General features: G+C 33.3%; 9 protein-coding genes across 12 annotated transcripts in view; 7 read left to right on the forward strand and 2 right to left on the reverse strand.

Annotated features, from left to right (window-relative positions):
* The first annotated feature begins 4,969 nt into the window (after positions 1–4,969).
* LOC129320655 (110 kDa U5 small nuclear ribonucleoprotein component CLO) lies at positions 4,970–10,212 on the forward strand. Its single transcript, XM_054966198.1, has 10 exons — positions 4,970–5,893; positions 6,207–6,275; positions 6,364–7,557; positions 7,675–7,773; positions 7,862–8,020; positions 8,273–8,358; positions 8,435–8,633; positions 9,019–9,129; positions 9,269–9,475; positions 9,871–10,212. The coding sequence occupies exons 1-10, from the start codon at positions 5,150–5,152 to the stop codon at positions 9,967–9,969; spliced, it is 2,967 nt and encodes a 988-aa protein (XP_054822173.1). The 5' UTR covers positions 4,970–5,149; the 3' UTR covers positions 9,970–10,212.
* A 10,856-nt stretch (positions 10,213–21,068) lies between these two features.
* On the forward strand, positions 21,069–22,410 carry LOC129319596 (uncharacterized). The gene is made up of 2 exons (XM_054964693.1): positions 21,069–21,372; positions 21,440–22,410. Exons 1-2 carry the CDS (start codon positions 21,069–21,071, stop codon positions 22,237–22,239), a joined length of 1,104 nt encoding a protein of 367 aa, XP_054820668.1. The 3' UTR covers positions 22,240–22,410.
* Positions 22,411–23,922: 1,512 nt separating this feature from the next.
* LOC129319597 (uncharacterized) lies at positions 23,923–24,552 on the forward strand. Its single transcript, XM_054964694.1, has one exon. It carries the CDS (start codon positions 23,923–23,925, stop codon positions 24,550–24,552), a length of 630 nt encoding a protein of 209 aa, XP_054820669.1.
* A 35-nt stretch (positions 24,553–24,587) lies between these two features.
* Positions 24,588–25,451, forward strand: LOC129320888 (uncharacterized). The gene has a single exon (XM_054966551.1). The coding sequence runs from the start codon at positions 24,592–24,594 to the stop codon at positions 25,060–25,062; it is 471 nt and encodes a 156-aa protein (XP_054822526.1). The 5' UTR covers positions 24,588–24,591; the 3' UTR covers positions 25,063–25,451.
* Positions 25,452–26,732: 1,281 nt separating this feature from the next.
* On the forward strand, positions 26,733–27,894 carry LOC129319598 (transcription termination factor MTERF2, chloroplastic-like). Its single transcript, XM_054964695.1, has 2 exons — positions 26,733–26,799; positions 26,861–27,894. Exons 1-2 carry the CDS (start codon positions 26,733–26,735, stop codon positions 27,892–27,894), a joined length of 1,101 nt encoding a protein of 366 aa, XP_054820670.1.
* Positions 27,895–29,986: 2,092 nt separating this feature from the next.
* On the forward strand, positions 29,987–32,354 carry LOC129320337 (uncharacterized). 2 transcript variants are annotated; one of them, XM_054965743.1, is made up of 2 exons: positions 29,987–30,349; positions 30,436–32,354. In XM_054965743.1, the coding sequence occupies exon 2, from the start codon at positions 30,467–30,469 to the stop codon at positions 31,631–31,633; it is 1,167 nt and encodes a 388-aa protein (XP_054821718.1). In that variant the 5' UTR covers positions 29,987–30,349; positions 30,436–30,466; the 3' UTR covers positions 31,634–32,354. The 2 variants fall into 2 exon arrangements, with proteins under 2 accessions (XP_054821718.1, XP_054821716.1); XM_054965741.1 differs by having other exon boundaries at positions 29,988–30,349; positions 30,453–32,354.
* A 5,743-nt stretch (positions 32,355–38,097) lies between these two features.
* On the forward strand, positions 38,098–39,594 carry LOC129320499 (xyloglucan endotransglucosylase/hydrolase 2-like). The gene is made up of 3 exons (XM_054965992.1): positions 38,098–38,418; positions 38,647–38,840; positions 38,937–39,594. The coding sequence occupies exons 1-3, from the start codon at positions 38,131–38,133 to the stop codon at positions 39,313–39,315; spliced, it is 861 nt and encodes a 286-aa protein (XP_054821967.1). The 5' UTR covers positions 38,098–38,130; the 3' UTR covers positions 39,316–39,594.
* A 6,289-nt stretch (positions 39,595–45,883) lies between these two features.
* LOC129320226 (protein transport protein SEC23 E-like) lies at positions 45,884–54,909 on the reverse strand. The gene is made up of 12 exons (XM_054965546.1): positions 53,931–54,909; positions 53,670–53,843; positions 52,997–53,158; positions 51,768–51,910; positions 50,509–50,584; positions 50,210–50,382; positions 50,015–50,096; positions 48,589–48,666; positions 47,943–48,104; positions 47,596–47,859; positions 47,263–47,367; positions 45,884–46,581 (listed from the first exon to the last, which is right to left on the reverse strand). The coding sequence occupies exons 1-12, from the start codon at positions 54,702–54,704 to the stop codon at positions 46,435–46,437; spliced, it is 2,340 nt and encodes a 779-aa protein (XP_054821521.1). The 5' UTR covers positions 54,705–54,909; the 3' UTR covers positions 45,884–46,434.
* Positions 54,910–64,992: 10,083 nt separating this feature from the next.
* The window catches only part of LOC129320527 (pentatricopeptide repeat-containing protein At5g04780, mitochondrial-like), an 8,889-nt gene continuing 2,447 nt past the window's right edge, over positions 64,993–71,434 (reverse strand). For 2 of the 3 annotated variants that reach the window (XM_054966026.1, XM_054966028.1), the window contains exons 3-4: positions 68,974–71,434; positions 64,993–65,932 (exon numbers count right to left, since the gene is read on the reverse strand). The exon at positions 68,974–71,434 is cut by the window's right edge. In XM_054966026.1, the coding sequence (XP_054822001.1) occupies positions 69,094–71,434 (2,341 nt within the window). In that variant the 3' untranslated portion in view covers positions 64,993–65,932; positions 68,974–69,093. The remainder of the gene's footprint in view (positions 65,933–68,973) is intronic. The other variant, XM_054966027.1, reaches the window with a different exon arrangement.

A 71,434-nucleotide genomic window follows, 5' to 3' on the forward strand; every position in this document is an offset into this window, starting at 1 on the left:
TATATTATTCTTCTTGTAATGAAATATATATCAAAATTTGAATGAACAGTTAGAATGTAGGCAACAGAATAAAAAAAAAAGGATCTAAAATGTGAGATGTGCTGAAAGTTTAATTGAGGAGGAAATAATATAGATAAGTTTTAGGTTGCATTATTGCTTCAATTATTTAAGATTCATCAGTATATTCTGTAATATAATCGTATTTGGTTGCCAAAACAATCATAGCTACTTGACGAGAATCATGGGAACAGACTCTCTCATAACAATCATTATTCCTTAAATATTAAGAACATAGATTGATGACCTCATACAAATCAATCCTTGTTTGTTCCTATCTATTGCTCTTCTCTCGCAAAAATCTATACATACTCATTATCATTTTAGTTAATTTTATGTCTTATCAATGCATTTCATTCCTTTTATTTATAACAATCAAACGAAAAAGCATAGAGAAAGACATATCCATGTGTTTGATGAATTGAATTTGATAATGGTTTTTTTTTAATACAAGACTATAGATAAACCGTTAAAGAAATTGGCAAATCAAGACATATCGAAAATCATTAGGTTTCTACATTCCAAAAGGCAATCATTGTATATTACAATATTGAAGTTGTCTCTAGATATTTAGTGAGCAAGAAGATATGTATATTTATTTGCTTTGCTAAAAACATAGTCAAAAGTAATCGTTAATCTCTCATAATAAAATCTCTAATTTTATTGATGATCTTAGAGAGGGTGATTTTGACAGAAATTATGTTGGATAAGTGATAAAGTTTTTAAAGAATCAGAGTGTATGTGAATTTGGTGTTCTAATAAAGTTTGGTACCCTCTAACATGCTCAAGAGTTTAGCAATAATACTTGGATGGCACCTACGATATTTGGAGAAACTCTCAATTCAATTCTCTTGATCGTCACGTATGAGGCCTCCACAAGTAACATCTTTATTAATGTAAGTTAAACTATTGATGTCAAGTTTAACTCAATCTACTTCAAGGTTGGGGTTACATATAGCTTTAGAACTTTCACTTCTCTTACTTAGGAGGTTGTTTGTAGCTAGAGTTTGAGGTCAATAAGAATTTGTTGGGTGGAGCAGAAAGTAAGATCAGTTTCTTGATGATCTTGTTTAGAGAATATTGAATTGCATCTACTTTTCCATATGTTCCAAGAAACTTGAGCAAAGAGTCTTTGCTAAGGCAGTTTTCTTGTTTTTGAGTTCTCACTATTATTTTTTGCATTTTAAATTATTCAATCTTGCATAGGTAGAGAGAAGAAGATGTTAATTTTAGAAGGATTAATAATTTGATAATGGCTTTAAATAAGTAGGCACCAATGCCGTGAGCCATCCTATGGCCCTGATTAATAAGCATTTTTTGTCCAGCTCAATCATTTTCAAACTTCACGAATTAACTAATTAATAACATTGGGTTTTATTAGGGACTACGTCACATCGAAAATTCAAGATGAACTATAGGGACTAGTTTGAAACTTGATGCAATCTATAAGGATTAATGCATTAATTTTCCCTTTGTTAAATACGGCACCGCATAGCCGCATTTGACTGATGTAATGTGTCCCAAGCTCAACTTCATGTTAGGATCCTGATAAGTCATGACCACAATAGAAAAAAAAAACTTGATACTAATAAGTACACCGTTAGGCATCTAGATTTGATGAACTTTCAAGAATTTCACAATATGTATCTTATTTATTATTAACTAACATATCATACATAATTCTTCAGAATCTAAATTTCCTTTTTATTAATAAAAAATCACATAGATTTATACCAGGAAAAAAAAATGAATTTTGGTCGTTCAGTTGAAAATGGAGGTATTACTGTATTAGTGGTAGTTGTGGAATAGTTGTATGCATGGCTTTGTACGAAGTATGAAGCTTGTGGTAAACCATGAAATTCATAATTTGTATACAACTTTATACATATGGATATGGGCATGGGGCTTGTTTTAGCCCTGAAGTTGGTCAAAATAAGAAAAAGGAAGAAAGAAAAAGAGTTGAAGTGGATTCCATTGTCACACTAAAATGTGTGTTGCAACTCTTCTGTGTCACTTTATTTATCACATCAGATATGCTATTTGAGGAAACTGAAGAGTTAAAATAAGCCCTATCCAGATTGCCTACTTACTCAGTTATCAAACACACCAGAAAGAATAATAGAACAGTATTTCCAATGTGTTGAAATGGAAAATTTTGGAAGCACAGAAGTATTTCCTACTAATATAGGCATAACAGACTGGTAACTGAACCTGAATATGCTATTATATATATATATATAAAATAAATATAGGCATTGAGGGTATTCTATGCTCCTAAGCTCGGGAGCAAGGGGTCAAAAGTAAAAGAAGAGTTGAAGTTGATTATACTATCATACTCAACGTGATTGAGAAAGGGTGCATTGCCACACTTCCTGCGTTACTTTATTCGTCATATCAGAGATGCTATTAGAAGACACTTAAGAGTCAAAATAAGCCATTCTCAGAGATTAATGGATTTGCCAACTGGTATCTAGAACACTGCAATGAACAGCTATGAATTTCCAAAAGTATGAAATGGATAATTTTGGAAGGATAGAAGTATCTCCTAGGAATAAATATAGAACAGGCTAGTAACTCAACCCAAAGATACCATAATTGATCTTCTCAAAAGATTTTGCCCATTCCAATCCCACTCCCAATCACCACCAAACACCAACGATGGCAACAAAGAAATTGTCAATTTATTAATGACTTTGCTTTTTGGCAATAAGTTATATAATGACAGTTTTTCTATAAAAAATCCAGAATATAAGTCTAGGTACTCCACTACAATGCCTAACATTCACACTAACAAATACCAGTAACTCAGTGCATCCACATGTCATTTTATGCATGATCCAGAGAAGTTCCTGTCAAAGCAATGAATAGAATTTTTCCTTATATGACAAAAATAATTTTACATTGTATTTTCCTTCTGGAAAAAGGAAAGAAACTAACCTTTGCTTGTTTATCTTTGCTGGCTGTCTAGTCTCCAGAAGCAAAAATTCAAGAATAGTCTCCTGATCAACTAACGAAACAGAATACTAAGTGATGGTACTATAGGGTATGAACAATTCTGGTTCTCTTTGGAAATTTGACAGTCAAACTGCAGACAAGTTGTTCTTTGCTCCAAACTTTCATGCTAGAAGAAGATATATTGAACTTCATTATCACTTCATTCATGAGAAAGTTAGAGAAAAAGAAATCATTCCAGAATTTGTTGCCTCAATATAGCACCTTAAGAGAGTGTTCCCCCCAGCTCACCATCAACGGATCATTAACAACTTGTCTTTGTTTCAAAAAAGAGACATTTTCTCTAGTACATTTTGTCTATAAAATTCATATTTTGGGTTCTAATATATTCTACCTACTATAGTTTGTCTACTGGCTGCAAGTTTCTAAGGGAAACCAACTCTATTTCTCAATCCAAACATATTCCAACATATCCAAGGGTTCCAACAAAGAAGCATTCTAAATAGAACTTTATGATTATTGTTGCTCCCGCGGCTCTTAAAGAGATATAGTTTACCAATATAAGATTTAAGGAGAAAAGCATACTTGTTATGTGTTGGCCGAATGATATACTATATGCGGGAATGAAGTTACAGATCGAACTTGGTTTGTGGACTCACACAAATGCATTTAAAAAGGTAGAGAGAACGAACAAGCCAAGAGAATGAATTTTGAATCACACGTACGTGTACTTGAAAGTTATCTAGCTCTTAAAGCCACCCACTCAGTTGGTTTTTCGATCAGGAATGCGTGATCGATAAACTATTTCCTCCTCTACAATTTTAAATCATTAAAGAAAAATTGCACATTTGACCCAGAATATATTATATTTTCTAAGCTAAATCTTCTCTATATTTCAAAAAAGATCCCATGGGCTCATATTGGACCCAATCCACTAAGAGTGAATTGCCCAACAATTATTACGTTGAAGTATCTTTCAGATAATGGTCATTGTAAGCCTCCAATAAATTTCTCTAAGAATTTCTCCTCCGGAAAATGAACCACCATAACAAAACTTGGAGTCTTCTTAAGTAATTTTTTTTTTGAGATTAGCAGTTGCAATAACCTCCATCGAGGAACCACCCTTTTCTCCGTGCTGAATGTCAAAATCACAGGGTTATTAACCACTTGTGATTTAGGCAACATAATTTTATCCAAGAGTACATGAATTCCAAATTTTAGCCTCTTTTCAGATTGGCAAACCAACCCCGGAGTTCTTCTAAACATTTACATGGTCTTATGCTCAGGAAACCCACAACTCTGAATTGACTCCAACTTGCTGTTGAACTTAACTATGGTCAAATTACAAATTGCCACAAGTGCATGAACTAACATTCTTGAGTTTACGCAGAAACCCATGCTTATAGCCCGTGAAACATTGTTTTGAAATTATAATAAAATAGAATATCTCTTTGAAATTAAAATAATTTAAAAATATATTATAAAATTTAGACCCTTCATATCAAAACCTAAATGGTCTATAATTATAGAAACTAGCATCATTTCTTGTATCGTTTTCATATACAGCATATATTTCCGAAATTAATAGCTTTTTTTTTTTTGCCAGAATAGCCAGTTTAATTATTTGTTTATCTATTTTCACAAATTAAGCAACACATATACACATTGAATTTTAGTTATTCAAATTTATATAATACTCTTTTGGGCCAATAAGATAACAAGGATGTTTGGTTTTTTATGAGTAATGCTTAATAATAATAATTCAATAATTTATTTTAACAAATTAAACTGATAATAGTAATGAAATATATTTTATTATATTTATATGAAGGATATTATAATTATTGCTATTTTTTTATTATCTCATTATTTTCAGCTGATGGAACATAAAATTACCAAACGGGCCCTAAAATGTTCAGCCCTTGACTCACTCGGCTTTAGTTCGGGCCCAGCAGCTTCTTCCCTCTGTTGTTGTAATTTCTTACCCTAAAATCCTCATAGCTTTTCGACATCGTTTTGAAGCTCCGGCGAGTTTTCCTCTCACTTCACTCTCTCACTAGGCTTCTTCCTTCCTTCTCCTCTTCCAGTTCTTTTTGCATCGCTCCATTCTGTTGATTTCTTAGTGCATTGAAAGCAGAAAATGGATGACAGCTTGTATGATGAGTTCGGAAACTATATCGGCCCAGAAATTGAGTCGGACCAAGAAAGTGACAGAGAAGATGAAGATGAAGAGCTTCCAGACAGACCCACCGAGGATGAAGCAGCATCTGACGGTGAGGATGAACCTGGTGCCACCAATGGCTGGATTACCACCTCCAATGACGTTGATATGGATAATCAGGTTGTTCTTGCTGAGGACAAGAAGTACTATCCCACTGCAGAGGAGGTTTATGGGGAAGATGTTGAAACTCTGGTCATGGATGAGGACGAGCAGCCTCTTGAGCAACCAATTATTAAGCCTGTTAGGAATATAAAGTTTGAGGTTGGAGTGAAGGATTCGTCTACCTATGTTTCTTCTCAGTTCCTTCTTGGCCTCATGTCTAATCCTACCCTTGTTAGGAATGTTGCACTTGTGGGACACTTGCAACATGGGAAGACTGTGTTTATGGATATGTTGGTGGAGCAGACCCATCATATGTCTACCTTTGATTCACATAGAGAGAAACACATGAGGTATACAGACACTAGGATTGATGAACAAGAAAGAAAGATATCAATCAAAGCTGTTCCTATGTCACTTGTACTCGAGGACAGCATTGCAAAGTCATATTTGTGTAACATTATGGACACCCCTGGTCATGTCAATTTTTCTGACGAAATGACTGCCGCGCTAAGGCTTGCAGATGGTGCGGTGTTGATTGTGGATGCCGCTGAAGGAGTTATGGTAATTGTTTTATTTAATTGACCAAATTTGCTATCGGAAGCTTGTTAATCTTTAGCAGATGACTGTTTTAAGTTAGTCTATATTGTACCGTATGCGTTTAAACTTTAGGCCAGCAATTCCTGATGCAGAGAAAATTATTACTTTTAAACGATATGTTTGAGTTCTATTAGACTCCCCCCACCTGGCTCCCTTCATTTTTTTTTTTTTTTACTTCTTGAAATTGTACATTAGACTAGTAGAGCTATCTCATCTGTGGTTTTATCTCTGTAAGCACAATAGAACTTGAGAATATGGACTTCTGTTGTACATGTAGGTCAACACAGAGAGGGCCATACGTCATGCCATCCAAGATCGCCTGCCTATTGTTGTTGTCATCAATAAGGTAAACTAGTCTTTATCATATATCAATGGGGATTTTAAGTCTTACTCTAAGGTTTTCTATCCTTCTTATTTGTTATTTGTCTTTTTAGGTTGACAGGCTAATAACTGAACTTAAATTGCCCCCAAAAGATGCTTATCATAAAATCAGGCATACTTTGGAAGTGATCAACAATCACATGTCTGCTGCTTCTTCAACTGCTGGCAATGTACAAGTTATAGATCCAGCTGCTGGAAATGTTTGTTTTGCAAGTGCTACTGCTGGATGGTCTTTTACTCTGCAGTCATTTGCTAAACTATATGGGAAGCTGCATGGAATTCCTCTGGATGCTAATAAATTTGCTTCTCGTCTTTGGGGGGATTTTTATTATCATCCAGATACCAGAACTTTCAGAAAGAAACCACCTACTAGTGGAGGGGAACGATCTTTTGTAGAGTTTGTGCTTGAACCCCTTTACAAGATATATAGCCAGGTGATTGGAGAACATAAAAAGAGTGTGGAGACAACTCTTGCAGAACTTGGAGTTACTCTAAGCAATGCAGCCTATAGATTAAATGTCAGACCTTTGCTGAGGCTAGCCTGCAGTTCAGTTTTTGGTCCAGCCACTGGTTTTACTGATATGCTTGTTCAGCATATACCTTCACCAAAAGAGGCTGCAATCAGGAAGGTTGATCATATATATACTGGGCCAAAAGATTCTACCATTTACAGGGCCATGGCACAGTGTGATCCTTCTGGGCCCCTAATGGTTAATGTGACTAAACTGTATCCAAAGTCTGATTGTAGCGTGTTTGATGCCTTCGGTAGAGTTTATAGTGGCAAGATACAAACAGGGCAGAGTGTACGCGTTCTGGGAGAAGGCTACTCACCAGATGATGAGGAGGATATGACTGTTAAAGAAGTAACAAAATTATGGGTGTATCAAGCTCGAGATAGGATGCCAATAGCTGAGGCTCCTCCTGGTTCCTGGGTTCTTATTGAAGGTGTAGATGCTTCGATCATGAAAACTGCCACTCTTTGTAATGTGGATTATGATGAAGATGTATATATATTCAGACCACTTCAGTTCAATACTCTGTCAGTGGTGAAAACAGCTACCGAGCCATTAAATCCAAGTGAATTGCCAAAAATGGTGGAGGGCCTGAGAAAAATCAGTAAGAGTTATCCCTTAGCAGTTACTAAAGTTGAGGAGTCTGGGGAACACACTGTGTTAGGCACTGGTGAGCTCTACTTGGATTCAATTATGAAGGACCTGAGAGAGTTGTATTCTGAAGTAGAAGTCAAGGTCATCTGTTTAGTGTTTACCCATTTTCAATTCCCCTATTGTTCTCTATATTGGCTAAAGAAATGATTTTTGGAGCTATTATTTTTGTTGAAGTTTGTTCTTTGCTTGGCTATTTAGGTTGCTGATCCTGTTGTCTCATTCTGTGAAACTGTCGTTGAATCTTCATCAATGAAATGTTTTGCTGAAACTCCTAACAAGAAGAATAAAATAACTATGGTAGGCAGCTACATGATTTTGGTGTTGGTTTTCATCAAGAATACTATATTGCTGGACTTTGCTCTAGCTAACTTCATTTGTTTTTTAGATTGCAGAGCCCTTGGAAAGAGGTCTTGCTGAAGACATAGAGAATGGAGTTGTTAGTACTGACTGGAACAGAAAAAAGCTAGGTGAATTTTTTCAGACAAAGTACGACTGGGATCTCCTAGCTGCACGGTCAATCTGGGCATTTGGCCCTGACAAGCAGGTAAAATTTCTGTCTGTCTGTCTTTGTGGTTTTGTGTCTCTGTGCTTTCGTGCTTTTGTATTTTTGGGGCATATCCATGTGGATATATAGGTACAGAGATCAATGCTTACGGATAATGTTGGATTTCATTTCGTAGTTATCTCTAATGTCTGTTCCCTGTTTGCTGTCTTGCTTATTTGTTACTGTATAATTAGATGTAATTGTTTTTTATGTCCCTGAACTTTTGTGGTAACGTGTGTGAATATCATCTAGGGTCCCAATATCCTCTTAGATGACACACTTCCTACTGAAGTTGACAAGAACCTACTAAATGCTGTGAAGGATTCCATTGTTCAGGGGTATGCAAAATGGTGTGATATTTAGCTATTCATTGGTTGGTTAGTTGCACATTGATTTATGTTATTTCTTTTACAGATTTCAATGGGGTGCACGAGAGGGACCTTTGTGTGATGAGCCTATTAGAAATGTTAAGTTTAAGATAGTTGATGCAAGAATTGCCCCTGAACCACTCCATCGTGGATCTGGCCAGATCATTCCAACAGCAAGACGAGTGGCCTATTCATCTTTCCTTATGGCCACACCTAGGCTTATGGAACCTGTATACTATGTGGAGGTAAATGTTATTTTGGCTGAACTCTTATGATGTTTGCATGAAATGTGATTGTTAAGGCTCTACTCAGATTCTTAGCTGAGGACCTAGGGCATAGGATTCAGGATCAGATGACTGGATCCCCATGCCTTTGGGGGCTTGGGGCTCATCTCTTTGATTTAAATGGTCGTCTGATTCAACTTTTCTGTCCTCTAACTCTAAGCCTAAAAGTATGATCATAATTGTATGAGACATATATTATTTTATAGAAGGAAATACAACAATTTCGGTGCTTGTCACTGATTAATAATTTTCTGGACAGTAATGAGTATTGGATATGATTCCTTGTGTGGGATGTTGGAATTTGTATGATGGCATGTTAAAGTTATTCTTCTGGCTGTTTCTTCAGATCCAAACACCGATAGACTGTGTTTCTGCAATCTACACAGTGCTATCCCGCAGACGTGGACATGTCACAGCTGATGTTCCTCAACCAGGCACACCAGCTTATATTGTCAAGGTTGGTGGGGAGTTTTTGTGTTCAATCTGTTCGCATAGAAATTGCTTGTTTATAATCACCACAAGGTTTTGGATATGCTAAATTTGGCATTTGGCATCTGAAACGTGGATTATTGACTTCTTCCCACCTTGCATCTCAGGCATTTTTGCCCGTCATAGAGTCTTTTGGATTTGAGACAGATTTGAGATACCACACACAAGGTCAAGCATTTTGCCTCTCAGTTTTTGATCATTGGGCTATTGTTCCTGGAGACCCTCTGGACAAGAGCATTGTTTTACGTCCACTTGAACCAGCACCAATCCAGCATCTTGCCCGTGAGTTTATGGTGAAAACAAGGCGTAGAAAGGTATAGTGCTTTTCTCCTTCTTTGCATCATTCACCGGTAATTTCTGAATATTTTTAGTTGCATGATAGTGATCTTTCCTTGTATGAATATCCTTTTTCTTCCAAAAGGGAAAAATGGCTGCAGGATTCTGCTTCTATAATCTGTATATTGTTTGCTCTGTTTATCTTTACTTGTCTCATAATTCTCGTCTTGAATATGTTTTACTTAGAGTTACCAATTGTTAGGCGAGGGAATTAAACAAAGATATATGCCATTTTGTGCTTCTGTAAAGCGATACAGTATTATATATTTATATGACATGCAAAATTTGAGGGAACGTGTGAATTATTCAAATGTGAAATATTGGAGAAGGAACATCTATTAATTTATATTATTGGTGCATTCAAATCTGTCAGGGAATGAGTGAGGATGTTAGCATCAGCAAATTCTTTGATGAGGCTATGATGGTGGAACTGGCACAGCAGGCTGCAGATCTTCATCAACAAATGATATGATTCTACCAAAATTCGAAGTTCTTTGTAGCATTTGATGTTTTTGTTCTAATTTTGACATAGCCATATAACATCCCGTAGGCAACCTCACATGTCACTGTAGTGTCCACATTTATCTTCTTCCCACCTGGAAAAATGGAAAGGTAAAGCCTTTTGTGCTTGAACCCTTGAACGAAAGAGTGGTTGGCAAGGATATTGTAACATATTGTTTTGTCCCTGTGAAATAGTGGATGATTGCAATTTCCATTGGCTGATACAATTTATATTTTAGTCATTTTCTTTTGACAAAATAACAGTCCCAGTCTTGCAACGAAATTTTTTTAGATTGTGTTTGGATGTATATGAATTTGGATTTAGGTCAAATCTTTTGACTGGGCACTTAAAAATTTGTGATTGGATTTTATCCAAGTCCAAAATTTGTCTTTCTTTTTTAATAATTTCAAATACTTTCTAAACCTCTATTATTTAAAATCTCTGAGAGTCTCTCTTCATGTTCTCATCTTTGCGTTATTGTTCACGGTCATTGCCTCCATTCTCTTCTCTTGCACAAGTGAGTCCAATATTCCGCATCCCTTTTCTTGTGTCAGTTTTCTTTGCTCATCAATGGCCTTTGCCTAATTGGTACACTTTTCCCTTTTGCTTAATATGTACCGCGAATCCTTCTAGATTCCGTCTGAGAGTGCTTCTTGTTATCTATCTTTGTTGAGTCTGAATTAGCTTTTTTGTTTAAAACGTAGTCACCTTGAGATGGTAGAAATATCTTGGTACTTGCGGATCTAAAACCATGGTTTGCTTTTTCTCACATCTGAAGGATGAACAAACGATTAGCAAAACAACAATATTGAGATTTAGGGTCTGTTTGGAAATTTATTATGAGAGCAATTTTTTGTTTTTTAGAATAAGAGAATAAAAAAATCTGTTTGGTAATGTTTTCCAAAAAATATTTTTGAAAGAAAATAAAATATTATTTTGAAGAATAGAAAAATGAAAATAATTTTTAAGTATTTTGTGATTATTATTTTAGAGAATAAGAGAGAATAAAAAAAATAATTTATTTTTATTATTTTTTTATTTTTAGAATATGTTCTACAAAATATTAATTTTTAAAATAATAAAATAAAAATAATTTTAAATAGTCCCTTATATTCATGGTTTCTCCAGCATTATCCTTGAGTTAACTGCCGGATGGGAATTGGGATTTGGGACATATATGTCATAACTTTATGTGGAGAATATATCATGCGAGAACTCTAACTATTTTGGACAGTTATGGATGGTGTGTTGGCTTTAAATGCTTTTGTAAGTGTGATGCATTTCATGAGAAGGTTCATGGTACAGAGGAAAAACTTGTAAAAAATTAAGTGAGAATGACAGATAGATTTTAAGGAGATTAATCAATTCAAATTAGGTCTTAATCAATTTTAAAATGTCAAATGTTAAATATTTGCAAATTTGACTTTCAATTGTGCAATTTCATTATAATAAATTTACAACTTATGTTTTAAATTTTAATATGAAAAATAAATTTATTTACTTTTCAACAATTAAAATTCTAAAAATAAATTACAAATTCATTAAAATAAAGTTGTAAAATTAAAAATTAAATTTACAAATATCTGAAGTTTGACACTTCAAAATTAATTATGACTTAATTTAAATTAATTAATTCTCTTAAGACCTATCCGTCGTTCTCCCAAGAATTAATGAATTGATAGAACTTATTACTACTTGCCAACCAGCTTCAATGGTGTTGAGATCTTGCCCCAAAGAAACCATAAATGACCCAAATTTAAGGCAAACTGAAATCATATTGATTTGTCACCCATGGTACCCATTCGCTTACGCTTGCTTTTGCTCCGTAATACTTGTCACCACTCACAAATCCTGCTGCTTGCTGGACCAATTGGTTCGCGGGTGTGATTTGATGATGAAGACTGTTTTGTAAAATCATAAGAGAAAAAGACAGTTTCTGAAGTTCTTGTTTTGGAGTAATGGAAAGCATTTGCAGAGGAATTCTGAAACTCTGTGGCCATCACTGTAACATATAAGGAAGAGGAATAAATAATGGATGGTGTTTGGTGGTCAGATTTGTGGTTATGGATTTAATTGTATAATGAGAATGGGAGTCAAATGGCAAAGTTCTGTCATATTTTTTTATCTGTTCTAGTTAAATACTTGACTATGTCAGAGAAGAGAAAAAGAAAATTCTTGGTCATACGAGTCAACTTCAATAGCTTTGTTTTTGTTTGTGGAGGCATTTTCTTTGACACAATTCAACTCCTTAGGATCATAATCATTGTAGTCAGACTGGAAGCTATCTGCATTAGGGTTACTATTTTTCTCTCAGTCATTGACATAGGAGTCAGTTATAAGAACTAAAGCATTGCATTGTAATGAATCATGTATGTTCTCAATGAATAAATATCTAGTTAAACCAATATCTAGTTAAACCAATGCTTCTCCGCAAATTGGTGTGAATGTCCATAACATCCAACTTTTCACATTCTATCCTTGAATGACATTTTACCCAATAACCTCCTAATTGAAAGGTTTCTAGTATTGATGTTAGAAGCTCCAATTATATAATTATATTGTTTAATTCTCATCTTTATGAACTTGTAACTCTTGGGATTAGTTTTCAATATTTAAGCCCTATAAATAGAGACGTTGTACACACATTTATGATAATCTAAATGAATAGGAATCCCTCATCATTTACTCTCCAATTCTTTTTTGTATTCTTCATTTCTTTTGTAACATCTGGGAATTTAATCATGGTTAATCAGCTTAATAAGTAATATGAGCGAATTGATGAAGTGTGTAGCCAGAGGTGTCTAAATATTTGACTTTGATTTCAGCCCAAGATGTAGGTTTGGATTAACGGCGGGGCACCCAGACAAGGAAAGAGAAAGAAAAAGTAAGGAAAGCCCTCCGTGTCACATGCCACAGCATGTGGGCAATTTGCTATGGCGCACAGAGGTAGATTTACGTGTGTTAGGCCTCTCTATGCCATGCGTTGCGGCGGGAGGCTACGTGTACTAAGGCTAGTGATTTTAAAATCGGATTGGACTGGACAGTTAGACTGGTTCAATCGTCAACTAGTCCTGATTCCGGTTTGGTCAATATATAAAAATTGTTTTATAGGTTGAGCCTGGTTAGCTCGTTTCAAACCGGCAGTCGGATTGAGAATCAAAATCAAGTCAGGAATCGGATCTAATTTTCAAGAACTGGACTATTAAAAAAAACTTTTTTTTAATTTTTTTTTAAAAAATGACCAATTTTTTTAATCATTTGATGTTATGTTGTATTATGTGGCTTGTTAAGTCATGATAAACTTAACATATTTGATTTTTTTTAGTCAAGTAGCAATTTCATATTTATTTCTTATATTTAGATTATTATATATATATATAATTTATTTTATATATATATATATATATAATTTTTTAATTTAATTATTACGTCATTGATTTGACCATCGATTTAACTTGGTTGAATCATATAAATTGCGAATTGCTAACCTTTTTGGTTTAATATCCGATCCAGTTCTAAAAACATTGGCTACAGCGCATGGCCAAAAATTAGATAAATTTGGTTCATGTTTGCGTGCAAAATTAGAGGAGGAGGAAGGAGAAAACATAAAGGCACATCTAAGGCTTTGCTAGGGTACAACATTGTTTTCCATTTGTGATATTTAGAGGCTTTCAAACACCCATGGTAAGTAAATTATACCCTCATCTTCCTTTCTCTACCATTTTTATGAAGGTTTGAGTTAGAGTTTAAGTTGAGAGATTGAATTTCAGTCCATAAGAGCTATGGGTTTGAACCTATTGACTAAAATGGATATAATGGGAGTGGTTTAGAGTATTTAAGCCCTACATTAATGATGTTGTGTATGGTTAGTTGGGTGGAGTAATTAATATCCAAAAATTACAATAAATGAGGATATTGGTAATGTTTATGGCTCATTAATGGTGGTTTAATGGCTCAATGATGATAATGTGAGTTAATGAACTAGATAATGTGTTGGACATGAATGGATAGTGATTATGTGATTGAATAAATAGATAATGTGAATTTATGATATTGAAATTTATTATAAATAGGATAATGATAATATTCTTGTGTTATAATTGTAATGTGGCTTATATTAACACCATTTGAGCTTGTGTGAAACTTTAGAAGTTAGTATTTAAAGGGGTAAACATTTGACTTCTTAAATATTTGAGGTAACTGGAGGAAACCTAGCTTATATAGTTGAATATTAATTGTTTATTTGTTTAGAAATGGTTGATTTGAATCATGGTTGATATTTTTAACTATTGATGCAATGCTTAGCAAAATGATGAACGTGTGAATTATGGCATGATTTTGAAAATAGAAACCTTTAGAAAGCCATCTCTTTGAAATTAATGATTTGATAAATGGCTAATCATTATAAAATTCTTGAAAATGTGATAGTTGGTATGTGGAGTGAGTTGGGTATGTGAGTGGATTTGTGAGCTTATATGATGTGTTTGGTTATTTGAATGCATAAACATGTGAGTTATATATAGCATGATCATTCACAGGAGTTCATCTAGAGAGAGGAGTAGATGGTTAAATCCATATGGTATTGGTAGTGACATTTGAAATTGAGAGGTAGTCTGTGTCCCATGGTTGATTCAGGACTGTCCCACTTGTTCTACGAGGGACTTAAACCTAACTAGTCTCCACCGGTTCATGAGGACCCTAGATTAAAGGTACGACATCCTATGGTTGTTAGTATTGAAAAAAACTGAATTACACAAGCGAGTGAGTTAACCTTAGCTTGGTATCTCCTTATAAGTGAAAGGTAAGGTTAGTCCATGAAGGACGTAGCCATCGATTTCATGTCAGAGGTAATAGGGGGATATAAGGCTAACATTTGATCATGCATTTAAATCCGACCATATAGTTGTTATTATTATGATTCGGTATGTGTTAGGGGTGTATGGCTAGTATTATTGTGACCTCCTCATGTGCATTATCATTTATGTGGTTATATATGTGTTAGGCCTGGTCACATAGTTATTAGTATTGTGAACCATAGTCAAGTTCATCATATGTGTTATAATTGTGTGTTTTTGCCTAATTGCATTTGTTTTCAATTGATATGCAGCTGTTTAAATTAGGTGAAACTTGATTATTGAGTGGTTGTACTAACCCCTCGATTCTCAATATTTTTAAGATCTAGCTTATCAAATCCGGTTTGAGGAAAGCATACTGAGGTGTAGGATTGTGGTAAAAATTCTACTTTCATGTCTCTCTACTCTATTTGTGTGTATTTATATTGTTAAATTGCTAACTAGGTCATATGTCATTATTTTGAGTTACTTGCATTAGTTTTGTGTCTCACTTGTGTATCTTATGCCCTAGGTTAGAGTTTTGGTTGTAAATCCTTAAATAAGGCCAAAATACTTGTACAAATAGGAATATGTGTAATTTGTCTGTTTTGAACTGAAAATGAATCATTTGTGCAAAGTTTTCCTTCCCTATGTATTTTGTGAAATTTAGACTTGAGTGGTGAAATTGAGATTTATGTATTTTTATTTAAATATGGTGCATTGCACGGGTCTAATAGAGTCCATTGAGTATGGTTAAGTAGTCGGTGTAGGCTTATGGCACTTATGTGTGAGTTGAGACACCATTGTTGTGAGTTTTACGCAAAAAAGTAGTAAAATGGATTTTGATGTCCAACTCTTTGTAGAAAATGAATTTGAGTGTAAAACTTGTGCCATTAATTAGAGTTAAGAGAAAGCTCTATGTAAACACTGAAACCATATCAATAGAATGTTAGACGAAGATTTGGGATATGTAATAGTCTCACTTTGCTAAACTCAATTAATCAATTAAAACTCATAATAATCAAAGGATTAACTCAAAGAGTAATTACCAAGATTTAGTTCAAAAGTAAGGAATCTTAAGTTTTTTAAATAATAATGAGTTTAAATCGATCAAAATCCTTTTTATTAGAGTAAAAATAAATTTTAAAAGTATGGGATACCTTAGAGGAGTAAAAGAAGTCAAAAATGGTTGAAAAATAAAACTTGTACTACGATACAGGGCAATACACCATGACTCGTGCACATTGTGTCGCAGCATGTTACTCTCTATGCCACGGGCCGCTGCTTAGGTGCCACATGCCGCAGCGTGTTGCACAAAAATTTAACTCATTCTGTTGTCATTTGACAACAAAATCAGGAAAATTCTAACCCGCCCCGATTCCCTGTCTGACATCCGAATGACATGATTTAGGTGCCTATAAAAAGCTCTTTATATGAACTAACAAATGGCATGGGTTTTACTTTCAAAATAAGTCACACTAGGAAGTTGGATACTTAAATACATTTTAACTACTTTTCATGATTTTCACACAAAATGGGTGTCTAAAACCCTTAACAAGTGCCAAAAGCTTTTCCTAATACCTGGATCATGTTCATTAAATCTAAGACTATCAGTATAATATGTTACAAGCACTAAAACAATATTATAACAAAAATTCACTCATCAACCCCATTTTATCAAAAACAGAAGGGGAGGCAAATTGTCATCACTTTGCATCTTCAATCTAAACATATTCAAATCATCATTGCTACACTTGTACTGGTATTTTTGCCCTATAAACATATATATATATATATATATATATCTCAACATACACAAATACTTAGGACCCAAAATATAAATTTAGTATTTGCAATAACAAAATAGTGCAAATGTGATGGCATGCATCCTAGAATTGACATTTATATACTATAACAAAAAATAAATCTAAGCTAGAGGCATACAGTAGGAATATGCTAATTTCTAGCCTATTGAGCCTTCTCCCTCTTTGCACTAGAGATAGAGCCTAAAAAGTATTAAATGAAAGATGTGAGTCTAGTCACTTAATAACTAAATTTAAACCAATCCTATGTAGTTATATATTAATTATAAACCAAGTATATGTATGAGAAACTAATTATGTAAAACATGCTACACATATCATATCTTGTCATTTATTATTTAATAACTTCTTTATCTCACATCTACTAGGTATATGGTCACCATATTCCCAAATATGTGATCTTGACCCATCATTCACATAACTTGCCATAACTTAATACGTGTGACACGTCATAAATTTACTTAGGCAATGATTAACCAATCTTATATCCTTCTTATTTTCTCAGACTGAAACCATGTGCTATAACACTGAATAAACTCTGTCCGTGTGATTGGACTACCCAAGCTCACCAATCATGAGGTATGATCCGATCAAAGATCACATGACTCACTTTCAGACCACGGCTTCTCCTATTCTCCAATCTTTGGGGTGTCCATACCCTAGACTATTCTCCTTATTGAACTAGTAGAGATAGTTAGGTTCAGTCCCTCGATAAACTATGGGACAGTCCTTAACAAACTGTAAAACAAAGCTATAACCCTATGTATCGAATGGCAGTTTAAATACCATATGGATTTTTTTCTCTACTCCTATTTCCTAGGCAAACTCCTGCCCATTGATCATGCCATAGTCAATACTTACTTTTTTAATTTTTCTTTACTTATTATTAGAATCAACACATTGGGCTCACAACCAAGCGCTACTCAAGTGTACATCAATTTCTTATCCTTCACTTATATCATATGCACGTGTTTTTTAATCACAATTGCTCATCTTTATCAAATCAATCAATTACTACTCATTTACAATACATCATCACATTTATCTTTTTAAAGACATATGAATATTTGTAATTCAAAAACATCTTAATTTGACATTTGCATTTTAAACCATAATAACATTATGCACATTAAATTTTCATACACTCAATGAACTAATACATGGTTTCACATTGAAAATCAAACCTATGCATGTAATATTCACAATTCACATTTAACAATTAATTAACATATAACTATCCAAAGTTAGATTCTTCCAGTTACCTCAAACCTTTAAGATTTCTAAGATTTACCCCTCAATCTACTAGTTTTTAAGTTTGAATTTTTCAATTCAATAGATGATCAAAAGCCAAACACTACAATCAACCAAGTTGAATTTCATCAACATTACCATCTCAAGCATTAAACCATCAATCTCCACTTTTAAATTGCCTAACATTCACTCCATAAGAAGTTGAGCCTATCCTTAAATTCATTAATTACCTTTAGTCCTCAATAATATTAATGAACTATTAAATTCTCATTAATGGCATCACAATCTTCCAACTACCTACAATAAATGAGATTTTTTGGATATTAATGGTGCCCAACAATTCAAGGCACTAAAAATTCATTATACTTAGTTTAGATACTCTAATATTCTCCCATTAACTCCATTTGAGTCAATAAATTTAGACCCATAATTTATATGGATCGAAAATCCACATCTATTATCAAACCCTAATTATAAACTCATAAATATGGAAGAAATGGGAAGATTAATGAGTTTAATTCTTATCTTGGGTGTTTTTAGCCTCCAAAATGCTCCCAATATCGTCCACAAGTAAACTCTAGCAGAGCTTAGTACGTCTCTTTCTTTCTCTCTTTTCTTTCTCTCTATTTTTCGTATCAGTTCACGTATTAATTTTGTAGATTTCACACCTTTCACCACGACACATGTCCCCACACATCAAGCATGTGGTACAAAGAAGGAAATTCTCATCTAATGGCCTTGAGTGTTGCAACGCACTGTGCACGTGCTGCGGCATATGGCACAGAGGTTGTTTAACTTATTTTTCTTCACTTTTAGGTCCCTAAGTGACTCAATTTCACTTTGAACCTAAATTATATCTAAAATTTTAACTAAAAACACTTATTACTCTCCTCTGACTACATACTACATCAACTTACATAATTATCCTTATTAATCTTAGTAATTCAGGGAATTAAAAATTGAGATGTTACAGGATGCGTCGAAAGTTTTCCCCCACTGTTGTCAAATGACAGCAGCTATTTGCTGTCAAATTGCGTACAATGGGCTAGGGTGCATGGTGCTAATGTTGTGGCTTATGGCATAGAGGCGAGTGAGTGGCGGCATATTGACACTTAGTTGTAGTGCATGACACATTTTTTGCACAATTTCAGTATTTTGAATTTGAAACCTAATGGTTTGGGTCCTATATGATTTTTGGGCTTTCATGTTTCTTTAAAACTATGATTTTGAATAATCTATAAGTTTATGAGAGAAATTTAATTGTTAAAAGTGTGGGATCCTATTATAAATGTTTTGAGAATTGTTTTCCCATTCATATAATTTTACAAACTTAGTAATTCTTGTGAGCTCAGTCCCTTCATTACCTTGATACTGGAGTTAATTGTAGTTTAGTAAGGGAGACCTTACATCTTTCATTTCGATATCTTATATTCTTTTTATTTTTCATAACAGAAATAACATTATACTCTCTGCGTCCTAAATTATAGGGTACTTTTAAAGGAGGTTTTTTCATCTCAAAATATAAGGCACTTTAAGTAGATTAAGGTTTTTTTAAACATACTAATTCTAATATTACTTTTTTTTATAATTAATTTCTATCCCTTCTCTTTAGAGTCATCGATTAGGACTAAGCCTGTCAAGCCGGCCCTTTTAAGCCCGACAAAATCTAGGGCTAGGCCGCTTCTTTGAGGTGTAAAATTGTAAATTGGGCTTAAAAAGACCAATCATTTTAAGCCTAAAAATAAAAGGATCAGCCCTTTTAGGCCCTTATATATATATATATATATATATATATTAAATTTAATATAAAAAATAAACATTACACACTGGAAATAAAAGAATTAGAAAACTTAAAACCTTAGCTTGCCTCTTTCATAGTCATTTAATTTTTGTCATTCATGCTCCTTGCATGGTTTTGAGTTGAATGATAATTTATTATTATTGATTTACTTTGAATATTTTTTGCATATTTTAAATATATTGAAATTATGTTTTTGGTTTATTATTTGTTGCAAATAATGATGATGAATAAGGAATATATAAAAAGTTTAATATTTTTACCATTGATGAGACTCCATAAGGAGAATGATCAAATTATATTGATGTTGATGACAATGAAAATCATCAAAATTTAGTTGATGATGCTAGCAAAGTTTAATTGCTATCAGTATTGATTTTGTGATATTGCTACTTTTGATTAGACTTGAATTTGTTATTGTGTATATTGTCTTAATTTTATATTTCTAGACTTAATATTATGCGTAATAATTTTTTTAGGATTTTAAATATATTTTTTAGATTTTTAAATTGAAAATAAAAAATATATAAATATGGACAGCCCTTTAGCCTTAAGAGCCAAGGTCGAATTGGTCAAAATAGAGCACTAAAGGTAATCGGGCTTAATAAGGCTAGCCCGTTTAAGCCAAGGCCTTAATTGACAGCTCTACTTCTTTATCAACATATAAATAGGGACAGCTCTTCAGCTCTAAGAGTCAAGGCTGGACTGGTCAAAATAAAGCATTAAAGATAATTGAGTTTAACAAGGCTAGCCTATTTAAGTCCTAATCCTAATTGACAGCTCTACTTATATTGAATGATGGCTATTTTTAAAAGTTTATAGTTTTATTTTGAAAAGATAAAATTGTTAGGCATATTTAATGAAGTTTAGTGATATATAATTTTTTTAAAAAAATATTTTATTATTTAAAATAAAGAGAGTATTCTATTTAAAAATATAAAAAAATATTATATTAAAAATAAGATTAGCATTAACACAAGGGTTGGTCTATAGTTTGAGAGGAAATTGCCCTCTAACCGGGAAAAAATCCATGGAATCCACGACTCTGCTTAACGTACAAAATACAACTTGAACATAACAAATCTTACCTTTACAAAAACAACCACCCACACACCCCCCCAAAAAAAACAAAAGAAAAAAAGAAAAAAAAAAAGAAAAGTCTTACCTCCGGACGATTCAAAGCAGTTCTCGTCTCATTGCAGCACGAGCTGACATGATAAGCTTCAGGTCCTGATCTCTTCCAATTTTAGGTATGCCCAATGTGTGAATCAGGGTACTGATCTTCTCTTTCTTTCCTTTTGGCCATTTACATCTACTTCTGACTCATGAGGTAGCCGAAACATTGAAATAGGGCATTTCACGAGAATGAGTTTGCGTCGCTGTGTAGCAATGCAGTTTCTCAAATCAAACCCCACTCTTTTGAATTCTGTGAGTAATTTGTCCAGAACCTTTCTTTCTTTGTTCTCTATCGTTTCTATCCCAACTCATTTCTCAGCCGAACACATTCCCATCATTGATTACCTCAACACCAACGTCAAACTCTCCAAAGCTCAATCCGTCTACATCTCAAAACGACTTTCTCAGGCTAGGTGCCCTCAGCATCCATGGACTGTGCTTAATTATTTGAAGCAGACTGGTCTTTCTGAATCGCAGATTCTATCTATGATTGGTAGTGTACCCCAAATATTATTCTCCAGAGTCAGTGAAACCCTAAAGCCGAAAATGAGTACTTTCAGCTTCTAGGGTTCCAGGGTTCCAGGGTTCTGAGTTGGGTAAGCTTCTGTCAAAGAATGCAAATCTTTTGGTGTATAGTTTGAATAAAACTTTGGTGCCCTCTGTGGAGGCTTTCAGGAAAATCGTTAATAAAGAGAAAGATTTGATGAAGTTGCTTCATAGAAATGGGAATTGGATAATCCCAAAGTACCAAAAGGTTTTGCGCAATGCTGCTTTCTTCCAGGGTTGTGGGATCGTTGGGTCTCAGCTTTCTGTTTTACTTACATGTCATGGTCGCCTTTTTCTTCAACAAGAGTCTCTGCTTCAAAACCATGTTTCACGGGCTGTCAACATGGGTTTCTCCATAAACTCAAGAATGTCGGTATATGCGCTTCGGGTAATTTATAGTTTGAGCATTGATAAGTTTGACAGGAAGTTGGAGTTAATTCAGAGTTGCGGGTTTTCCAAAGATGAGACCATGCGAATCTTCAGAAGAGCTCCCGCATTGCTTCACCAATCTGAGAAGAGGCTAAAATTTAGAATTGACATGTACTTGGATAAAGTTATGGTGCCTAGGTCACTACTGGTTAGTAACCCTGTGATTTTGATGTTAAGCGTGGAGAAAAGGGTGATTCCTCGATGGAGGGTGTTCCAACTGCTAATTTCAAAAAAATTACAACTTGATAAGAATCCAAGTTTTCTTGAAGTGCTTGGATTGCGGGAGGATAAATTCTTGGCGAAATACATTTCGGAGTTTAGAGATAATGAAAAGGCTTTATTGGAGGCATACAAGGGTCGCTGTCTCGAAGATGGTTCTACATAATAATCAACGAGTTCTGTTTCACAATCTTGTCTGCTTGAATCTTTGGATACTTCAGAATATTTTTTGATTGTGGAGAACAGAGAGGAAAGGAATTGAAATTTTCGTGTTGATTTTCCCATTAATTTATATTATAACATTTTTAACTCTGTATTTGACTTTTATATTCTTTCTTTAAATGCTCTTCCTCAAACATACGCTTGATACTAACATGTTAACTTGAAAGCTGAGGTCAAGCCTCTTAAGACTTACCTGAGTAATCTGGAAGATGCTTCTATATAGTCTTCCCTTCAATATGTAGTTTTGATGTTTATTTTTATATAAACTACAGTCTAACAATTTTGCTTGGTATCTTGCTTGGAATCTCGTGATAGATATATACATTTAATTTATGATGACTGTATGAGGTTCTTTTACCTCAGTTTCATTAGTTTGTTTTCATATCTAATCAATAAAATTTCATGGTTTCAAAAACCATGTCAGCTTGCTGGTTTTACAAGGAAAATCAGTCACTCAAGCAGGATTTTCTTGATATATTGGTAACCTTTTAGCATGATTTGTGCTGAGCATCGACCATGTTCGTGTGATTTAGCAGCATCGTTCAAGCTTTGTTCTTTTAGTTCTGCTCTGTCTGCTGCTTTCATTCTTCATCAAGTAACTTGGCTTTTGCGAGGATTCACGTAATCAGTTTTTGCTTGGACAGGGCATCAACCTCTTTTTACAGTTACTTTTACGGAGTTTCCAGTTTTTTGTTTGGATTGCTGATGGAGTGTTATTCCAAATCTTCAGCTGCTTTTATTGGAGATTTGTTTGGGCCTTTTTAGTGTCATGATTGCAACTTGAACTGGGAACTTCGGTTTAATATCTGTTTTTCTTGGAGAGTTTTAATCAAATTTCTTTTTAATGGAACCTACGGACGGTGCTATGAAAATTGGAAAGACCAATTGGCAATTGCAGTGCCATCGCTGTCTATTGTCTGCTCCAGATGGAGGCAATAATTTGAACTAAACCCCATATGCTGGTGTTGTGAATAAGTTTAAAAAAATTTTGAATTAGGTTTAGAAGTTTTAAAGTTTTTTTCTTTTTTACTTTGATTTTATTGAAACAGCTTGAATAAACATAAAAAAATTGAGGTTAAGCGAAAATTCAGATAGATTTAGTTCTAATATTTGAATTTTTATTTTTTATTATTTATAAAATAATATAAAAATGAAAGATATTAATTTTTAAAATAAAAATTAAAATTAAAAAAATAATATTTAATAATTTAAATATTTGAGGCCCAGCTTGAATTAGGGTAAAAACTTGAGGAATTAAGAATAGACTAGATCATGTGATTTTTTTTTTCCTCTCAATATGTTACAATATTTTAAAACCAATTCAAACAAGTTCCAATGAATTGAATTAAGTTAGCCACACCACTAGCTCTAAAGCAGAATTCAGATCGTTCGAACTTTCATAGTCGAAGGCTTGTCTCACTGCAACACGAGTTGACGTAATCTTCGTTCTATTGAACCTCGGAGTCCTAATCTCTTTCACTTTCAGGTATGTTCAAGGCATGAATTAGGGTACTGATCTGCTCTTCCTTTTCGACATTTATTCCTATTTCCTAATTCTAGCTCATGAGGCAGCCCAAACAAAGAAATAGGGCATTTCACGAGAATGAGTTTGCATCGCTGTGTAGCGATGCACTTTCTCAAATCAAACCCCACTCTTTTGAATTCTGTGAGTAATTTGTCCAGAACCTTTCTTTCTCTGTTCTCTACCATTTCTATCCCAACTCATTTCTCAGTCGAACACATTCCCATCATTGATTACCTCAACACCAACGTCAAACTCTCCAAAGCTCAATCCGTCTACATCTCAAAACGACTTTCTCAGGCTAGGTGCCCTCAGCATCCATGGACTGTGCTTAATTATTTGAAACAGACTGGACTTTCTGAATCGCAGATTCTATCTATGATTGGTAGTGTACCCCAAATATTATTCTCCAGAGTCAATGAAACCCTGCAGCCGAAAATTGAGTACCTTCAGCTTCTAGGGTTCGAGGGTTCTGAGTTGGGTAAGCTTCTGTCAAAGAATGCAACTCTTTTGACGCGTAGTCTGAATAAAACGTTGGTGCCCTCTGTGGAGGCTTTCAGGAAAATCGTTAATGATGAGAAAGATTTGAAGAAGTTGCTTCACAGAAATGGGAATTGGATGATCCCGAAATACCAAAGGGTTTTGCGCAATGCTGCTTTCTTCCAGAGTTGTGGGATCGTTGGTTCTCAGCTTTCCGTTTTACTTACATGTCATGGTCGCCTTTTTGTTCAATAAGAGTCTCTGCTTCAAAACCATGTTTCACGGGCTGTCAACATGGGTTTCTCCATAAACTCAAGAATGTTGGTATATGCGCTTCGGGTAATTAATAGTTTGAGCATTGTTAAGTTTGACAGGAAGTTGGAGTTAATTCAGAGTTGCGGGTTTTCCAAAGATGAGACCATGCAAATCTTCAGAAGAGCTCCCGCATTGCTTCACCAATCTGAGAAGAGGCTAAAATTTGGAATTGATGTGTACTTGGATAAAATTATGGTGCCTAGGTCACTACTGGTTAAGAACCCTGTGATTTTGATGTTAAGCATGGAGAAAAGGGTGATTCCTCGATGGCGGGTGTTCCAACTGCTAATCTCAAAAAAATTACTACTTGATAAGAATCCAAGTTTTCTTGAAGTGCTTAGATTGCGGGAGGATAAATTCTTGGGGAAGTACATCTCGGAGTTTAGAGATAATGAAAAGGCTTTATTGGAGGCATATAAGGGTCACTGTCTCGAAGATGCTTCTATATAATAATCAACAAGTTCTGTTTCACAATCTTGTCTGCTTGCATCTTTGGATACTTCAGAATATTTTTTGATTGTGGAGAACAGAGAGGAAAGGAATTGAAATTTTCGTGCTGATTTTTCCGTTAATTTATATTATAACATTTTTAACTCTGTATTTGACTTTTATATTCTTTCTTTAAATGCTCTTCCTCAAACATACGCTTGATACTAACATGTTAACTTGAAAGCTAAGGTCAAGCCTCTTAAGACTTACATGAGTCATCTGGAAGATGCTTCTATAAAGTCTTCCGTTCAATATGTAGTTTTGATGTTTATTTTTGTATAAGCTACAGTCTAACAATTTTGCTTGGTATCTTGCTCTGAATCTCGTGATAGATATATACATTTAATTTATGATGACTGTATGAGGTTCTTCTACCTCAATTTCATTAGTTTGTTTTCATATCTAATCAATAAAATTTCATGGTTTCAAAAACCATGTCAGCTTGCTGGTTTTACAAGGAAAATCAGTTCCTCAAGCAGGATTTTCGTGATATATCGGTAGCCTTTTAGCTTGATTTGTGCTGAGCATCAACCATGTTCGTGTGATTCAGCAGCATCGTTCAAGCTTTTTTCCTTATTTTAGTTCTGCTCTGGATGCTGCTTTCATTCTTCATCAAGTAACCTGGCTTTTGCAAGGATTCACGTAATCAGTTTTTGCTTGGACGGGACATCAACCTCTTTCTACAGTTACTTTTAAGGAGTTTCCATTTTTTTGTTTGGATTACTGATGAAGTGTGATTCCAAATCTACAGCTGCTTTTATTGGAGATTTGTTTAGGCTTTTTTAGTGTCATGATTGCACAAGTTTTTGTTTGAACAGGGAGCTTCGGCTTAATTTCTCTTTTTCTTGGGGTGTTTTAATCAAATTTCTTTTTAATGGGTGCTCCAACGACACTTACTACGGCGGTGCTATGAAAATTGGAAAGACCAATTGGCAATTGCAGTGCCATCGCCGTCTATTGTCTGCTCCAGATGGAGGCAATAATTTGAACTAAACTCCATATGCTAGTCCGAATAAGTTTAAAAAAATTTTAAATTAGGTTTAGGAGTTTTTAAATTTTTTTTTTACTTTTATTTTATTGAAACAGCTTCAATAAACTTAAAAAAATTCAGGTTAAGTCAAAATTCAAATACATTTAGTTCTAATATCTGAATTCTTCTTTTTTATTATTAATAAGATAATATAAGAATGAAAGAGATTAATTTTTAAAATAAAAATTAAAATTAAAAAAAAATATTTAATAATTTTAATATTTGAGGTCCAGTTTGAATTAGGATCAAAACTTGAGGAATTAAGAGTATGCTAGATCATATGAATTTTTTTTTAATATTTTATATATTTTAAAACCAATTCAAAGAAGTTCCGATGAATTGAATTGAGTTAGCCACAACTCTAGCTCTAAAGCAGAATTCAGATCGTTCGAACTTCATAGTCGAGGGCTTGTCTCACTGCAACACGAGTTGACGTAATCTTCCTTCCATTGAACCTTGGAGTCCTAATCTCTTTCACTTTCAGGTATGTTCAATGCATGAATTAGGGTACTGATCTGCTCTTCCTTTTCGCCATTTATTCCTATTTCCTAATTCTAGCTCATGAGGTAGCCCAAACAGTGAAATAGGGCATTTCACGAGAATGAGTTTGCATCGCTGTGTAGCAATGCAGTTTCTCAAATCAAACCCCACTCTTTTGAATTCTGTGAGTAATTTGTCCAGAACCTTTCTTTCTCTGTTCTCTACTTTCTATCCCAACTCATTTCTCAGCCGAACACATTCCCATCATTGATTACTTAAACACCAACATCAAACTCTCCAAAGCGCAATCCGTCTACATCTCAAAACGACTTTCTCAGGCTAGGTGCCCTCAGCATCCATGGACTGTGCTTAATTATTTGAAACAGACTGGACTTTCTGAATCGCAGATTCTGTCTATGATTGGTTGTCAACCCCAAATATTATTCTCCAGTATCAGTGAAACCCTGAAGCCGAAAATCGAGTACTTTCAGCTTCTAGGGTTCCAGGGTTCTGAGTTGAGTAAGCTTCTATCAAAAAATGCAAAGCTTTTGGTGTGTAGCTTGAATAAAACGTTGGTGCCCTCTGTGGAGGCTTTCAGGAGAATCATTAACGAAGAGAAAGATTTGATTAAGTTGCTGCACAGAAATGGGAATTGGATGATCCCGAACCACCAAAAGGTTTTGCGTAATGCTGCTTTCTTACAGAGTTGTGGGATCGTTGGGTCTCAGCTTTCCTTTTTACTTGCAACTGAAGGTCGCCTTTTTGTTCAACAAGAATCTCTGCTTCAAAACCATGTTTCACGGGCTGTCAACATGGGTTTCTCCATAAACTCAAGAATGTTTGTGTATGCGCTTCGGGTAATTTCTAGTTTGAGCATTGTTAAGCTTGACAGAAAGTTGGAGTTAATTCAGAGTTGCGGGTTTTCCAAAGATGAGACCATGCGAATCTTTAGAAGATCTCCCCCATTGCTTCATCAATCTGAGAAGAGGCTGAAATTTGGAATTGGTGTGTGCTTGGATAAAATTATGGTGCCTAGGTCACTACTGGTTAATAACCCTGTGATTTTGATGTTAAGCATGGAGAAAAGGGTGATTCCTCGATGGAGGGTACTCCAACTGTTAATCTCAAAAAAATTAATACCTGATAAGATTCCGAATTTTCTTGCAGTGCTTAAGTTACGGGAGGATAAATTCATGGAGAAGTACATTTCGGAGTTTAGAGATAATGAAAAGGCTTTATTGGAGGCATACAAGGGTCACTGTCACGAAGATGCTTCTACATAATAATCAACAAGTTCTGTTTCACAATCTTGTCTGCTTGCATCTTTGGATACTTCAGAATATTTTTTGATTGTGGAGAACAGAGAGGAAAGGGATTGAAATTTTCGTGCTGATTTTTCCATTAATTTATGTTATAACATTTTTAACTCTGTATTTGACTTCTATATCCTTACTTTAAATGTTCTCTCAAACATATGCTTGATACTAACATGATAACTTGAACCCCAACGTCAAGCCTCTTAAGACTTACCTGAGTCATCTGGAAGATGCTTCTATGTAGTCTTCCCTTTCGTTTGTAGTTTTGATGTCTATTTTATTATAAACTCTAGTCTAACAATTTTGCTTGGTATCTTGTGGTAGATATATACATTTAGTTTATGATGACTGTATAGTGTTCTTTTACCTCAATTTCATTAGTTTTTCATATCTAATCAATAAAATTTCATGGTTTGAAAAACCATGTCAGCTTGCTGGTTTTACAAGGAAAATCAGTTACTCAAGCAGGATTTTCGTGATATATCGGTAATCTTTTGGCATGGTTTTTACTGGGTTTCATGTGCCAATTCGTTTGTTAGTTTTAGTCCTCTGTTTAGACGTTTGTTGAATTAGCTATCTTATCGTCATTAAAACTGAATGGAAATCGAGGCGAGAAGTATAATATCTATATAACTTTTATCCATATTATTTTCATTGAAATTGGTTTAACTGGTATGAGTAAAAATATAAGAAAAAAAGTATGACTTGAAAACAAATACTTTCCAGCTGCTTTATGTATAGGAACTCAAGGGAGGAGAGTTTTTCTCTCGATTTTGGCGGTGGTTCTTCCCTGCTATGTTGTTGACTTGTTGCCTTATTTTCCTTGTGCAGCTTAGCGTGCTCTGTTCTCTTAGTTCTTTTTTATTGTGGTTCTGCCTCTTATATAAGATGAATCTTCCCAGTTGCTGTCCTTCTCAGATGGCTTTCTGTCGTAAGCATTATCTGTTCTTGTATGTTCATGATCGACGTTGGCTTCATGCATCTACGCTTCAGGCTTTAATTAATCATCATTGGCAGTTATGGGGTCATGTTCATGTGATTCAGCAGCATCGTTTAAGTTTTGTTCTTCAGTTTAGTTCTGCTTTGGATGCTGCTTTCATTCTTCATCAAGGAACTTGGCTTTTGCAAGGATTCACATTATTAGTTTTTGCTTGGACGGAGCATCAGCCTCTTTCTACAGCTGCCTTTTCTGGAGATTTGTTTGGGTCTTTTCAGTGTTATGATTGCACAAGTTTTTGTTCGAACAAGGGTAATTCGGTTTAATATCTCTTTTCTTTCAGAGAGTAATAGTTTTTGTTTGGTTACTAAAAAGAAATATAATATAATGGATTGAAAAAAATAAAAATAAAAATAAGATAATAGAAAAAATAGTAAAATACATTCATAAAGAAGAAGTAATTTAATTCATAGAGTTAGAAATTATGATTTATGAAATTTTGAAGGTTCTGATAATTTTTACATTTGTAGTATATATTAATGAGTTTAATCATGCTTATTATGAGAAGGAAGGATGATTTAGTTTATTTTTATATTGATTTTTTTAATTAATTTTATTCCATTTCATTCTATTCTAATAACCAAACTTGACTTTAATCAAATTCTTTTTTTAATGGATGCCCCAACAACACTTGCCTACATACGGTGCTATGAAAATTGAAAAGATCTGTTGGCAATTGCATTGCCATCTCTATTTATTGTTCACTCCAAGTAGAGCCAATAATTTGAATTAAATTTCATTTGCAGAATAAGCTGAAAATTTTAGAATTGAGTTTAAGAGTTTTAATTTTTTTTATTTTGAATTTATTCAAGTAGCTTGAATAAATTCAAAAAATTCAGGTCAAATTGAAGTCCAAATGAACTTAACCTAAATTTTTAAATTCCTTTTTTTATTATTAAAATAATATAAAAATTAAAAATATTAATTTTTTTAAATTAAAATTAAAATTAAAATTAGATAAAAATAAAAAAGTATAATATTTAATAATTTAAATGTTTGAGACAGTTTGAGTAAGTGCTAAAGCCTACGGAATTATGATTGGGTTTAACCATATGGAGTTTTTCATATGATAGAATGTTTTAAATTTAATTTAAAATTAAGTCATCCAAATAAAATTAGAGGGAATGACAAGTAAAGACTCTAGAATAAAATCAAATTAGGATTTCTTTTAACATAAACATTTCAAATTTAATATATATATATATATATATATATTTTAATGTTTCAGTGGTAAAGTTTTCAATTCAGTATTAACTTCTTAACGAGGTCCTACCTTGTCATTCTCCCAATGAGTTAGCCCCTCCACCTCCAAAGCAGAATTCAGAACGTTAGAACTTCGAAGTCGAAGGCTCGTCTCACTGTGACACGAGTTGAAATAATCTTCCTTCCATTGAACCTTCAAGTCCTCATCTCTTTCACTTTCAGGTATGTTCAAAGCTTGAATTAGGGTACTGACCTTCTCTTCCTTTTCGCCATTTGTTCCTATTTCCTAATTCTAACTCATGAGGTAGCCGAAACACTGAAATAGGGCATTTCACGAGAATGAGTTTGCATCGCTGTGTAGAAGTGCATTTTCTCAAATTAAACTCCACTCATTGTTATAATCTGAGGAATTGGTCCAGATCCTTTCTTTCTCTGTTCTCCACTGTTGTTTCTTCCCCAACTGAAGCCTCAGCCGAACACATTTCCATCATTGATTACCTCAACACCAACGTCAGACTCTCCAAAGCTCAATCCGTCTACATCTCGAAACGACTTTTTCAGGCTAGGTGCCCTCAGCATCCATGGACAGTGCTTCATTATTTTAAACAGATTGGCCTTTCTGAATCGCAGATTCAGTCTATGATTGGTCTTCAACCCCCAATATTGTTCTCCCGTGTCGATGAGAACCTGAAACCGAAAATTGAGTATCTTCAGCTTCTAGGGTTTCAGTGTTCTGAGTTGGGTAAGCTTCTATCAAAGAATGCAACTCTTTTGACGCGTAGTTTGAATAAAACGTTGGTGCCATCTGTGGAAGCTTTCAGGAAAATTGTTAATAAAGAGAAAGATTTGATTAAGTTGCTTCACAGAAATGGGAATTGGATAATCCCGAACCACCAAAAGGTTTTGCGCAATGCTGCTTTCTTACAGAGTTGTGGGATCGTTGGGTCTCAGCTTTCCTTTTTACTTACAACTCAAGGTCGCCTTTTTGTTCAACAAGAGTCTCTGCTTCAAAACTATGTTTCACGGGCTGTCAACATGGGTTTCTCCATAAACTCAAGAATGTTGGTATATGCGCTTCGGGTAATTTATAGTTTGAGCATTGTTAAGTTTGACAGGAAGTTGGAGTTAATTCAGAGTTGCGGGTTTTCCAAAGATGAGACCATGCGAATCTTCAGAAGAGCTCCCGCATTGCTTCACCAATCTGAGAAGAGGCTAAAATTTGGAATTGATGTGTACTTGGATAAAATTATGGTGCCTAGGTCACTACTGGTTAAGAACCCTGTGATTTTGATGTTGAGCATGGAGAAAAGGGTGATTCCTCGATGGAGGGTACTCCAACTGCTAATCTCAAAAAAATTACTACCTGGTATGATTCCGAATTTTCTTGCAGTGCTTAAATTTCGGGAGGATAAATTCGTGGAGAAGTACATTTCGGAGTTTAGAGATAATGAAAAGGCTTTATTGGAGGCATACAAGGGTCATTGTCACGAAGATGCTTCTACATAATAATCAAGTAGTTCTGTTTCACAAGCTTGTCTGCTTGGATCTTTGGACACTTCAGAATATTTTTTGATTGTGGAGAGCAGAGAGGAAAGTAATTAAAATTTTCATGCTGATATTCTTATTAATTTAGATTTTAACACTTTTAACTCTATATTTGACTTTTATATTCTTAACTTTAATGCTCTTCCTCAGCCGTACATGCTTGAGGGGAACGTAGACAAATTGGTCATGATTTAATTTTGAAAATCCTCTGTTGAAGCTACAAATTTTGGAAAAGTCTCTCTCTTTTTCATCTTTCTCTCAAATAAAGTGATAATGAAGCTCTATATGCTCAACATGTCTGAATTTGGCTTGAAACAGAATAGGGAATGACAACTTGAGTGCACTTTAATTGTCACATTTCAACATAGCATGGCAATATTTCAGCCAGTAGCACTAAAACAAGTAGCCATGAGATTATCTCCAAATTTCCTTGATCCTGTCCTCTCCAAGTAAGCATGATGTAGTCGTATGTGTGGTGTGGTGAATGAAGCAAATAGGGCAAAGAAGCGTTCAAAGAGAGAAATGAGAGTATGGTAGGGTGTGAGAGAGCATATGAGAAAGGAGTTGAGAAAGTCAAATATGTATTGTCTATGTTATAGTTGTGAGAAAGGAGTTGGAAAGTAAGCTGTAGATTGTGTAAATTATAGTTTTGATTGAGTAATTATTTTGTTTGGGCAATAAACTTGTGGCTTAGTGGCATGAAGTTTATCTTGTTGATGATAGGTTTCATGCTGGCTACTTCAGGTGATTATTTTGACTTTTAGTTTGAACTAAACATAGGTGCCTTCTGTGGAGACTGTTATGAAGATTGTTAATAATGATAAAAATTTTGTTAAGGTTCTTCATAGACATTGGTGGAGTCAGGACTTTAAGTCAAGGGTGCGAAATAATTTAATAAAAAAATAATTTTCTTACAAAGTAATGGTTATGCTAGAACTAAATTTTAATAATATAAATAGTTTTATTATTATTTTTTATTTAAAAAAATATATTGAATAGATTAATATGTTCTTTTATATTGTAAATATGTTTTTCATATCTTATTTAAATTATTAAAATATTATATGTTTAATAAGTTTTTGAGTTTAAATATTTTTCATTTAATTCAAAGGATGTAAAATATCAAAAGTAGGCGATGCAAAGTCATAAATTTTATATACTTCACTTGTAACTTTTCCAACCCTTTCTACTCAACGTGGCTCGATACTGTTCACAGAAAAGGTTTAACGTCAACTGTGTTGGAAAATACTTTGAAGATGCACTGTTGAAGCTACAAATTCTTGAACAATTCCTCAAGCTACAAATTCTTGAACAATTCCTCTCTTTTCAACTTTCTCATGAATAGAGTGCTAATGAAGCTCAATATACTCAACACACCTGCATTTAGCATGGAAGAACAGAGTAAAGGCTTTCAATTGCACGCATCGACATGGCATTACAAACCAGACACAAGAGTAGGAGGCCTTCAATTGCTACTGCAAGCGCTCAGGTTGGCGCTTGTTTTTGTTGAATCTCATCTGATGATCTGTAATATATTTAGGCTATGTTTGGTATGATGGAAGAGTTTTTAATGGAATCGGAATCGGAATCGGAATCGGAATTGGAATTGGAATAGAATTGGATTTAAAAGTGTGTTTGGTATAATGATGAAATCCTGATATAATTTTAATAAAATATAAGTATTTAAAATAAGAAAAGACTAAAGTGTCCTTTTTAAAATTAAAAAAAATTATATTGGAGGAGAGAGAAGGGGCAAATTGGAGAAAAGGAACCATGGAATTGGATTCCTTGATGCATATGATGGAATTGGATTCCATCAAATTTTCTTGAATCCTGATTCCAAAGAATCATAATTATTGCATACCAAACACACATGTTAACAGATTCCATGTCCAATTCCATTTCTTTCTCCATGATTCCAAACTACCAAATGGGGCCTTAGTTTACTGCTAGGTTTATGGTTATTTAAAGTGTCTCACTTACCTTACATAGATGGATTTAGATAGTATTCCCTCTAATCCTAATTATAGAATAAGGTTAACCAACTTCAAGCTTTTTAAAGAATGGTCGTTAATATCCTTAAATTTGTATAAAAAAAAATGTTCGACTTTTTAATTTTGTTCTTCACTAAAATTTATGCTTGGTGCAATTAAAGAGGGGTGATAATAATTAAAAAAAAAGTTAACTACATCTTTATTTTATATTTTGGATTAAATAGAGGTATAAACTTTGTCCTATAGTTAGAACCGTAGGGAGTAGATCAGTACCTTGGATGTTGCAACCTTTACAAGCTGAGATACGTTCTCTACTTGCTAGATTTACTTCTGTACTCTCTATCTTCTATACTTCTATATATATAAGAATAGAGTAAAGGCCAACTTGACTACACTTTGATTGTCACATTTCAAAAAATTTCTCTTTTCTTTGGTATCGTTAGGTTATGGAAGGAGAATAGTGTCAAAGAGGTTGTTGATTGGGTAAGTTTCTCTCCTTTACTTTTATTTTTCACTATCTCTCCACTATAAATCTGAACTGTTTAAATTAAATTTATATTTTTTAAAGTTATCAAATTTAAATTTTTAAATTCAATTTAACAGTCTAAATTTGCGCCGATCTCTACTCTACTCTCCGTTCCAGAGGAGAAAATCCACCTCCGTTGTTGATGGTTCCAGAAACTATACGCTAGTAAGTGTGCTATTGGCATAGGGAAATGTGTTTTCTAGAATGGAAAAGGGAAATGTATCTAGAAAGAAAATATGATAGGTGCATCTCCCTTTTTTTCTTCTTCCAGAAAGCACTTTTTTACCTACCAAATGGTGAATGAAGCTATTGTTCTTGGAATCTGGTGATAGACGTTTACATTAAGCTTATTATATGATTACTGTAGAGTTACACGTTCATCTTTCTTTTCATTCTCTGTTGGTAACTTCTGTAGTTGGTTTTCTTATATAATCTATAAAATTTTATGCATCGAAAAACTTCGTTTAAATTGGCTTAACCAGCAAAACCAGTCAGTAGGATTTTCAAGATAAATTGGCAACTTTCTCAGTGCGATTTATTTTGGTTTTCATGTTCTGATTTGTTGTTGTTCTAGTCCTCCGTTACATGTTCTGCATGGTATTGTATCTTGTCATCAGAAATTGAAGAAAATTGAGACGATATGTACAAAACCTTTGTAAACTTCGTTCCATATTTAATTTTATTTAAATTCATGATGTGAAAAGTAAAAAGAACTTTTTTTTTTTTAGTAAAATATGTAACTACTTTTAAAAAGAATGATATACACGCTTCTCTGGTGAAGCCTTTGGCTATTTAAAGAGTATGTTTGGATTGAGGAGGATAGAGAGGAAGGGAATTTGAATTTCAATTCTGGTATTTTTCCTAATTTATATCTAGACCAATGTTTTTAGAATTAGACCAAATATTAAATCGGAAAGGTTAACAGTTTATGGTTCGTATGGTTCAATTTGGTCAAATCAATGACGTGATAATTAAATTAAAAAAATTACATATATATAATAATCTAAATATAAGAAATAAATATGAAATTATTATTTAATTTAAAAATAAAATTAAATATTTTAAGTTTATCATGACTTAATAAGCCAAACTTTATAACATAACATCAAATGATTAAAAAAATTAGTCACTTTTTTAAAAAAAAATTGATTAAAAATAAACAAAAGAATTTCTTGAACAATTTGGCTTTTGAAAACCTAATTCGATTCTCAGCTTGATCCTAGTTTTCGATTTGACTGCCAGGCCAAAATGGCCCAACTTAGCTCAACTCCAAAACAATTTTTATATACTAATTGAGCTGAAATCCAAACTGGTCAATGGTCGAATTTGTCGAACTGTCCCATTCAGTTCGGTTTTTTAATCACTGATCTAGACATACCAATTGTTGCTTCTTTGACTTGACAAAGTTTCTCCAGTATTGCAACCCTAAAGTGAAGGAAATTAAAATTCATAAATCTCTATTATTATAGATTCTTAATCCACTCATCATAATCTAATTTCACAAGAATGGAGAAATGAACATGGGAAATTTTCGAGCTGGAGATTATAGAATTTGGGATGCAAAAAAGTTGCAGAACAAGGATGAAATTGGGAAAGATCATAGAAGAGAGTACAAGGTCTATTAAGTTGAAAGCTGGTTTCTGTTCAGAGAGAAAACATTGAGGTGAACAGTTGGATTCTCTTGAAACATTTTGCTGCAAGATATAATATAAGATATAGAATATGTACTGAAACACTCATGACTCTTAAATGCTATATTCCTCAAACATATGCCGGAGGGAAACATGAAGAAATTGTTAATGATTCAATGAGAAGATGTTCTGTTGAAGCTACAATTCCTGGAATGTGATTTATCTCTTACGAAGCTCTATATGCTCTACATGTATGCTAAGAACATGAGTTAATAGAGTGAAGGCCAGCTTGTGTGAACTTTGATTGTCACATTTCGAAGCAGCATGACAAAATTCGAAAGCCACTATATGTTTATGCCAAGGTGTACCTGTAAGGCTGTAACACTGAAAGCAAATATATCCGAGAGAGTCACTAGTTATCTCCCAGGTGTTTCTGGTCCTACTTTTGTTCACTTGAAGAGTCTAGGACCGTGAGATGTACTTCCTTTGATTCAAAATATAAATATTTTTTCAACTAATTTTGTTCAAAATATAAACAAATTAGTACATATAATTTTTTTTTCATTATATCCCTTATATTTATTAATCTAAATATTTCTGTAAATGTATCCTTCACTCATAATAAAATGCATTAATAATTGGAGCTACAAGTAAAAAGAAAAAATAATATATATTTTTATGGAAATGAGAATTTTATTAACGTGCAAATTTTTTCCCAAAAACTACTTATATACTGAAAGGGGTGTAGCATATTCAAATTTCAAGCTAAACAAACACTACTTTGGCCCCTATTACAGGCATCTTATGGAAGAATTTTCTTTTAATATAAGTCATTTGATGAGATATTAATTATTTTTTTAATATTATTTATATTTAAACTCATTAATTATGAAAGAGAATGTAATGTAAATTTAACTTTTTTTTTTTTCATTTAAACAAGGACAAGATTGAAAGTTCATTCTATTTTTAAAAAAATATTAATGACTAGACTGCTACTTACTTCCATTAAGGTAGTTATGGGTACCGCTTGTAACACGGATAAAAAAAGTATGTATGTAATTGACTCCAAATAACAGAAAAAATGAATTTTATGAAAAATATTATCGCAAGTTCTTAAAATTTTCTTCAATTCTAAATTAGATCCTTCTAACTTTTTATTTTAATCAAATTTTCATAATTTGATTTATTAAATATGTTAATTCGAAAAATTTAAATTTTTTAATGATTAATTTTTCAAAATAAAAACACTTTTAAAGTTTATTGAAAATTTGATTTAATACAATGTTTACATTTTCATTACTTTTTTATAAAAATTGTATGTGTAAAAATTATTTAGAAGACATCTTAATTATATAAATTTTGAGTTATAAAAATTATGCAATTAATTATTTTTTATTTATTAAGTACTAGTGTAATCCAATTCAAGGGTCAAGGCATGATCAGGTAATAAATGTAGACATCTCTTCTAGCGAGAATTTAAACTTTAATTCATCAAGTTGTAAGGAACTAGCCCTTTTGTTAGACTCAACTCTTGTGAGTTTATATAATTAATTAATTTTAAAGTTTTATAATCTGTTAATAAAAATATAATAGTTTTTATTAAAAGAAAAAAATTCAAGAATTAACAAATTTATTTTCCTTTTATAGAGACTTGTGGATAAATTTAAAATTAAGGAAACTATAGAGACTTGTGGATATATTTTTCCTTTTATAAATTAACATTGTTGGTTGCTTTGTTTGCAGAATGTTTTGAAAGAAGTGACCGAAATTGAAAATTCAGATTTGAGACCTTACTTGGGGATGTGAATTGAAAATCTTCCAAGGACGAAAAGTTAGTCTATCATTGATATATATTTATATTTATATACACGAATAATTTTTTTTAAAAAAATAGATATAGATAAAATAAATTTCTAGATTGTCTGCCGTACCTAGAAATACACAGCTTTATGGCATTATTATTCTTTCCACGCACAATACCATACCCAGTTGGCATTTGCACCATCTGCACCGCGTAAGTCTAATTTATTTTCTATTATATTTTAGATCTGTTCCAAATCACACTTCAATAGGGTCAACATTCGAATATTTTATGTATAATAATCATTTTTCACGGACCTGCAAGAACTCAAAAAGAAAGTCATAATTGAATCAAAAGCAATATAGCCTCCAGCTTTCATAGCTTGCTAAAGCTGGCTCCAGCTTTCAAACGCGTCTTCCTTATTCCTTTCCTATAGCTATATATACTTATTGCATGTCTAATCTCTTACACATCATCTATTCAAACACTCTCTCTCTCTCTATCTGATGAAGATGGCTTGTACTACTGGTAAAGGGTTTTACGTGGCTGTGGTGATTGGGATAGTGATGGGTTCTATGGTGGCTTCATGTGCTGCAAACTTCTTCCAAGACACTGAAATAACATGGGGTGGTGATCGTGGGAAGATATTCAATGGAGGTCAGCTTCTGTCTCTTTCTCTGGATCACTTCTCTGGCTCTGGCTTCCAATCCAAGAAACAGTTCCTTTTTGGGAGGATCGATATGGACATCAAGCTTGTTGCTGGCAATTCTGCTGGCACTGTCACCACTTTCTACGTATGTTCTCATAGTTATAACTCTTTCTGCTGAAATTAAATCATGTCTTTATACGTGTATATATAGGTGCGTGTGCATTTTTTAATATTATATAGATTTTGCATGCTTCTGGCTTCTCAAGATTTATGAAAGTATTTTAGTACATGTTTTTTAATCTCGATCTTCTTTATTGCTAAATCCTGACTTTGTTCCTATGTGTGTGGGCACTTACCTGATATTTTTGTGTAGTTGTCTTCACAAGGACCAAATCATGATGAGATTGACTTTGAGTTCTTGGGAAATGTTAGTGGGGATCCTTACATTCTTCACACCAATGTCTTCTCTCAAGGCAAAGGCAACAGAGAGCAACAGTTCTATCTCTGGTTTGACCCTACCAGAAACTTTCACAAATACTCCATCATCTGGAAGCCACAACACATTATGTAAGTTGCAGGGGGAAAAATTGAAACAGAAAAGCCCTAATTAACTTGTGTTTCATCTGTAATATTGACCAATTCTATCATTTGGCTACACTGCAGATTCTTGGTAGATGACATTCCCATTAGGGTTTTCAAGAATGAGGAAGCTGAAGGTGTTCCCTTCCCTAAGAACCAGGCCATGAGAATGCATTCGAGCCTTTGGAATGCTGATGACTGGGCAACAAGAGGTGGTTTGGTTAAAACAGATTGGTCTAAGGCTCCTTTCACGGCTTATTATCGCAACTTCAAGATGTCTTCGTCTTCTTCATCAGACTCATCATTCTCTGGCTCTAAAGTGCAAAGCAAGAATGAGCTTGATGCTAATGGTAGAAGAAGACTGAGATGGGCTCAGAAGTACTTCATGATCTATAACTATTGCACTGATCTCAACCGATTCCCTCAAGGCCTTCCACCTGAATGCAAACGTTCACGCTTCTAAGTCATCTACGTAAAATATATTTGTTGTGCTTTACTGATTCTTTTGTCAATATTTTTTCAATTTAATATTTATTCTTTTCTCAAGAAGTGAAATAAATTTATCAATATTCTACCTGCTAAGGTTGATGTAAATGATAAGGGATCTCATTGCTATATCAAATGACTGGGGATTTGTTGAGCATACACAGTTGGGAGATATACCATTTTGATATCAATAGTTGGGGAAAAAATGTGTATTATTTTCCTTTGAGTGAAATAAAATCAATTATTTTAATAGTAATGAATTGGCCTCGCTCTTGTTTAAGTTGATCATGTTGGAACCATTTTGAATTCATAATTGAAGTAGATAAAATATTGATCACTATCGAAGGGCGCTTGGTTTAATTGGTTGATGTGGGTTGATCACTTTGTTATCTTTAAGCCCTTGGGTCAACATTTTAAATAGCTCATATTTCTTTCGAGTTCTTTGTGCTCTATTATAAGGAGTTAATTTCATTGCTTATGATAAAAAAAATAAATATGATTAAACCTAATTAATGACTTTAGGCAATGGTCCAGTTACGACAATAAAAATGCTATTTTCTAAATAAAAGTAATAAAGAGCGATGGGGAAAAAAAATGTCATAATCATTTATGATCTTAGGTTCATTGAATTAAATCAATAAGTTGATGTCAGTTTTTACAACTCATAATCATATTTTAATATCTTTTCATTTACATAAAATTAAGCAGTATAAGATCAAGCATATGCAATTTTGTCTATTTTTTTTAAAAGGAAACCAAATAAGAGTTGTGAATTAAGTTTATATTCTAACCAATAGTTTATTTAATTTTAACTTACAGGGTTTTAATTATTTATTATATATAATTTTTTAACCCAAAAGAAATTTAAAAATGTAATAAAAATTTCAGGGAAAATTAATTTGAAGTTGGTTTTTTCCAATTATAAAGAGTAATTATTTTGTTTTAATCGAACCCTTATATGTTAATCTCTAAAAATCCACTTGGTTCAATTACAAACCTAATAGCAATGCAATATAATACAATGCAGTTTAATATTAATTAATTACTAAATGCTTGTTTGGTATGTACTAGTTGTCAATACTCCATAGAGATTATCAAATAACTGTTTTAGACTTGGTCACCACTACCATCACCACCAACAACAAGCTTTATCTTAGATTGCATGTATTATATATACGACGCCATTGGTCGCCAAAAGAACAAAAGTAAACTTCCCTTCCCATCTTTCTTGTTCGACATAATCAAATAGATCTAAAAATGGAGAATAGTAAGAAAAAGGTAATTTTAAATGGAGAAGAATGCCATTACTGGTGAGCTTGAAGAAGTAGAATAAGAAGGCTACCGTCAATGTATTTGAAGGAGTGGCGAAGAAGGACTAGGCTTTGATCCGCTTACACCCCAATCTCTAGCATTTTGAGAAAAATATTAACGGTCTAGATTTGATGTGTTAATTTTTGTTTTATTTCATATTTATGAAAATATTTAGTAAATCTAATAAACTCGTCTGAACGGTTTAGGTTTAATATGGATGTCCATATTTATAAAATCTAATAATCAGTCTAGATAGTTTAGATTTATTATGAATAATTCAAATTTACAAAAAAATTAATAAATCTGATCGTCCGTTAGTTTAGATTTAATATGGATAATCATAATTTAATATTAAAAAATTAATATTAATTCTACAGGGTCTGGAGTATATCAAGATAGTCAATTTATTAAAATTATAAAAATTTTAACATTAAATTTGAGCCATTTATATGAATTTGAACTATTCAATTAGTGATAAAAATTAAAATTAAAATATTAAATATGAATTGTTCATTTTTTTTTTTTAAAGTGCAGCGAAGTTGTGGTGGTGGGAGTGTAAGCCCAAGGATTCCCGGGGGGTAATTTTGGAATGAAAACAAAGTAATGAGGTGAGATGAAGATTTATGGGAGAGGTGTGAAAGAGCATTGATGTTGTTTTGATAATAACGATCACATGGGCCTGCAAAAAAATAACCAAGAAGAGCTCCCAATGATAATGATAATGATAATGCAATCCTCGTTATAATATTAAGGTTGGAATTGAATCAAACATATTATAAATGTTAAAATTATTAAAAAATAATTTTAAAATTTATAAAAAATTATTTAATACTTTGGGCAAAAATTAAGTATAATTTCATTTAATACAATGTTTACATTTTTATCAAATTTTTTATGGGAATTCTTGTTTTTGGCAACATTTCATGAAAATTCTACATGTATAAAGTTATTTAAAAGTCATAATCTAATTATATAAATTTTGAGTTATAAAAATTATATAATTAATTTAAAATTATAAAATATTTTAATAAAACATAAAACTTCTTAATTTTTTTAAAGAAAAATTTAAGGATTAATAAATTTAACAACTCAAATTATAAGAACTCAATTAAAATAAAATAAATTATAAAAATATAATTTAAAATTGAGTAACTAAAACCTGTAGATTAATTTTTACAAAATTTGAATACAGTAAAACTGCTTGACATGGAAATGAGAGGTTCCTAGTTATGAAAACATATAATTGCAAAACATTATAATACATACTGTTTACAAGTTAGAGTACATAATCATTACAATTTATTTATTTATTATTCATTTAGATATTCAAAAGGCAAAGTAATAGATTGAGGGTGCATTTGGGTACAGTTGCTTTTACATTCTAAATGTGATTTTTAACTTTTGAAATGTAGAATGTTGTTTGTGATGTTTTTTCCAGATAGAATGTACTTTGAAAAAGGACTTTCAAATGGGTCTGAAATAAGAAAAATCAAAAGCTCCTTTGTGTAGCTTTTGAAACATGATATGTGACATGTGAGCATTTATGGTTTGTACCTAATATTTTAATTAACCATGATACCCTCATGTTTTTTCCTTCTTCTCATGCAATCGAGGCCGGATCTCTATCATTTTGCTGCTCCTCTCATCTTGCGTGTTCGTTGCTCCTCTGTCACTCGACCATCTCTTTTCCTTCTCTCCTCCGCCATCTAGTCACAGATCCCGAGCTCCTCTTCTTTTCCTTCCCTGAGCTCCTCATCTCTTCCTTCGTCGTTGGTTGCTGCCATTCCACTATTTGATTTCTTCATTTCCACCTTGAATCTTTCACGAATCGAGCTCGTTTTGGGACTTGGACAACAATTTAAAGCTGAGAGAACTCAAGACACCTAGATTTGCAACCTGTCGAGTGCAAAATTAAAGCTTCAAACCAGCTTGTCAAACCTCAACCCTCTTCTTCAATCTACTCTTCGATCTACAAGGTATAATAGCCTCCAAGCATTTTTTGTTAAATCTGGAAATGGTGGTCCTCTATTTTGCATTAATAGATGAAAATGAAGCATAATGTGGTCCTTTGTTCTGCCCTTTGATCTATTCTTTTGTTCAGTGGTGACTGTTTTGAGTTTTTTTTTATTGCCTTCTTTTGATTGCCATCTTCTATGCAGAACAAGAACATGTAATGGGATGAATGAGATCGATCGTGATTGATGACTACGATTTCATGATTTTTCTATTGATTTTTGGTTTCAAGTTCTTTTCTTTTTATTTTTTTGTGTCCACCCTTTATGAAGTCCTATTCTAGTCATTTACTAATCTATAAGGATTCACAATTCAGTTTTAGTGAATATTTTCAATGAAGAAATTCAATCTAAATAATTTATGGCTCACGGTTTTATTAGTGGAGGAACTCTCCCAGAAATTGGAGGAGACAATGATGATGTAAGAAACATTAGTAGAGGAGCTCTCCCAAAAATTAGACAGGTTAACTTGAATAATGCATACAGTAGTGGTACTAATTCAGGGAGAAAGCGAAAGAGAGGTGAAAGTGTCAAAACAAGAAGGGAAAACGTCTTGAAACTATGATGGTTGATTCAGTAAATCATTTAGTGTCTACACAAGAGGATAGGGTTTTAACATTGAAGTCAATTGTTAATAACATAGAGGGTAGAACAATACCAATTGAACAAAATGTGGTGTATACTGCAAAGGAACTTTATAGAATTGAGGAAATTGCTTGTGATGAGGTGTTTCTTGAATAGTATGCTGTGGCCTCGCTAGATAAGACTGCAAGGGACATGTATATTGGGCTTAGGGACAATAGAAGAGCATTAGTGGCCTATTTGAAATGCTTAGGTAAAAAAGAAAATTAAATCAATCCTAGCTTGCCTTCTCAATGTTTTAAAGAGCTAGTGCCGTTCATGTTGCTAACTTCATTTTAAAACTGACTGTGTTATTTGACTCTTGTTTTATGTGTTTTTTTTTTATGTTAGTTATGAACAAGGGTGTAATGGCAATTAAATTATGTTATGCAATTTTTATGGATGAAAGTACGCAGTCTTGCTTATTACAATTACTTATACATGTAGAAGACAATGAGGTTGAGGCTATTACTGCAATAGTATATAATTACTCAACAACTTTATTGGAAGAGCCTTGTAGAACCAATTCACAATCAGGTCATGTATGAGTGCAAGAAATTTTGTAAGGACATCCTCAGCATTGTTATGACATGTTACGTATGGAAAAAGATGTTTTCTTCAACTTTGTGATGAATTAGTGCAACATGGTCTACGTCCAACTAGAAAAACAAGGATTCATAAAATGGTTAGTGTGTTCATAAATATTGTTGGACATGGGGTAGGGAACAGAATGGTACAAGAACGATTTCAACATTCAGTAGAAACTATTAACAAACATTTTAAAAATGTATTGCATGCTTGTGAGAAGCTAGCAAAGGAATATATCTAACCAAAAGATTGTACTTTTCAAGATATTCATCTAAAAATTTTAAGTGATCCACAATATTGGCCATTCTTTAAAAATGCCATAAGAGCAATTGATAGAGCACATATCTCATGTATGGCCAGTATTGAAGAGGAAAGGAAAATATATTGGAAGAAAAGGTATTCCAACACAAATATAATAGCCGCATGTGATTGGGATATGTGTTTCACTTATATCATGGCTGGATGGAAAGAGACTACCCATGATGCTCATTTGTTTGACTATGCACTCACAAGACCAGACATGAAATTTTCACATCCACCCCAAGGTATATTTCATATTTATCTAATTTAAAATAATTTTTTAATATTTTTTGGGATCTTACAATTTCTATCTTTTCATTAGTAGGTAAATATTATTTGTTAGGTACCGGCTATCCAACACCACATGAATACTTAAGTCCTTATAAATCTATAAGTATCACCTCCCAGATTTTAGGTGTTCATCCGGATTTGCAAACAATAATAAGGTTTTCAATTATTATCATTCAAGTTTAAGGATCACGATTGAAAGGACTTTCAGGGTTTGAAAAAATAAATTCACAATCTTACGACACATGCCTAGCTATCCATTTATGAAGCAAGTTCATATGGTTGGTGCAACAGTAGCTATATATAATTTCATTAGAAGAAAATCTGTAACTGATTCTAACTTTAAGCATTTTGAGGATAAAAATATAATTAACACTAACGATAATAATGACAAGCATGCATTTTCATCAATAATTTCAAGTGCAATTTCAAGCATAGCTTCTAATAAAGAGATGAATAAGGTTTGAAATTTTATTAAAGATCATATTGTATATTCTAAATCGAACTATTAATTTTATAACTATTCAATATTAATAAATGTTTAACTATTCATTACATAATTTTTTCAATATTAAATTTTATATTATTTATTCTTATTATTTAACATTTTAAATTTTATGTTATTTTAAATTTGTTTAACATTTTTTAAATATTTTTATATATTATATTATATAATAAAAATTATAAATTATCATAAATTAATGTCTTTTTTTATAATTGCATATTAAAAAAGCACAAATTTTTATTAATCTAAATAATTTTTAATTTCTCAAACTAATTTTTTAAAATATATATTCAAATATAAATTTCATTACAATTAACTTTACCAAATGTTAAATACACTTTCATTAAATTAACTTTTAACAAATTAAAAATTAAATACACACTGAATTCGCTCACCCCACTCTCCATTTTACCAAACGTGCTTTGGATTTATTTTCATTTTTATTTTTAACCCTAACTACGCTTTGTATTAGTTTTTCATTTAAATTTCAAGAAAAAACAAAAATTTTTCATTTAAATAAAATATCAAGAATTTCTATCCTTCAATGCTACAATTTTTAATAAAATAAAAAATAAATTGTGCTGCTCAACTCACATCATAATTTAATTAAAAATAAACATCTTAAATAAATAATGCTATGCACACACTTTCTTCAGTTTAAAATAAAAACAATTTTTAATAATAATCCGCCTACTAATAAAATATTTATCCCCATAAAAATGTGTGTGTATTTTTTACTCCTAGTTTTAATTTACAAGTGAGAAAAAGTCAAAAATTCACGTACACAAAAATACAAAGCCTAAATCAACTTGAAAAAAATATTTATATTTTCTAATAGAAGGAGTAAGTGTTGTCCTTGAATCATTTACCTTTACTGCTATTTTATAATGCTATGGCCTAGATGGAAGGAAACCTTCACATAAGGGGAAAAAATAAGCACTTAATACCGTAACCACAAATACAAAACTTCCCAAGAGGAACTAATACCAAACTCTTACAATGACTTAAAATAATTTCACTATGCAACCCAGACAGCATTTAAGTACAGCTATATAAATTAATCCAGATAAAGAACCCAAAATTCAGATCTGGGAATTAATTTAAAAAAAAAAAGGGATAAAAAATGGAACTAAAACTCTCTCTCATCTACTTTGCTGCTGACGCAGAGATTACCTCAACTTACATTTTCATTACCCTTTCTTCCCAAATCACCCCGAGTCTCTGACATACTTTTGAACCCCTTTATCATCTCCAGGGAACAGCCTCAACCAGAACCCTCAAGAATTGTGTTTGAGATTTCTCTTCCCTATTCCTCAATCAGAATGGGCTCTAATCCTCTGTTCTAAGAACAAAAGGAAAGAAAAGGAAAATAACTGAATGAAACAGCACAATGCATGACATAACCTTGGAGAATTTAGCTAATGGAAGTCCAGAACCTATAAACAGTGTCAATCTATACTATCATCTTCTCTTAAGATTGGACAGCCAGCCTTTGAAGATGCTCAAAAAAGACTTGAAGGCTCACATCATCTGTAAAGATTATATCTGAACCAGCGGACATCTCATGAGCGTTATTGTAAGTTGCAGAGGGGTTCAACTTTGCTAATAAAAATCTAGCCTGCTCATCATCAAAGACACCCCAATAAGACCATGAAGAAAAATCCAGACTTTATCAAAAAGAATGAACAAATACTCCTTTCATCCCAAATTATAGAATACTCTCTCCAATCCTTATTGTAAGACATCTTCAACCGTTTCACGCATATTAAGAAAAGTTATTTTCTTCTTGATATCATAAAAAAATGAAATGTACTTTCATTTTTACCCCTAACTTTAAATAACAATACAACTACATTAAATACTTTCGCGTTAATCAAAATGGTTAAAATTGAAAAAAGTGTTTTAATTATTACAAAATGTCGTATATTTTATATCAAAAATTATTTCTAAAAGTTGTCTAATAAATTGACCAGAGGAAATACACTTTACAACTTTACTTTTTCAATATAAAAATATAAACTTCTAAAAATGCATTTTATTTAATACTACATTTGTGATAGAATATTAAAAAGACAAAACATAAGAGAAGGATAATATTAGAAAAGCATCATTAATAAAACCTTATTTTGTCAGTCATATATTTTAGAACGCCGAATCTCCCTCAAAAACATCTTATAATTTGAGATGGAGGGAGTAGAACATATTGAAAATTTTACCCAATGTTTCACATAGCATCTTTCAAGTTGTTGATGAACAGTAAAGAGCACTGATGCTTATACTGATCTTGGTGCATACTAACCTGGGAACCATGTTGATCACATACAACCAATCTAGGGACTGGGAAACGATCTCTGATAATCAATTGAGCATCATCACGTGGAGCTTGCAGTAGTTGTGCAAATGCCTGGGATTTACAATAAAGATATTAGGTAAAAAGGAATTAAAAAAGAAAATAGTGCCACGTGCAAGCAGGGCACAAACCATAAAATAAAGCTTTTGTCCTAAGCACCAACTTCCATCACAAAGTAACTAATAATCCCAATTAACAGACTATGTTCGAGTATCTAATTAGTTAAAGAAGAATTTGCATATGAACATCATTTTCACCAGCAGTACAGGTTCAAACACATACTTGGTGTTCAGGTTGCTTCTGGTATCCCATGTTGCGCCATTGAGCTATTGTCATCCCATGAAAAATGACAACACTAAAATATGAATCTAACAACAGAATCCGGTCAGCAGCAATGGAAGCCACATCCAACAGTGCTGGTGCAGGTAATGAATTGAATGAATATGATATTAGAGATGGTTGAATCATAACAGCAGCATTACTAATATTTTCCCTGTTTAACAACATGCGAAAGTAGGCAGTCTCATCTGGACTGTTGTTAAAAACCTGCCAACAAATTTCATCATTCACATGCCCAAGTTAGATTAGTTTCAAAAGTATGACAAGAAAATAATATCAAGACATAGTACCTGCACAAATTGTGACCGTCTTAAATTGAACATAAACTGAGGGAACAATGAGAATGATGGATTCAATGTAAAAGAGGATGGATCATCCTTGCGATAGTCACCAAATTTAGAACAAAGACGAATGAGGTATCGATCTAACCAGCGTGTGGCATCAAACGTTTCCTGATCAAATAAGATTGGTGCTTTTAGCTAGCAAACTTGGTTATAAGTATGAAATATCCAACAAGGGCATGAGAAAATTGTTATCTGTAACACATTACAAGCAAAATGATATTAAAAAACATATGCTGCTCTCAAATACACAGGGTAGTTATCATTGCAAAGAAAACGTCACTGTTGAATATCAAAACTTGGCAAGCACAATTAAAAGGACAAATCAAAACTAGTAGTCTCAGAAGACACTACAAATAACATTTACCAAGTCACTCCAACAATACATAGTCCTACCAGTGAAAGGTTCAACAAGCACAATTGACAAACATCAGTGCAATCTAACAACTTCTCCTAATCTTACCGAAACTCTAAACAATCAGCTGTTTGTAGACAAAGATAACACTTATTGCAACTTTAAAATATAATTCCCAACAATGAAGATTTAGAAATATAAAATTAATCAATATATATGACAGCACAACTTGTGATGTACCTCTGTCTCCATTTTCAAGGAAGCTAATCTCGCCATTACCACGGCAGCAGTTTCTTGATCAAATCCTTGTACCAATTCCTGAGCAGTAGATATTTTCTTCTTTAGCAAACATATTATTCATGTACGAATAATGATGATGGAGAAATATTACAATAACCAAGTTCCCACCAATGAAAGGCATATAATATATAAACCCAGCAATAGTATTTTCTTTGGATAAGAAACAGCAAAAGAGACAGAACCAGCATACAAATGACCATCTGGAGAAATATAAACTAATAGCCTGTTAGGCATCTGACGGGGACTAAAGGTAGTATGGGATGCTTTAGTCACAAATCAAGTAATATGGAATGCTCAATGCAGTATTTGTGGTATTCTCATCTCAATAGCTAGCTTTTGAGGGAAAGTTCTCCATCTCGCTTAAGTAGCAATCAATTGGTTCCAAATCTTAATTGTTAGCAGCCTTGGAAAGGGCTACTTGTGGAGGAATTTGACCAACGGAGAGTTTTGATTCGTTTGAAAAATAAGTGAAATGTCTTAAGAGTGTAGCCGTGGGACATCAGCTCTTTGAGAGGCAAGCCAATTCATAGAGACCAAGATGATATGGGATGCTTAAGCCTCACGTTAAAAGCAAGGAATGCTCAAAGGAATACTTAAGTGATTAGATACTCACACCACAAACCTCAATAGTTACTGGGGAGATTTCCCCTCCCACTTCATTAACTATCAATATCCCTCTTGAAAAGAAATTCAATTATCAACCCTAATTGACATATCTATTTATATTACAAGTAAGATGAGATATAAGATGTTTGTCAAATCCTTATAGTCATTTCTTATCTTTATTTACAGTTTCTTAATGCAAAGGAATGAATCTCATATTTCATTCACAAAATCATTTTTCCACTCAACAGCATCTATGATGGCTGCATGGACTTGGTTTCAATAACATGCGTGCCTTTTAGACATCTAAATGCAGTATACAAACAATTCTAGTCAAATACCAGCAAAGCATCCCCACTATATTTAGAATCCTCCCAACTATTGGACGAGTGAGATCTCAACAGAATTGTATAATATTACATTGGGCAGATAGATTGAAGGGACTAAACAGGCCAACTATTTTTAAATCAAAGAAATAAGAAACAGCAATGACGTCAAGACCAATAATGTAGGGGCAAATCTAACATTCTCACAAAGGTAAAGCCTTACAGCTCCATCACTTATATATACACAGAAAAAACAAAAGGATTTTGTTTAGGAAACAAAAAAAAAACGACTGGAATTTATACAAGCATATGAACAAAATTTGACAATCAAAATTGACAGCGACAGAAAAAATGGTCATTGGAGCTTCTCAAAATCATGATAAACTACATCAGAGCTACTTAAAATGCAGGCATAATTGAAAAGAAACTCAAACTACCTCAGAGCTAACAGCACTATCTACCCATCTTCTAGTTACAGTTGTAACACGAAGCACTAATTGACCATCTGGGCCCTGGTAACTGCAATAAAAAGGTGACCCATTGATATTTGATACCTACCGAGAAAGACAAAAGCAGCACGCAGTTGTATGTTTAATTAACATTAACTGACACTGTACACCCTCCAAGCTTACCTTGTCAGGAACTGCAGGTACAACTGAGGATTGACAGCTCCTGAAGTGCTTGAACGATCAGTTGCTGAAAGATCAAACAACACTGTCAGGCATGTACTCTTGTCAAGGCCACACATCTTCCATGCTGTTGTGTTCCCCTCTCCTATGACAGTGTCAGCAACAGAAGGTCCTTTCTGCAGTAAGTGATAAGCACCATAAAACTCCAGAAAAGTTCGTAGTTCTGTAGACTCAATAAAACTATTATCAAAATACCATTAAAGAACAGGAAAGTGAGGGTTTGAAACATTAAATGGTCTAACCTTTTCCAATGATGTGCAAGGTCCAATTATTCCCTGAATTCTTATTTCCTTGGAACAATTTATCTCTAGGGTTCCACTGAAACAAAATTAAGTCAGTGAGGATGTCTGACAGCTGATGAGGAAGACGTAGATAGATACAGCCAAAGAAAAATAAAACTAAAAATTGAATGAACCAAATAGAAATGATATTTGCAGTATCCCAACAACAGTAGAAAGATAAAATCAAAAGTAATCCTCGTGAATACATAAAGGCCAACCAGATTAGTACTAGTGTTCTCACACAGCTTATTAAAACCTAGATCGCAAAAACATAAATCCTTAAACCAAACTCAAGTTTGTTATTAGGTATAAAGCTGATTTCATGAGAGAAGCAGTGGATGGAGAGGTGGATCCACCATTCGCATTCATTTATAAGGTATAAAGTTGATGATTTTGTTTTTCTCTCTTTCTTAACTCCTTATTTGAAGAGAATCGCCTTTTCTGCCCCCTTATTATTATTATTATTATTTGAATTAAAGGGGCAGGCACTAACGCCCTAAGGTTACAAGCGGAATCGAACTCATGACCTCCCATTTACAAAGGAGCTTGCACGCCACTAGGCCATAGGACCATTTGCCTAGTCCCCCCTTATAGTTGGAGCTAACTGAGTTCTTATCATTGTTCTCTCCAATATTCATCCTTTTTTCCATAGAATGCACCATGTTTTTAGTAAAATTGAAATTACCTACACAACCAGCACAGATAAAAGATACACTTCAGCATATATTATGATGGTGACCAAAGTAGCATAAAATATCTAAAACTCATTTTGACTAGCATGGGTTGCTCAATGAGGTTCTTAAGCATAGTGGTTCTCACTTCTCAATAGCTAACTTTTGAAGAATGGTTTCTCATCCCGCTGGGGTGCCTACCATTCTAACAAAGATTTTCCAACTAGTATGAAGTTGCTTGAGTTGCAGTAGTAATAATATGAAATAGACAGAAGGCTTTTCATGTTATTTTTCTCAGAGTTGCATGTGTTGCATAAAGGTAGAGAGACATTGCTTAAGAACTACATGAGCTCTCATATAATTTATTGTTTTGTTTCCAATAAAATTAAATGTGATTATTTAGAGTGAATTTATACTTCTAAGTTGTGTGCATTGATTAATCTCTCTCGAAATTTTACTGGTAAAGCAAGTGACAAACGTCCTAGAGAACTGGAATTCAATTAATGAAGCAACCAGACCAAAAAAGACACTAGGATACAGAATACCCACTTAAAACAGAGACCAAGAGATTGTTCCCCATCCTCAAAAACACGCTTAAAGGAGTCCTTGAATACTGAATGACCAAAGCTTTCAGAAAGAACAACAAGGCCACCTGTTCTTTCAACTGCAACTTTCATCTCAGCAACTCCAACCTATAAATTCCAATCACGCAAAAGTCAGAACAAGTAGAACCAGCACATAAAGACACTTAATGTCTTGAAGTGGAAAATTCAGATCACAATATCAACAATATTTCAAGCAAGTATCAACTGCATAAGCAACCCATTGTCAGAATTCAAGAATGATAAGCCATGAGCAGTATCTAGGAGACAAAACAAGCTTCACAGTCATAACATCAATATGAACACATTCTACACAAAATTGACCAAATAAAATAAATGCCATTTTGGTCCCTTCAACTGAAAAAGATGTAAGCAGCAGATTACTAACTATATTTAATATATATCTTCTTAGTGGGGAACAACTAATAAGCAGCAAATGCAGAGCATGGGCAGAGGTCAAGTGATAAAAATATTTGCCCAGAACAGCTTCCCAATCGTGTATAGCTCTACCTTTTCAAGAAAAGGGGGGGGGGGGGAGGCACGCACAAAAAGGAAAGAAAGAAAAGTCACCATCAACCCTATCTTTAAGATGTCAAGAGTGATGATATTCCAGGAAAAACCAGTACTTTTGCATAATTTAAGAGTCAAAAAGCAAAGCATGGTGAAGAGCTTGTAACTAAAAAGGTTGAAGAGAAATTTCAAAAATTTAAGAATCTCTAATCCACTGGTCCATCCAAAACCATAATGAAGTACCATTCCCAACATCCTAGAAAATCGGGGATGAAAAATTTATAGATAACTGAAGAACTTCTTGGAACTTGCATGGGTACCACCAAACGCAGAGGTAGCTACCCAAACATTCTAAGGAATTCTATATTTACTCCTAACACTTCGGGGATGTTAATCAAAATCAACCACAATCAAAACAACAAATAAATGTATGCATGTAATTCCCCTCAGAAAACAAGATGATCATATTTTACAATATCTTCCAATATAGCTTTAGTGCCTATGCTATTATACATGCAATAAGCAGTTGATTGAGCTGTCATCAATCACTCTGACTAGGGACGATAAACATGTTGGCCAAAAATAATACTCGTCAACATCCATTATTGAGACAAGAACCAGTTAACCAACTCTAGAAACATGAGAAAATAAGATCCTGAAACAAACCTGATCAAGCGCTGATGCAAAAAGATCTAAGACATGGCCCTGGCTAACCAGCTGTTTTGCAAGACTGTCATAAAATTTGACGGCCTTTTTAAAGTATGGTGCTGCATCTTTATCAAGATCTTTATGTGAACGCACTGGATCAGATAGATCTTTTGACACAATCTGAAAGGAATTATTTAGTCACTTCAGAATGAAATAAAAATTTATTTGGATGTATTCTTTGGTACCCATGAATATAACCAAAAATTTTGACTTTGATATGCCTTTATACCATATTCTTGAGAGGAAGAATGAAAAAGACGTGATTTCTCTGCTTTGGTCTCTCGTAGCTATGTTTGGCACAAATTGAATTGAGACTTGCAAATTAACCAAATCATAGATCCTATGATGGCGTTATGCCACAAAAATTAGATCAAGCAGTGCAAAATTTCTTCAAAAGCATCCCTTTATGGACATATAAGAAGACCCCAGGCGATGGTAGTGCAGCTCTACCAAAGAATTTAGCAACCAACAGCCCGATGATTTGATTTGACTCAAAATTTCCCATTGCCACATTATACTTACACTAAAACTTGAAAATATTCATTATATAAATAATTTATTGACCGTAACATAAAACACAAATTATAATATCAGCCAAATGAAACAGACAAAAATCAAGGACTATTTTTACCGTGCCAGGTCCTTCTGTGCATGGACCGCCAACCAAAGCTATGATTCTAGCCCCGGTCCCAACAGTACATGCACCCAGCAACCCTGCTGCAACACTTAAAGCCACTCCAGTGCACCGTGCCGAACGACCGCCCAGTGGAACAGGCCATTGATCTGTTTGCAATTCATCCAATAGCTGGAAACCAAAACAGTCGCAACCCATTTGTCAAAACTCAATTCCAGAAGCAACGATAGGAAATATACAAATTGCAACAAAACCCACCGAATTGAGAGTGTATTCACATTCAGATGCAGGCAGCAAAAATCGCAAGACACCTGAACTAGGGGGTCCACTTTGGACCCCCTTTTGATAAATTCCGGCGGTTCTCCTTCCGGAAGCACCAAGTCCTAGCTGTTCCAAAATCTGTTCCTTCGAAATCTCCTTACTGCCACGGAAAACATAAACCTTGGACATCTCTGGAAAGCCCAATTCATGAACTTGAACCTGGGTTCCAAACGTTACGAACCCCACAAATGCATTGTCAGGCAGCAACTCAATCGCTTGTCTGAGCGCGGATTTAGCGAACTCCATCTCCTCCTCGATCATACACGTATCAAGCACAAAAACAAAAACCGGAGACGGCTGCAATTGATGGTTGGGATCGAGAGTCTGGTTCCCGAACGTATTAGGGTTAGTGGAGAGAGGAAGAGCGTATTCAACAGTAGTGTACTGTGGGTAGAGCTCCCCGGGCAGATTGGTCTCCGAGATCATACCATAGTGAGGAGGAAAATGGTTGCGCTGATAGCAAAAGGGACAGATCCAGATCTTGGCAGTGAAGTCGACGCGCGAGAAAGGGTTGAGCACGGAAGAGCAGGTTTTGCATCGGAGAGGGGCATAAGGGAGCCTTGGGATATCAAGGTGAGAACGGATCAAGGCGATGGAGGCAGCAAGTGGGATCACGCATTTGCTAGCTTCGACCTTGGTGCGAGGCCATACGTTCCATGTCATTCGGACTCCATCGACTCCTTCAGGATCTGTGTTCGCCATTTCCGACATCGTGGTCTGAATCCAGACAAAATTGACAAAGGAATTGAATTGCGAGAAATCTCTGCTTTTTTCTTGCTGTAATAACAATCAGATTCCAATTTTGTTTCCTTCTTGGGAAAAAAACACAGAGGGAGAGGCGACCCCGGAAGAAACGAGGAAGAAAGGGTCACCGCAACGGCGAGGGAAGAGGTGTGTCTAGGAATGATGAGGAAAAAATAGCAGCCATTTTCAGATATTTGTTTCTAGAAGATATATACTTTAAAAGTATGAGCTATGAAGTGAAAAGTGAGCCATGATTTTAGAAAATTAAAAACAAAATGTATCAAAAAAAAGAAAATTAAAAAAAACATTATTTTTGAATTTGAACTAAAATAAAAACTGAGAAATAAAAACTTGTAAATAAATGTGTATATATGTGGACTCTTTTTATTTTTAAAACATATAGATTATAAAATAAGTTTTGTATTTTAAGTAAATGAAATGTAATGTATTGTTATACTTTTCAATAAATTAAACTGTTGACTTTAATGTGATGCTTCATTTGATTATTGGTAATATTATTAATGAGAAAATATAAAGAAAGATTATAAAGGAATTTTGTAACCATGCTATGTATATGATACATTTTTGCTCTTCTACCATTGGTGGGATGCAAATTTATTCAATTGTTGAAAGTACAACTTATTTGAAAAGCATAGATTTAAATCTCACTCTCCATCCTCACCATTAGAGATTAGACAGTCACATTTAATCAAATATTTAGAGAAGTAAATAATTACACTGATTTCTTAACTTGTAGATCTTATTTGAAGAACTTTAATGTTATTATTTTAAATAAAATATCGAATGACTGTAAAAGTCTTTTAACTTTAGATATGATTAGGATTTAGTTTCTTGCACGATTTATTGTGGCTTTTGTATTAAAAAAAATCTCACTCTCCATATGAGGACTTAAATGTGAGAAGATTTAAAATTCATAAATAATGTAGAAAAAATCACTATAAAGTCTCTTAAACATTCTAACTACGTAGAAGTCCCATCACATATATAAATGATTGTGAGGTTTTGATAAGATTTTGTGTAAATTAACCAAATATCCCCATTCTCCTAAACCCCCACTCTAATTCTCTTCCTCTCCCTTCCCAAACCTTCCCTGTCCTCAACCCATGCCTAGAATTTTACAATTCTTAAAATTAATTGCTTCATTGGACTTGATGACATCAAATTGACTCACCATTAAGAACAAATATTCTATCTTAAGAATCCATGATCTGTTAGATCAATTAGTTAGGGCAAAGGTATTTTTTAAGATCGACTTGAGATTAGGCTACCATTAATTAAGAGTGAAATCCAGGGATATTACAAAGACCACATTTAAGACGAGGTATGGCCATTATAAATTTAGGTTTATCAATGATCTAGTAGTGTTCATGGATTATATGAACTATATCTTTCAACCATATCTAGACAAGTTCGTGGTAGTGTTCATCTACAACATCTTGATCTATTCAAAGAGTAAGGAGGCACACAAGGAGCACTTAAGAATTGTACTCCAAGCCTTACAAGAGCATAAGTTGTTTACTAAACTTTCTAAGTGTGACTTTTGGCTTACGGAGGTGCAGTTTTTAGCTCATGTTGTATTAGCTGCCGACATAATGATAGATCCTTACAAGATAGATTCAATGCTGAAGTAGGATTAGCCTTGTACTAGCTTTTCATCAAATTATCCATTGTAATGTCTATCTTAATATTATCATAACATACCATACATGTCACATCGTCAAAGCAATAAGAATTTTACTAATCCCGATGACTCATTACAATAGTAATGAGGATTACATAAAATAATTTAAAATCATTGAAAGTCAGGATCTCATTAAACGGATGGCTCAACCAGTAACTCATGTCTTGAGCCTTTACTTGCAACCCGGTTAGCCCAATATTCTAGCCCAAACCTGAAGCTATCTAACGTTCCTACAAATATTAATGATTTGAAAACTCATCAAATTTTTTTCCTTTTTCAACAATTTTAAAGTCATTCTTTATAATTTTCTAATAAATTAATATTCAAAGTTAACTTTTATTAATATTAGAAATGAACTTGTACTATTTTAAAATTTGAAGGGGAACCTATAATTTAAGGGGTGAAATTGCCCTGTAGCCCAAATAAATATTAGAAACCAAAATTTATCACAATATGAATAAACAAATAATCAAGTGTAAAAAGTCAATAAATATCACAACAACAATTAAAATTGAATGAAACTAAAATTGGTGACATGAATATATTATGAGATTTATATATGGGAATCAACTAAAAAAATTGAAAAATTACCTTTAAATGAACAAAAGTAATAAATAATATAACCGATAGCTCATGAATATCACATTTACTAAAAATTTTAAATAAATTGTTTGTACTTCAAAAAATTGTAAGTATGAAGAAAACAAATACTACTTGTTAGTTTGCGAGAGCAGAATATATCATGAAGAATGGAAAAATTAAAGCAACAAAAAATATATGTAGCAAATGAATAGAAAATCAAAACTTTGCGTGATGATTAGACAAGAACAACTCATATCAATTGGTGGAATATTATTATATAATTTCTATAGTCCTATTTAAAAGACATTTTTAACTAAATCAAGTGGATTAAGAAATGTAGTTAAAATTAGGTAAGAGTCTTGATTTTGTCCCCCATAAATTCCTATAAAAATTCAAAATTACCTTTAATTAAACTTATTAACTTTGCCTTTAAATTTTAAAGTCAAATATGTCACTCAAATGAAGAACTTAGATATGTGATTATTTTTGGAAATAACTCATTAATGCTTTATTAAGTTGTATAAGGTGTCTTATAATAAAGATCAACAAAACTTTTAAAAGGTATCTCATATTAAGGACTAAAGGGAGTAAGATATAAAAGCACATAGATCTAAACTCTAAAGAGCATCTTATCTCCAAATCAAAGTTGTGGTAATAACGTATTATAAAAATATAACAAATATCAAGAGTAATATCAAGAGTAAAGGAGAGAGAAAAGATGAGCAAGACAAAAAGAAGTGGGAGAGAAATTTTAAGATACTAAAATTTAAATTAGGACTAATTAGATTAATTAAGGGATTAAACTAATTAATTAAGGTCTAAATCGGGTTAAGTATAATGGATTGATGACTATGAGGTATGATGGACCTAATGACTGTCGGTTATTCATATTATTTTCCCCAACTTTTGACACTTTTTTAAGTTATTTTGTACATATAAGAAGCATTTTAGATCATCTAGGCTAAGTTTCGTTGTCTTCGTTCTAAAACACAAAGACAGAGTTGTGCGAAGTAAACCAGAGGGATGAGAGAGAGTACAAGAGAGTGACTGAGAGTTCGATGGGGCACGAAACGTTGATAGGCAACTTCAAGAAGCTGGACAATAGTGGAAGAAAAGGATTATCTAAGCAGGATAAGGATGTGATAGCTCGAAACATCCGAAAAAGAGAAGGAGATGTAGATATAAAGGAACACCAAGAAGAAAATAATGATACCCAAATGAAAGATGCTGAGAAGGAAGAAGTTATAACAGGGAATAAAGAAGAGAAGTCTGTGAAAAAAGAACCAGTAAAATCACAAATCTCTTATAAAGAGAAGCTGGTAGGGAATGTAAACTACAAGGTTGATAAAGATTTTATGGAACTTATGAAGGAATGGTTAATAGAGGAAGAAAGGTTGACACCAAACCTATTAGACAAGCAAAAAAACAATTCTTAACAGCTTGCCAAAGATAGACATGCCTAATGATCGTCTAAGAAAACTTTGCATGTTATGGAAAGACATAGTGGTTTTAACGGTTCTGGGAAAAAGTGTGATTTTGAAAATCATGAGAAAAAGCTTGAGTGGATCCTTAAATCCACACAAGTCAAACTCAACGATCTTCTTAACAACTATTTTTCTTTCAGAGCATCAAACCCATTACTGCCTCAAAAGCTTTTATTCGAAGGACCTTGGTTGATATAGGGACATTATCTTGCGGTACAGAGGTGGAGCCCAAACTTCAACCCTTATAATAACACTGTGAGTAAACTTGCAGTTTGGGTAAGGGTCCCCACTCTTCCCATACACTGTTACACTGAGGATTTCATGTTGGAACTAGGAAATATGGTAGGTAGGGCCTTAAAGGTGGATATAAATACACTGGTGCACTATAGGAATAATGGCACATCTATGGAGAGAGGACGTTTTGCTAGAGTTAATGTCGAGGTAGATTTAAACAAGACACTACAATCTAGATTTGTGATCAGGAACCGAGTTTACAAACTTGAATATGAAGCTTTGGATGTTGTTTGCTTTAACTGTGGAAAATATGGCCACCGAAAGGAGCAATATCCACTGCTAAAACAGGCTCAAACTTTTTCCCATAATAACCCTTTTTATGATAAAAGAGTTAAAATAACTAGATAATTTAGTCATTTTACTTGTGTATTTGGATGGTTATAAGTTTTGTGAAAGTGTGAATACATAATCTATTGCAAAAACTAATAATTTATTTGTTTGAATATTTAGCATTTTAAAAATCTATGTGAAGTGATATTAAACTATAGTATTATTTCTATGTTTAAAACCTATTTACACTTATTTGTAAATAATTTTGAAATCGGATACAAGTTTGAAATGTTAGTAATTGTTGTATGAGCATTCCTAATGAGTTAAATATATATTACTAAAATTGTATGAGCATGATCATTAAAAAGGTGGGAGTTCACCTTAGGGTTGTAGGGATATATTATTTGAAATTCATATGGTACATTAGCACCTTAAAGGCCCCATTGCTCAATTTTTCTTGTTTGAAAATCATAGTACTATCGATGGATAGATTAGACATACGACACTCCTAATATTCAAGGAAGGGGGAATCTGTGGTCCAAAAAGGGGCAAAGGTGTTTTTGATCAGGTTACCTCTCATGATTAGTTAGGTTGGGTTAATCCAATCACATGGACTTAGTCCTATTATGTTATTAGTCCACAAATTCAGTCGGAGGAAATAAAGAAGATATAAAGTGGAGAATGTTGATCATGCATTGTATGAATGGAATTTTATAATCATGTGTATGGCATGTATCGAACAAACTTGCTTTACTTGCCACTTCACACGCTCATGTGCTATTTTAGTGTACTTGTGGATATATTAGAATATTGGGTTATTGAGGCATTGTCTCACCATCATGATTATATTTTATAGGTGAATGCTTCGATAGGACATGCATTATTTTTAGGTCTCTTGCATGAGATTGGTGTTTTGATATATTTCAACCTAAGATATTGTATTTGTGTTGGAAATTATTGTAAGAGGTTGAAATACTAGTGCAAGTGTCATTATTTTGGTAATTATATATGTATAGATCGCCATTGAATTGTAATTTTAATTTATGCCTATGCTCATTGATTATTGTGGAATTAAGGTTGGATGTCTAAATCATGTTTGGAATGTGTGCAGTTGTATGTGATTGTTTTACTAGGTGCTTTATGGTTTGTATGAGTCAATTCAAGTAGTTTTAGGGTTATTAACACGTAGTTTGTAATTTTAGACTTGGGTATATTTTGAAGTGAAAAAAGTTTTTTTTTATGCCTTAGTCTCCAACTTTTAAATGCTAAAGTATTTTGATGTGAAACCAATGGAAATAGTTAGGTGGCTCAGTTAGCGACATGTGAACATTTGAATCACTCAAATCGAATGTCAGATGGTGAAACAGTGCACTCTAAAATTTGGTCTCAGAATGCTATCATGATAGTAGATATACAACGTGATGCAAGGTAGGTGCGTCATAGCACAATACACAGCAAGGGGATTCTCCCCTTTTGTGAGCCACCGCAGCAGGTAGAGTAAATTAAGCCTTGTCCAATTTTTCACTTTTTGATCTTGAGTTGTTTTGATTCCTTTTTCCATGCTTCCTTATGTTATTTATTCACATTTTAAATTATCATTTGAGCTCAAACATTTTCTAAAAGAATTTTCTTGGGATCCTAACTTTTAAACTTGACTTTTAAATCCCTTATCTATTATGGTAATCTAATATAAGGATTTGTATAATCTTAGTTATTATGGTAATGTTATGTGCTGTGTTCTGATAATGTCAAGATGGACATTATGTTATACAAGGAAGAGGCTTGATTACTTGATTATCACGGGTAAAACTTGCTAAAAAAGCAAGGGTTGATCAATGCTTGCTGATATCTTTATGAGATCTGCAAAATTGTGACAAGCATGTTTATATGAAAATAATACCTTCTGATTTATAAAATAAAGTAAAGTAGGTATGAAAATGTTGTATGATGATATTAAGTTGTTTATTTAATGTTAATCTTGAATCTCAAGCATGTGTGATGAACATTGAATTGTTGTAAATTTGAGCATAAAAAATATTATTTAGCATGATCATATATGTATAGATAGGAGTTCACCCCATGAAAGTTAATGAAATCCCCAAGGTAACACCAAAACCGTAAATAGCCTTGGTGATTGGTCTATTGCCTTGTATTGTCATTATCATTTAGGAAATGGCATAAGTTGGGCATTGTCCTGTACCATCAACTTCCTATAGGGAATCAGAGTGGGTTGGGCATATAATACCCTTTAGATTTGGTAAAAGGGGAATCCATGGTTTGATAATGAGTGTGAGAGCCTTTTGCTAGGTTACACTTTACAATTAGAGAGTTTAGACTAGTATTGTCACATGGGATAGTCCTATTTGTATTACTAGCCAATGGAATCAATCAAAGGTAACAAGAAGTTATAAGGTAGTGCAATAATCATGCATTGTGAAATTGTTTTTATGACATGCTTGAGTGATTTGAAGTTTTGTTTGTGAAGATGCCCACTTTGCATGCTCATAAATGTTTTCTCTCACATGTGAATGAATTTGTTTTCTGGTTATTAAGATTTCAATTTCAACATCGTGGATTAACATTTTATAAGAGATGATCCAAGTAGGAGCAAAAGGGAGGCCTTCGATGCTAGAGACCATTATTTTATTTGTAATGTCTCTAATTTACTTTGTGTAATAGAATGATATTGCCAACTAGAATTTATTCATGAGGCACTTGCATGTAGCCATAGATATTAGATTGGTATTTTTTGTTGCATTTTGGCCATTAAGAGAGTTTGTCCAAGTTCGAATTTTGATTGAGCCAAATGCATATGCAAATGTAATCTTATGTTTAAAACTTTTTGGACTGTTTGAATGATTTATGACTTTGATAGCTAAGAACTGTATTTCCACCCTTTTGATGATTTTGGTTGTTAGGTGGTTATTTGTGGAATTAAGATGATTTAACCAAGTATGAATGTTTTGCATGATACTTTTACATCCATTGAGTATGGTTCAAGGCACAGTTGGAGCTAATGGCTTGTGATTGGGATTTTGGACACTTAGTTGATTATTAGAAGTAGGAAATTTGGTGAAATCACCCCTAGTGTCCAAAATCTCCATATAACAAGGTGAGAAAGTGCCCTCTATGTAATCCATTATGGCATAGTATGCGCAGTTCACAATGGATAATCTTTATGTCATATGTTAAGATAGATGTGCACTCTTCCATGATAGACATGCTTGATGGGCATTTTTGCCCTTTTGGTTTTCATTTTGATTTTTGTTCAGTCTTATTTGATTCTTATGTTTGCAAAACGTCTTTTGCACTTATTTCAAAGTATTTAAACTATCTTTTATGTAATTTTGATTTTATTTAATTTTGGGATCCCATTTTTATATAGATTTTAGCAATGTTTTAAGAATCAGATAGGTCATTAAACTAAAAAAGTTAATGGTTTACAGTTTACATGGTCTAACTGATTAAATTGAATGGTTGAATCGATAACACAATAATTAAATAAAAAATATTATATTATAATATATGTGTATATATTTAATAGATACATGCATATATATTTAATTATTTAATTAATAATAGAAAATTTGGTCGTTGGGGAATAGATTGGAGGTCTTTAACTTTCATCATTTTTTATGAATGTTAAGAGGAGACATGTGAGAATAAAAAAGGTGAGAAGGTCATGATTTTCAAAATTATTATAATATATTTTTAACTTCCCTTGATTCCTATAGAAAGAGTCCTTGTTTTAGGTTTTGACTCAATCCTTCTATGCAGCTTCTCATCGTTCAGTGAAGGATGTTTCTTCCACTCCTGTGATGTCTAACTCTCGATTTCCTTTTCAATGACAAGCTCCCATCATTTTTTCAATATTTATCAATAAGTTATTTCTCCTTTAAAACATAAAAAATCTTCCCCCTCTCCCTTCTTATCTATGCCTTCACCTTTTCATTGAAGCTCCTTCTTCTCTTCTCTTTATCGAGAAAAAAATCTTAAAAAATTCCAAAAACCGTTTGGTCTGAGTTCTGGTCCAATAGTAGTTTTCGGCCCATTCTTGATTCAATATGGTCCAATTCAATTTGATCATAGGAATTGTTTTTTTTTAAAGAGAATCATGTTGTTGCCATAGCCGGTCGATGGTTTGACTAGTTATGTAACATCCTGAATTTCAACTTTGAGAATTTTCAATGTTTATAAGGATATTTTAGTTAAATTAAGTGAATTTTTAATTAATAATTTTTTAGGAGACTAATAGAACTTATGAATCATTAGACAGCCGTAGAAGAGGGCCAAGTTGAAGTTCAAATGGGCCATAGCATTGAGAGAGATTTAAATTGTGAAGAAAACTCTCTGTGCCAAGCGCTATGACGCATGTACATAGATTTGAGTATATCAAATACGCGATCAAATGGGAAACTAAAGAAAGAAAGAAAGATATCGAGAGCATCAAAGGAGACTCTTGGGACTACTAGGGCTCAACCTTGGGCTCACTTTAGAAGTATTTGGAGCAAGATTTAGCCTTAAGTAAACTTCCTCCACTTCTTCTCTCTATATTCAAACTTTTTTTATGATTAAGGTATTTTGAGGTTTTGATTTCGTGTTTCCTTGGATTATGATTGAACCCATTGCCTTAGTTAAGGTCTTGAGGAGTTAAAGCAAGCTTGTAAACCTATTTTTATGGATTATATAATGATTTGTAGTTGTAGGTTAGGATTTGGACGACCTCTAGGTAGAAATTTGAAGATAAAGGACAATGTGGGTAATGTGATAGTGTTATTTATGTATTAAGATGTTAAATAGGATTAATGAAATGTGTTGGAGCTAAATTGAGGTTTTAGGTAAAATGGGTAACCTAGTTGTGTTATAACAAGGGTAATTAATATGCGAATTGACAATTAAAGATTTAATCTTGTAGATTAGTCTTTGATCGAGCATTTTGGTGCTAGTAGATATGTGTGGAGCCATTGGTTAACCACAATAACCCTTTTAGTGACAAAAAGGTTAAGGTAATCGAATTATCTAATCTCTCTTTATATGTTTGGATGATAGTGTGTAGATTTCAAAGTTAATGTTTTGGTTTGGTATTAACATAGTAACAATATGAAATTATGATTTTGAAATTATGTGAAGTGGAATGAAAAGTTGCTTTAATGTTTTAATGTTTGAAAAATAAATAATATTTGTATATATAACTACTTACGAAATTCTATGGTTTATGTGGAATGAGCAATTATGATCATTGATATATTATGAGTATGTATTGAATGCATTAAGCATGTTGGCATGATCGTTATGAGGATGGGAGTTTACCCTAATTTGTTGTCGGGACATTATTTGGAAATCCATATAGTGTTCAATATTATATTGTTTGAAAGTTTCAATATTACGTGAGATAGATTGAATATCAACACCCCTAGTATTTGGAGATAGGGAGAATTGTGGTCCATAGTGGGCGAATGCGCTCTTGGCTAAAGCTGTCTCCTACTAGTGGTGAGCCTAGACCAGTCCAGTTATATAGATTTGGTCCTATAGAATTGTCAGCTCACAGATTTAGTCGAAAGACATAAGGAAGTTATAAGGTAATGTGATGATTATGCATATCATGCTGTAACCATATGTGTGAATTTATGAGACATATTATATGTTTTACTATGCCACTTCACATACACACAAACTGTTTTCACACACGAGTAGTTGATTAGACTATTTGGTTATTAAGTCCTGGACTCACCTCGTGGCTACATTTTACAAGTGAAGACTCCGATAGAAGCAAGAGAAAGGAAGGTGCAACCGAGTATCGAGGGGACTAGCTCTCAATTGTACAGTCCTTTTATTTATTTATTTTAGTTTGTAACGAACATTGAATGCATATGCTAATGAATATAATGCATAACAAAGTAATTTCTACATACAAATGTCCAACTAAATAATCAAGCTCTTGAAACAATTTAACAAGTTAAAGATACAATGTAACTTTGATAGCATATCACAGCACAGGCCACAAATGGAAAACATATCATTGTCATGATTCTACACCTCCAAATAACAACCTGAAAATCTGTTCTATGATAAATGAAATGATAAGAAATAGCTGACCCTGGAGTTAACAAAGTTTAATTTTTAAGGGCTTTGTTTGGAATGAAGGATTTCAGTGACAAAATTTGGGAATAAAAATAAATCAGTCATGATCCCAACAATCTTCGAACGGATTAAATTGATGAAGTGAGCATACCTTACTAAAATCTCACATCCCCAATGGCTCCTGCCTATTCTTCCTCTACTTTTCTTCTTCTCATTTTCCTTGGTTCCTCTCTCTTGATTTCATTTTCTCCCGTTCATCTCTTTTGTTCACTTTCCTCAATCTCCATCTCTCTCACTCCATTCTTTCTTGTCTCTTCTGCAAATCTGCAACTCTGCCACCCTGTCATCATTTCCTATTTTGAGAGCGATGCCAAAAAGCATAATGGATGAGAGGAATAAGGCATTTGGATCTTCATTTTCAACAGTCACTTGTTGCTCATCACTGATCAACGGTTATGGCCCTTTGGTTCCAGGATAGGTGGCCTTCAGTTTCAGTTTTGTTGGCAGAGATGGGAGAGATGAATGAATTTTGTTCTTTCTGTGCATTCCGTTTTCATCCAGAAGAGTATATTCCTACCAATATGTGAAGGTTTTTGGCTTCCTATGTGCAAAGCAATGTTGGCTACCAAAGGAAAATGCAGCTTTTTTTAATGCCGCCAAACACGCCATGTGATGGAAAGGAACCAATCTACCCTTTCATTTGGCCGATTTTTCCATGAACCAAACAAAGGCCAAAGTGACAGACACTGCTTCTCAAGTACCATCAAAACTCTGCATCACACCTTAATTGAAGAAAATAAGAAGAATTATTATGCACTTGAAAGTGAAAATTAAGGATATGATATTTAGTCAATGGCTAGTTGTCCTAATGGTAACACTACCTTCTTCTCTTGAAAGAGGTTCTAGGTTTAAATCTAATATTGACATGTGTTGTGTGCGCGTGTGGGTATGTACATCTCTCTTTTCTATAGGAAGGGCTAGGTTGGAGGTAAAAAATTTTCAAAAAGGATATGATATTTAAGAATTTATGAGCAGAAAGATAATGCATATTTAAGTTGAAGTAGTTGGTAGCATCAAATATTAGATAATTTATTTAAAAAATAATTCAAAGTGAAAATTAGACTCTTACCCTCCCTTTAGATGGGAAAAAAATTTAAGAGGAAAGAAAATGAAGAGAAAAAAAAACTAAAAAGAAAATATTATCACTTCTCCTGTTTGGATGGATAAGAGAAAATAGGGAGAGAAAAAATGAACATATCATAATGATTATAATGCCATTATATCGAAATATATCATGGTTTATGTAATTATATTTGTGAAAATAAATTGAAAGCAGAAATTATATTAAAATTAACATAATTAAATTAATTTAAAATCAAATTATTTGTTGAAAATGTATTTTTATATTATATTTTAAAATTAAATAATTAAAATTAAATTAATGTAATTCTAGACACTTGATCTAGCCAATGGTTAAATTATTTAATTAAATAGTTAAATTAATGAAATTCATAACTATAAAAGTTAAAAATTATAAACCAAACTGTTTAATTAAAATTAAATTAATGTAATTAAATAGTCTCCTGAGAGTTAGAGCGTGAAATAAATAAGAGAGAGAGAGAACGTAGATGGTGGAAAAAAGTTTTACTCCCAAAATTTCTCTACTTTTAGATTTAAAAATTGGAAGGAAAAAACTATGAGTCCCACACCCCATTTTTCTCCCACTTTTTCTTTTCTCTCCTTTTTTTCTTCTCTATCCAAACAGCAAAAATCTGTTTTCTCTCTTGTTTTCTCTCTATATTTTCTCTCCTCCCATATTTTCTTCCCAACCAAACAGAGCATTAATGATTACCATAAGAAAATATAATTTTTTATTCTCCACATTAAAGTTGAGAAATATAATATTTATTACATTCATTAACATTATTCAACAATAATTATCTTTTCCTATTTTTTTTTATAAAAGGACAGATGAAACTATTTTTTATTAAGTAAAGTGTGATTTCATTAATCACAAAAAAGAGAGGTTGCAGGAGCACATATAGACGGCAACTCATAACCAACCTAAAAACAAGGAAAAAGAAAAACAACAAATCATCTGTCATCCCTCTACCTATCATCATAAACCACCTCTCCAATGAAGAAACCTTTTGAAATTAAAAATTTATTCTTTTTCTTTTTATTTTATTCTACATATCAAACTATTTCTAAATTTCACATCAAATGATAAACAAAAGAGGAAGTTGTATACATATGTATGTAATGAGAGATACTCTTCATTTCCTTGGTCTCGGCCAAAGGATGATTAAGGCATACGGTCTTATTATCAAATCAAATTTATTGATTTATCAATTTTTGAATATTTTTTTCATCGATTCAAGGTTTTAATTGGACTGAATTATTCACGAATTTTTCAGTCGAGCCAAATGATCTAAAATAATTTTTTTAAGCTTTAGGTATAATGTAGACTTTTAGTAGTAGTTTTTGTCTTGTTTAATGTTCTTTTCTTTATTTTGAGTCTTTAAAAATCGAGTAATCAAACATATTTAAGATGCATGAGTTGTTCATTGAAAGTTGTGATCATATAGTTTGCTTTTCGTTACTTCATTTCTCCTCTGACATACTAACAAAAAATCTTAAAAATAGTTTAAAAAAAATAAAAATCAAAGAGGAAACATCTCCTGTTTCAAGTTCCAACACTGAAATTAGTAAGAAGGCATTAGTAAAAAGAGAAGCAGAATTTCCAAACCCTGAAAGAAGTTGGTTCTGAAAGCTTGCCTCACTTCAAAACTTAAAATCACGAAGTGCCATGGGACTGAAAGACCAACATTTTTCCTGACATTTGTCAAGGACATGATACTCATTTTCCCATCACTAAAATCATATTTTTCATTTCATTTTTTCCCCATTTTATTAAGTGTATCGAACATGCCTGCATAGGACTTAACTTTCAAAACAGCAACACCAGTAGAACTCACTGTCTCATCAATATCATCAATATAAAATATAAAATCTATAGCAAGCCGTACTATTTATAAACCATAAATGGTATGACTTTCTTCAAACTTTGTATAATATATGAAGAATATATCTAGTTTGTCAAGAAACATAGCATAATAATAAAAATAGAACTAAAATCCTTAGTTCTTGAAATTTATGGCATATTAAAACCCTGGGAGAGAAAGACCTGATTTAGGAATAAGAATGCAACTTAGCTGAAACAGGCTAATATAAAGTACTCCCTCTATCCCAAATTATAAGACACCTTTAGACAAAATTTCACATACCAATAATCTCATTAAATACACTTAACAACCTCATCTTTCCAAAACAAAAATATAAACTTTCAAAAATACCCATAATTTAATTTACTAAAAAGAAAAGTGATGGAAATTAATCATAAAGAGAGAAAAGGTGATATTGAAATTGGTGCATTTAATGAAACCTTAATCTACCCAAAGTGTCTTATATTTTAAGATAGAGAAATTTTTTCAAAAACGCCCTATAATTTGGGATGAAGGGAGTATTATTTAGAGCAAAAGCAAAACATCGTCATCTCAGCTCATCAAAAATCATTGAGAAAAAAAGACCTGATGTCATATTACATGCATGCAACTTTGCTTATCAACACTTTTATAGCCTGATATAAGGTATTATCATACTAACAAAATCTGAGGACATCTAAATATCCATATCTCAGCAAAACATTTTTCAAATATTTCCTTTTCCTTTAGATTCTCCGATAGCCAAAATGATGAAGAATAAAAGGGAAAAATGATCCGCTCAAAATCAAATTAAAGATGCGAGTATGAAGCATGTTTACCTTGTAGCTGTGCACGGCAGTGTTGTCTTTGATGCATCAAATTTGATTAAGAGGATGGTAGTAGCACATAAGGTATCAGCGTGCTTTATGAGAATGAAAGAATGAACCATCTTGATGTTATTACCAGTAATCACCACATGAACATGAACCGTTTTTAAAATGATGGAATCTATTAACATCTCTGATAATAATTTCCCTTGAAACAAGTTTACATAAAAACTTGAAAAAGGTGTGGCAGTCCACACAGACTCGTAGATTCTTCTTAACCCTTATTGGGGAGCCAGGAGGTGTAGCAATTAACCCAAAGACTACAGCAAGTTTCTCACTATGGTGAAATAAGAGTTGCTCCTTTTCACTTTGGTTGACATTATGTAGATCAATATCTATGATGGGAATATAACCAGCTTTACTTAGAAGGCCACATAGCTCATCCAGTTTAGCATATATTTCAGCACTCATATAATGGCTTCTATCTCCAACAATGAAGGTGTACACTTTGTCCTTGACCTCGATCCAACTCATTCCAGGCTCCTTCTTCACCTTGCTTTCCTTCATAAGCTTTCTAACCTTTGCAACATTTTCCCACATCCCTGTGGATGCATAGATGTTTGCAAGAAGAACATGGGTACCAGATTTCTCAGGTTCAATAGCCAAAAGCATCTCAGCAGCTTGTTGACCAAGTTCTACATTCTTATGAATTCTTGCAGCTCCAAGAAGTGCCCCCCAAACTGATCCATCAGCTTCAAATGGCATGGAACTTACAAGCGCAATTGCTTCAGTTAATTTTCCTGCTCGGCCAAGAAGATCAATCATGCAAGCATAATGCTCTTGCATTGGTTTAACCCCAAACATATCCTCCATTTTTTCAAAGTATTGTTTCCCCTCATTTACCAGACCAGCATGATTACATGCACAAAGAACACTAACTAATGTTATTTGATTGGGACTCACACCTTCTTCAAGCATTTGACCGAATAATTGAAGAGCCTCTTTCCCATGGCCATGTTGTGCCAACCCTCCAATCATTGCAGACCATGAGACTATTCCTCTTTGAGGTATCTCAGAAAAAACACGACTAGCATCTTCTATGCTTCCACATTTTGCATACATATTAACAAGGGAATTGCTTGCAAAAATATCAGATAGAAATCCAAACTTGAGGGCATGAACATGTAATTGTTTCCCTTGCTCATATGCCGACAAATTTGCACAGGCATTCAAAAGAGAACTACAGACAAATGAATCTGGCTTGATATCTGCATTTTGCATTCGCAAATAGAGTTTTAAAGCCTCTTCTCCATCCCCATCTTGAGAATATGCTGTTATCATGGATGTATAAGCCACCAAATCTTCACATGTGCGTTCTTCAAAAATTTTTGAAGCTTCATCAATATGATTACATTTTCCGTATGCATCAAGAAGACTATTTATCACATAGAAATCTGAATAAAGTCCAGATTTGATGGAAAGAGTATGAATTTGCCTGCATGCATCAAGTGCCTGTATGCTAGCCACAGATTTGAGAACTGTTGACAAAGTAGTTTGGTTATAAACTACATCCTCCTTGCACAGTTCAGCAAAAATGGACACTGCTTTTAAGTCTTCTCCACACTGTGAGTAACCAGAGATCAAAGCATTCCCTGCAACCAACTCCTTTTTTACCATTAAGTCATAAGCTCTCGCTGCATCATCCATCATTTCACATTTGGAGTACATGTCTACTAGTCCGGCTCCCACAAACGAATCTGAATCAATATCTGTCTTTATCAAACTAGAGTGCAACTGTCTACCCAAGTCCTTGAACCCTATTGCAGCACAGGCCTTTAGAGCACTTGATATGGTAAACATGTTGGGACAAGTTCCTGAACTTTTCATCTCACCAAACAATGTTAAAGCCCAATCATGACACTCATGAAGAACACAACCAGCAATAATTGCATTCCAAGAAATAATATCAGGATGTGTAATTTCTCTGAAAACTGCCATTGCATCTTCAATGTCCCCTGCTTTTGAATACATGTCAACTAGAGCATTTGCAGAAAATAGATCTAGATTGTATCCCAACTTCAGCAAATGCCCATGAACAGTCCTCCCATGATCGCCATCTTGCAATCCAGCACATGCATTTATTATGATTGAAAGGCTAAACTCATTAGGCCTTATTCCACTCTGAACCATTTCTCTAAACAAATCTATGGCTTCTATATCCAAATCACTTTGCACATAGCAAGAGAGCAATGCATTCCATGAAACAACATTTAATTCTATAATTGAGCCAAATAGTCTCCTAGAATCACCAAGCTGCCCACATCTTGCATACATAACAACCAAAGTATTCGTAACAAACACATCAGACTCAAACCCTGTGATTATTGTCATTGCATGAACCAGCTTCCCTAACTTCAAGTCTTTCTTGATTGAGCACGCCTTAAGAACACTTGAAAAGGTAAACTCATTGCAT

Source organism: Prosopis cineraria, unplaced genomic scaffold (genome assembly GCF_029017545.1).
Source record: "Prosopis cineraria cultivar Desert tree isolate PC_DT_omini unplaced genomic scaffold, ASM2901754v1 PC9, whole genome shotgun sequence".
NCBI lineage: Eukaryota > Viridiplantae > Streptophyta > Magnoliopsida > Fabales > Fabaceae > Prosopis > Prosopis cineraria.

Coding starts and splice junctions, on each gene's coding strand:
- LOC129320655 (XM_054966198.1), top strand. CDS start 5,150: ATGGATGACAGCTTGTATGATGAGTTCGGAAACTATATCGGCCCAGAA. Junction 8,021..8,272: donor CATTTGGCCCTGACAAGCAG/GTAAAATTTCTG, acceptor AATATCATCTAG/GGTCCCAATATCCTCTTAGA. Junction 8,634..9,018: donor AACCTGTATACTATGTGGAG/GTAAATGTTATT, acceptor CTGTTTCTTCAG/ATCCAAACACCGATAGACTG.
- LOC129320888 (XM_054966551.1), top strand. CDS start 24,592: ATGGGTTTCTCCATAAACTCAAGAATGTTGGTATATGCGCTTCGGGTA.
- LOC129319596 (XM_054964693.1), top strand. CDS start 21,069: ATGAGTTTGCGTCGCTGTGTAGCAATGCAGTTTCTCAAATCAAACCCC. Junction 21,373..21,439: donor GCAGATTCTATCTATGATTG/GTAGTGTACCCC, acceptor GAGTACTTTCAG/CTTCTAGGGTTCCAGGGTTC.
- LOC129320226 (XM_054965546.1), bottom strand. CDS start 54,704: ATGTCGGAAATGGCGAACACAGATCCTGAAGGAGTCGATGGAGTCCGA. Junction 53,844..53,930: donor GTGAATACACTCTCAATTCG/GTGGGTTTTGTT, acceptor TTTGGTTTCCAG/CTATTGGATGAATTGCAAAC. Junction 47,368..47,595: donor AGAAGCAACCTGAACACCAA/GTATGTGTTTGA, acceptor TGTAAATCCCAG/GCATTTGCACAACTACTGCA.
- LOC129320337 (XM_054965743.1), top strand. CDS start 30,467: ATGAGTTTGCATCGCTGTGTAGAAGTGCATTTTCTCAAATTAAACTCC.
- LOC129319597 (XM_054964694.1), top strand. CDS start 23,923: ATGCACTTTCTCAAATCAAACCCCACTCTTTTGAATTCTGTGAGTAAT.
- LOC129320499 (XM_054965992.1), top strand. CDS start 38,131: ATGAAGATGGCTTGTACTACTGGTAAAGGGTTTTACGTGGCTGTGGTG. Junction 38,419..38,646: donor GCACTGTCACCACTTTCTAC/GTATGTTCTCAT, acceptor ATTTTTGTGTAG/TTGTCTTCACAAGGACCAAA. Junction 38,841..38,936: donor TGGAAGCCACAACACATTAT/GTAAGTTGCAGG, acceptor GCTACACTGCAG/ATTCTTGGTAGATGACATTC.
- LOC129319598 (XM_054964695.1), top strand. CDS start 26,733: ATGAGTTTGCATCGCTGTGTAGCAATGCAGTTTCTCAAATCAAACCCC. Junction 26,800..26,860: donor CACTCTTTTGAATTCTGTGA/GTAATTTGTCCA, acceptor CTCATTTCTCAG/CCGAACACATTCCCATCATT.